Source organism: Nyctereutes procyonoides, unplaced genomic scaffold, assembly GCF_905146905.1.
Source record: "Nyctereutes procyonoides isolate TBG_1078 unplaced genomic scaffold, NYPRO_anot_genome, whole genome shotgun sequence".
NCBI classification, from domain to species: domain Eukaryota; kingdom Metazoa; phylum Chordata; class Mammalia; order Carnivora; family Canidae; genus Nyctereutes; species Nyctereutes procyonoides.
In genome coordinates, this window is record NW_026575136.1 from 30,816,920 (window position 1) to 30,889,008 (window position 72,089).

At 37.8% G+C, this 72,089-nt stretch overlaps 1 protein-coding gene across 2 annotated transcripts; it reads right to left on the minus strand.

The window, feature by feature from the left end:
- Window positions 1–12,485: 12,485 nt before the first annotated feature.
- Window positions 12,486–56,830, minus strand: LOC129495449 (protein disulfide-isomerase TMX3). Of its 2 annotated transcripts, XM_055302972.1 has the most exons (16): window positions 56,659–56,826; window positions 55,577–55,631; window positions 48,835–48,874; window positions 47,274–47,397; window positions 39,569–39,614; window positions 38,187–38,267; window positions 34,606–34,705; window positions 33,902–33,979; window positions 29,952–30,018; window positions 26,416–26,514; window positions 24,039–24,096; window positions 23,797–23,850; window positions 22,895–22,951; window positions 18,697–18,826; window positions 17,273–17,341; window positions 12,486–15,880 (listed from the first exon to the last, which is right to left on the minus strand). In XM_055302972.1, the coding sequence occupies exons 1-16, from the start codon at window positions 56,702–56,704 to the stop codon at window positions 15,623–15,625; spliced, it is 1,362 nt and encodes a 453-aa protein (XP_055158947.1). In that variant the 5' UTR covers window positions 56,705–56,826; the 3' UTR covers window positions 12,486–15,622. The 2 variants fall into 2 exon arrangements, with proteins under 2 accessions (XP_055158947.1, XP_055158948.1); XM_055302973.1 differs by lacking the exons at window positions 12,486–15,880; window positions 17,273–17,341; window positions 18,697–18,826 and adding an exon at window positions 20,835–20,903 and having other exon boundaries at window positions 56,659–56,830.
- Between the last annotated feature and the right edge of the window lie 15,259 nt (window positions 56,831–72,089).

The following is a 72,089-nucleotide window of genomic DNA, read 5'->3' on the forward strand; positions in this document are numbered from 1 at the left end:
TAAAATGTTCCTAGTATGTGTCTCTCACTTTAGTCCAGTGATGTCCATTTTATTGACCTCTTTTAGCCCAGTGGGATATATATCTATGTTACATAGTTTATGTGTTCAAATAAATATTGCATGGGATACATTAACACTAAAACATTTGTAGATTATCTGGAATTCAAATTGAAGTGGGCATTCTTTCCTGTTTTGATTTTTCCCAAATCTGTTAACCCCACCAATGAGCCTGCAATTCATCTGATTCTAAACACACTTGTTTATGACTGAGCAATTGGTTAGAAATTTACTTCTTGTTATGTCTCCCATGTTTGAACAAGTGAAAGTCAATTAAGATATATGTATAAATTAAGTAAAATCATACTTTAAGTTAGATTTTAGAGTAATCTGATCTTTGGCTCCGTGTGTCCTTTGGTCATATGCATTTCAATTTACAAAACATTTTTTAAGTCTCTTCAAACATAACTACTGTACTAAGCATCAGAGAGATGAACTTTAAATTTAGGTCATTCACACACAGAAGCTACCATCTACTTCCTATGAGGTATAGAACAGGTGATCAACAGACCATTCCCCAAGATGAAACTATCAAAACACTGCTTTTAGGTATGAAATTCAACTTGACTGCATATACAGTATTATTTACCACATTGCAATTCCATGTCATTTAGGAAAAGCAAAGTATTTTTAGTTGCGAGTTCCTCCTTGACAAAGGGTAATGAAAATAAAGATTAGAAGTTGACACACAAAAAATTTTAATTCTGCTGTGTTCATTCTATTTTTAGGCACAATTTAATTATAAAACAAGTCAAATCAAATGAAGTAAACTGGTGAAAGGCCAGAAAGGAAGCTAAGCTTAACAAAAATAACAAAATAATTATTTAAAACACTTAATCACATTACATGTTCAAATTAAATATCAAAGACAAGCAATGCAAAAATACAGCATGTTAAATTACCATTTTTACATCTTCTGTTAAATTCTCTAGAAAAATAGAAATAATGTATTATTTTAAATTGAAGCTGACTAGTGGAGGAAATGGTAGTTGTGGGAAGCTTAACAATTATAATGATGATACTAACAGCTAATATGTACTGTGTTTTAAAAGGGACACCTAAATGTCTCCATCAGTTAAGTGTCTGGCTCTTGATTTTGGCTCAGGGTCCTGGGACTGAGCCCTGTGTCAGGCCCCATGCTCAGTGGGAAGCCTGCTTGAGATTCTCTCCTTCTGTCTCTGCCCTTTCCCCTGTCCTCTCTCTCTCTCTCTCTCTCTCTCTCTCTCTCTCTCCAAAATTAAAGAATCTTTAAAAAAAATAATATATACCAACTAAATGCTAAATGATGCATTGTATCATTTATTTCTCAGGTCCATAATGTGAATTACCTCCACTTAACAGATAGGTAACCCCTTCAAGATAACAAACCTAGGAAGTAACTAAACAAAGATTCCCACCATTAGATCTGACTTTCCAGTAGGAATCACTAGATACAATTCTTTCATTACAGCTTTAAGGGCCAGAGGTGTTCTAAAATGCATTTTTTTCTATTCCTGTAACAACTAGATTTTTTCCAGTTTTAAATGGGAACTCAATTTATTAATTGTTAAAAATATATAGATTTTTTCATTTGGTAGATATGTAACACACATAAGAATTGAAATACTATACCGAATAGCACTGTTATACTTCAAAATGCACAGACAGTATTAATTATAAGGAGATATCATTGGAAAACCGTTTGACAGTTTTGTACAAAACTGAACTTACTCTTTCCATGTCATCCAGCAACCACACTCTTTGGTATTGACCCAAAAGAGGTGAAAACTTGTGTGCACACAAAAACCTGCACATGAAGCTTTACAGCAGCTTTATTCATAGTTGTCAAAACTTGGAAGCAACAAAGATGTCCTTTAGTGGGTGAAAGGACACTGCAGCACATCCAGACAATGGAATACTGTTCAGTGCTAGAAAGAAATGGGCTATCAGGCCATGAAAAGGAACCTTAAATGCATGTTACTGAGGGAAAGAATCCAATGTGAAAAGGTTACATGCTGTATGATTCCAACTGTATGGTATTCAGAAGAGTCAAAATTATGGAGAAAGTAAATGGTTGGGTTGGGGTTGGGTTAGGGGATGTATAGATAGAGCCCTGAAGATTTTTAGAGCTGCAAAAAGACTCTATAATACTATAATGGTGGATACATGTCATCATACATTCGTTAAATCCCATATTCTACAGTCCATAAAATAGTAGACATAGGATAGACTTTTTCAGCTACATTCTGAAGGTGTTTGCTCTTCAAGGATGCCATTAAAGGTGCTACTTTGGGATGCCTCGGTGGCTCAGTGGTTAAGCGTCTGCCTTCGGTTCAGGGAGTGATCGTGGGGTCCTGGGATTGAGTCCCACATCAGACATGGAGCTTGATTCTCCCTCTGCCTGTGTCTCTACCTCTCTCTGTGTGTCTCTCATGAATAAAGAAATAAAAGCTTAAAAAAAAATTAAAAAGGTGCTACTTTAAAAAAGAGAAAAGAATTTTGTAATGTAAAATAGTTATACCTAATGATTTCACACTAACAGCATACTACTTAAGAGTACTTATGAGTAGAGATTAATAAACAGACAGGTACTTTTTTAGTGTAAAAAAATTAGTAATAGGGATGGTTTTGTGGCATCTAAAATAAAGGTATTATCGGATAAGTAATAAATAATCTCTGTAATAATATTTCTATGTGGGGTTGTTGTCTTCATATCTGATAATACAATAACATGGCAGATGGAATTATTATAAAAGTTGAACTTTACAAAGTTGGCAAGTCAAAAAAATGTCTTAATTTACTGACCCACATCACTAAACTTTCTGGAGCTTTACCACTCTCATTTCAAAAACGTGAAAGTAATTCTGCACTTCTTCACTTTGCTAAGGCCAAATGAAATTACAGATGATACAATGGTTTGAAAATCTTAATGAATCATAGCTCAATAAAGCTGTCCAATAAAAAGGTTTCAGGACTAGAGGATGTTCCAGTGGATTTATAATGTAAGATCTAGGCTGAGAAGGCCCAGAAGACACAGCTTTGACCACAGCCATGAGAAATAATTCATGAGGGGAGCTCCGCCACTTCTGAAGAGCTATGTGGCCTCTTCCATGTCACCAGTTACAAGAGAACTGCTACATGGGAGTGTGCTCTCAGACAGAGATGGGGGTAAGAGGACCCAGGGTAGTAGGAGCTGAGGGAAGGACTTAACCACCAAAGGCAAGGTGAGTGTGGTCACTGTGATAGTACATAGTTTGATTTCAACGAGTCAAACTAGAACTGAAACCAATGGTCAGGCCAGTAAAGTCGAGCTGTATAAATAGAAAATCTGTAGGTCTGATGAACTCAAGTCTGAATTGAATCATTGAAAAGGACAGCCAATGCCCCTTGATTTATTTCTGATTCCCACATCCAGAGTCCCTCAAATGAAGGGAAGGCCAGATTCCACTATGGAAAGGATGCTACTACTCAGAAATATATATACATAGTTATCGTACATCATCTTCTCTTCCTTTCCCTTAAAGAGTACCATCAGCCATTGACCAGGTGACACTTTGGGGGAAGGAAAAATAATCACATATTGATGATTTATAGACATTGGCCCCAAACTGGCAGTACTTCCTGAGACCTATCCGAGTAGGAAGGTAAGGAGGTCAGATAATCAGTGGACTTTTGGCTTGAGTTCATCTCATAGTGAGCTCACTGATTATTTTCCTAGTTCTAGAAAGCGTAATTAGAATACATGTAGAACAGCTTGCAGAACTTCCACATGGTTCCCGAAGACACACCGAGGGCTATGAGAGAGTCAAACGGAAACCACTGGAACTGACTCTAGCTTTGAAAATGGCAAAGCAAAGGCCGTACCACATTCCTGAAGACACTGCAGGAATTATCACCACTGTCAGGGACTTAAAAAGTGACATGGCTGGTGATTTCATCCAACTCCCCTGTTGTGCCTGCGTGGAAAACAGATGAGTGTTCAAGAATGGAAGGAGATTATTGACTATTTAATCAGGCCCTGACTCTAATTGCAGCTGCTGTTCCAGATGTGATTTCTTTGCTTGAAGCAAATTGAACACATACCCCGTCCCCGGCCTGGTGTCTGATATGTAGCTGTCTGTCTGGTGAGTACTTTTTCTCTCTCTAGCAGACAAACTGTGGCTTGCTGACCAAATCCAGCCGGAGCCTGTTTTTGAAGAGGCCTTGAGTTAAAGGTTTTTACATTTTTAAAGAGTTTTAAAAAAAATAAAAGAGGGGCACCTGGGTGTCTCAGCCGGGTAAGCATCTGCCTTCAGCTCAAGTCGTGATCTCAGGGTCCTGGGGTCGAGCCCCGAGTTGTCAGCTCCCTGCTCAGTGGGGAGTCTGCTTCTCCCTCTCCCTTTCTTCCTTGCTTTTGCAAATAAATAAATAAAATCTTTACAAATAAATAAATAAGCAAAAGAATATGTGACAGAATCCATATGGGGTCTTCAAAGCCTAAATTATTTATTATCTGGCCCTTTACAGAAAACTGTTTGCTGACCCCTTGTGGGACTTTAAAGAAGAATATTTCTATTTCTGCCTAATGAGAGCTTTCTGAGCACATTTTCCCGAAACGTGGGCTATGGGCTGAAGGCAGGCCTTACCAGGCAATTTATGACGTTTGCATGGAACGTCAGAGAGTTTGCCTTCTGGAGATATGATTTTCATTTCAAGGGGGCCTGAGACCTGAGATGTGGACACATCCCTGCTTTGCGACATCTAATGGTGGTGTCTTTCCCCTGGAGAAGTGTACTGACTTTCCAAAGGGTTACAGTAAGCAGAACAGGAAGGAAGGAAGGAGCAGATTTTTTTCCCTTCTTTCAGGAGGGAAACTGGGCATGTGTATAAGCACCTAGTGGTGTATGCAGCACCTCATTTTTGCAGGATTTTTCACCCATGGCACCATTATGGCCTGAAGGTCTGTGCCCCGCTATAAATTCATATGCTCAAATCCTTACCCCCAACCTAATGGTAGTAGGTGGGATGACTGGGGGTAATCATCCAATCAGATCAGGATGCTGAGGTCAGTGTTGTTACACTAGACACCCCAGAGCTCTTTTGCCCCTTGACCCATGGGAGGACCCAGCAAGGAGGCTTTGAGTCTTTGGCTATGAAGCAGGAAGCAGTGGGGACTGCAGATGCTCCACTTTCCCTTGGGTCCGCCTGCTTTTCCACTCCCAAGCCAGGTATTTGTGTTTAGCACTGTGCAGACTTCAGAAGGATCCTCATACCGCCAAGGTCAGAGGCAACAAGAACCGACATGGGCTTCAGTTGGCTTCCTGCCGTCCACCCCCTTCCACCCGTCTCCCTGTCAGGTAGCCAGCTCTGTGTAGCACACACTCAAGCTCCACATGCAAAGACCACAGCCTGACAGAGAAGCTTCAACCCATTCCTACCACGGCCCACATCCAGATTCCTGTAGTGAATCCTTTTATGAGTGTGTGTGTGTGTGTGTGTGTGCACACACACGTGTTACAAATCACCTAGTGGTTCTGCTCCAGATACAGTATACTTACTGATTTAGCTGTCTCTGCACAGAGGGCATTTTTGTTTCCTTGTTTTATGGAAATATGCAATAGAAATGTTGCCTTGTGGTAGTGTCATGTGAAAGGTATGATTTTTGGAATTTATGTCTAGGTGTGTGCAGTCATTCCCAAGCAACAGAGAGTGAAGATAGTAGCTTTTATTTGAATAGTGTGTGGGAAGCAGTGTGATTTTGGTATTTATAGCCATTCTGAATCTTTGAAAATGCCATCTTGTCTATCTAACCATTGATCGATTCAGTCATTGTTCATTCAAACTCTTATTGAACATTCAGTCCAGGCCACATGATGTCAATTCTTAAAAATAGTATTAGCTTTGCAATAAACAAATATGTTGATTTAATTCATTAATAGTGCAATGTTGTACATTAAACACCATATATGTGTATATAATGTCCTGTGTAGCCAAGATGGTGGGAAGAAGGAATCAATATCCCTTAAAAGGGTTGTTAAAAGCTACAAAGAAGTGATTTATAAATTAGGTTGGTATTTGTTTAATAAATTAGGTTGGATTTTTTTCCCTTTAATTAGGATTAGTAATACTCTGATATAAGTGACGGTAGTCACTCGGAGAAGGACAAACATTATATAGTCTCATTCATTTGGGGAATATAAAAAATAGCGAAAGGGAATAAAGGGGAAAGGAGAAAAAAATGAGTGGGAAATACCAGAAAAGGAGACAGAACATTAGAGACTCCTAACTCTGGGAAACGAACTAGGCGTGGTAGAAAGGGAGGTGGGCGGGGGGTGGGGGTGACTGGGTGACAGGCACTGAGGGGGGCACTTGATGAGCACTGAGTGTTATTCTATATGTTGGCAAATTGAACACCAATTATAAATAAATAAATAAATAAATAAATAAATAAATAAATAAATAGTATTAAATCTAAAAAAAAAAACTCTCCAAAAAAATTATGATCAAATGTCTGCTAATATATTTATTATTGTCCACGTTGATTGAAAGGGATGAAACTTTCAACCTATGCTCATGGCTTTTGAATGTGATTTATTCTTTATTTTTTAATAGCAAGAGCCTTTAAGATTCCATGAACCAATTTGTTCAAACCTTTCATGTGCATCTTCAATATGTTATCAAGGTTTTCATTTTACATAAGGCCATTTGCATCTAAATTATTTGAGAGACAGTACTTCTAAAAATGCAGGTAAGGGGATCCCTGGGTGGCGCAGCGGTTTAGCGCCTGCCTTTGGCCCGGGCGCGATCCTGGAGACCCGGGATCGAATCCCACGTCGGGCTCCCGGTGCATGGAGCCTGCTTCTCCCTCTGCCTGTGTCTCTGCCTCTCTCTCTCTCATGAATAAAATAAAAATTTAAAAAAATAATAAAAAAATAAAAATGCAGATAAGCGCTGCCATAGCACATATTTTTCAGAGCCACAATGTATATTTCCATCATATTTAATGTTAAAAGCACCTTTGGATGCACATTCAAGATTATCACAATGAAACAAGAATTTACAGTAATACTTGCTCCAATTTCTCCCCAACATTTATTTTGAATCTTTTGAAACCAAATAGAAGTTGTATGAAGAGTATAATTGTTGATTCCAGTGAAGAGTACAGGACACCCTCCTTCCCTGTATTTAGAACCACAAGTTGTAAACATGTAGCTATATTTGCTTTACCTGTTTGCCTCCCTAAATATATACAATAAAAAGTATCTATGTTTTTTTTTTAACTAGAATATGTAAAATTGACTAAAAGCAGAACAACTGGGGCCCAAGCCATGGTGCTGTCCCTTCTTGCTTTGTAAGGACAGCATCACGCCACTGAAGACTGCGAATTTTAGTTCTTCTCTCATTATTATTCTTTGACAATGTGAAGTTCTGCAATCCAGCTTCTTAGGGAAGAAACTGCTTTTGATCACGAGAGTTCGATGAGCTAGGAATGAGCTGCACCCGACGACCACAGGCGGTTGAGCAGAAATGCCCTCCTGCAGAGATGTGCTTTGGTGTTTGAGCTTTGCCTTACACTGTCAAATGGGTATCTTGGGACACATTTTATATTTGGAACCTGTTACTGGTCACATGAAAACTTGTTTTCCACTAGATAGTGTAGAAGAAAGAAGTAAAATTGTGACCACTTTTGTGTTTTACGTTTCACTTTCTACACAAATGACTCATGAGGATGAATGAAAGCAGAAAGTATGACAATGACACTCTGACACTCGTGCCTGCCACCCCTGCCACCACTCTGCCATCACCCTGCCACCGCCCTCATCTCCAACAGCAAAGGCTCACTTTAGTCCTGAGCCATCCTGCTCATCTCTAGAGAAGGATGGTAGGATGCAAAGGGAAATAAATCATCCCAGCTGGACATAACCTACTCTCTTGTTCGCAAGAATAAAAACCACTTTCCTGAAGCTGCTGCTGTTGTGCAAGCAAGTTTACTCACGGTTGGCGGAGGCTGCGGGGTCGTGAAGGGGAAATGAAGCACATCATGCTCTTGTATCATATTTGACCTCTGGATGCTCACAAGGAATTCCCAGAAAACACAGCTTCTTTTAAAGGCGCTGACACTTTTTACCTTTCCTAATGATCATTTAAAACACTGTTTCCCAACTGGGAGTACACATCAAGATCAACTAGGGGAGGCTTTTTTTCCCTCTCTGTTTTGGCTTCAAGCAGAAGCTCATCCAAAACCAACCAAATGGATTTTCTAGGACTTTTGTGTATTTTTATAAAGCATCTGAGGCAATGGATGCTCACAGAATTCTGAGAAGCACAATCGGTTAAGAATCCATAACTTAAAATATAGTAATTACCACCACAAGGCTAACAATGTTATGTTTTTTTTAAAAAAAAATTTTAAAAGACTTATTTGAGACAGAGAGAGCACATGAGTAGGGGGAAAGACGGAAGGCGAGGGAAAGAGAATCTCAAGCCAATTCCATGCTGAGCATGAGCCCTATACTGGGCTGGATCCCACATCCCTGAGATCATGACCTGAGCTAGAACCAAGAGTCGGACGCTTAACTGAATGTATCACCCAGGTGCCAAGGCTAACAAATTTTTTTAAATTTTTATTTATTTTTTAAGGCTAACAATTTTAGATTGACATTTGCAAAAGGGCTAATTGTTTATTTTTCAATAATATTTGAGGGATGTTGAATATCTGGTTACCCAAAAGTTTTCATAGTTCTTGACCTCAAATCTATTTTTATTTTCAATGACTGTACAGATTTTAAGGTTCTGGATCCTAAGCTAAATAATATACAAATCTTCCATACTAAAACATAAAATATTTCCAAAGCTTATGACTCTTTCATGTTAATTACTCATCTTTTGTATTGTTCAATCAGTAAGCACTCAGATACTTTCAGAACATGCACTTAAAATTTTCAATTAAGTCTTTCTGATATTTTTAAAAATCAGAAACCTTCAACACTAACATACTCATAATAAATACATTGTCATATAAATACAATATATTCAAATATTTATTCATCCATTCATTTATTCAAATATTTATTTTATAAATATTTATTGAATGCATACTTCATGCCAAGGAACTTAGACTGTAGCCTTGAAAAAAAAACCCAGAAAATGTATCTGACCATTCAGGGCTTACATTAGTGTGTATTTCAGGGGGAAGCAAGCAGTAAACAAACAATATATAATATTATAGAGAAGTGTTTGTAAAAAAATAAAGCAGCAAAGGGGTTGGGGGGAGCTGGAGGCAGGGTGGTCTAATTCATGCAGGATGGTTAATAAAGGCGTAAATAATGAGGTGAGCTAGAGGAAGGAGGGAGCCAGGTACATATCCAGGAGGATGTCATTCTGGTCACAGGAAACAGCATGTGCACAAGACATGGTCCAGAACAAGGCAGCAGGTGATGGAATGGAAGAGCAGGAAGGGCGTGGAGGCGGGCGGGAGAGAAATGTGGTCAGGGCAGGGAGGCTGTAAAAAATAATCATGAGCTGTATCAGTTTGTCAGGGTCTCTGTAACAAAGTACCACAAACCCTGTGGTTTAAACCACAGAAAGTTATTGTCTCACATTTCTGGAGGTCAGAAGTCTAAAGGGTCTGCAGGGCTGGGGCCTCCTGAGGCTGTGGGGGAGAATCTGCTGCGCACCTTTCTCCTGGCTTCCCGTGGCTCCTTGGCCATATTTGGCGTTCCTCACTTTGTAGAAGCATCACCCCAAACTGTGCCTTTACCTTCCCATTCTCCCTGTATATGTGATTGTTTCCAGATTTCCCCTTTCTCTTAGGACACCAGTCATTTTGGATTAGGACCCACTCTATTCCAGTATGATCTCATTTTAACTAGTTATATCCACAATGACCTTATTTCCAAATAAGGTCACGTTCTAAGGTACTAGAGGGTCAGGACTTCAGCATACGAATCTGGGTGGGGGGCACGTTTCAATCAGTAACATAGTTCATGGTGAGGCCCTTCTTTGTTACACTAAGGTAGGAAGTCACTGGAATGTTGTTTTGAGCAGAAAAATGCCACGATCTGCCTTACATCATAAAAAAAAGATCCCTTTAGCTGCTCTTGGAGAGTAGCCTGCAGTCAGGCAAGGGTGCAAGCAGTGACGCCTGGCTATGGGATGTGGCGCCTACACCAGGCTGCTGACCTGTATGGTGGTGTGAACTCTGGCTTTTTTTTTTAAATATTTATTTATTCATAAGAGACACAGAGAGAGGCAGAGACAGGGGCAGAGGGAGAAGCAGGCTCCATGCAGGGAGCCCGATGTGGGACTCGATCCCAGGACCCCAGGATTACGCCCTGGGCCGAAGGCAGATGCTCAACCGCTGAGCCACCCAGGCGTCCCTGAAACCTGGCTTCTAAGTGTATTTTAAAGATATAACTAACAAAAATTTCTCACAGATTAGAAGTGTTGAAGGAAAGAAGTCTCAGATTAATCCAGGATATTTGGCCCAAGTAATTATAACAATGATGTTACCGTCTACTGAGATCAGGGGGACTGAGCATAAGCTGGTGCTTGGTGGACAGCCAGTACTTTGGATACGTTGCTTGAGTTCCTTACTAAACACCCAGATGGAGAGGCTGAGTTGAATATCAAGTATGGAGTTCAAGCTGGAGACACAAATTTGCAAGATGTCCACACAGATTTGTAACATCCACAGAAATTACCTAAGAATTTCTAAATACACAGCAATTAGCGCTTACATTTACTTCCTCACCGAATCTCAGTTTCAGAAGGCATTGCAGGAAAAAGGGGCCGTCCAGCTCCCATGTGATCTTGTCAGGGTGGGTTCTCTCTGGAGATTCCTCCCATGGGGATCCCCACCCAGCACCACCGTCCACAGCCCCTCCTCTCCGCCCACAGCACTGGGTCGGTTGTAGACACGCTGAATAGGTGAAGATAGCCTTCATCTATCTGAAGCCAGCTGCCCTGGCCTGCACTGCCCTGGTCTCTTTCCCGAAGTCCCAAAGATCCTAAAGACCTAACAGCAAGGATTTTAAACAGATTGAACAACAGATTATAGGAAAAGGCAAACAGAAAACAGGACGTTTAGTGAAGGCAGGTTATGGCCGTCCTTTACTGCTGTATCCTCAGTAGGACACAGATGTGCAAAAAACATGTATTGAAAGAATACATTGTCAAGAAAACAATTGCCACTTTTTTTTACTAGTTGTTGGAAAGTTAAGGGTTGAGGACTGTTGTCAGGAAGGCTTGTGGGAAAATCGAATCATCTATATTCAATATCTATTAATATTCTAAATCTGTATCCCAATAACACTGGTATCTGTCTAAACTATTTACACACACCATCAATAACCCTACTGGATACTCATATCCTCTTACATGCATTTTCACTGAAAGCATAAAACCCAATGGTTTTTTTTCCCCCCAATGGGGTTTTTGGAGATGTTTGTGAACTTAAATGTTAAAGAACTAACAACTCCCATTTCCATCCAAAAATGTTAGAGCTCGAATTGCAAAGTGGCCAAGCAAATTTAAACATACTACTATTTCATATTCATGAAGTCTTGGCTTTTCTCTGTGATCAACAATGATATAAATTCTAAAAAAATAAATCGAATATATACATATATTTCTGAGCTGTTTTCATATGCCAGTCATGTGTCTTATACGTAACTCAGTCAATCTCAATCCAGGGAGATGGGTTCCATCAACCCAGAATTAGACACTTCCCAACTTTGCACAGCATGTGATGGAATAAGGACTGGACTTCAGGCAATCGGGCACTGGGGCCTCCACACCCACGATGCAGTCCCCTCTCAGCAATGACCTGGGAGCCAGTTCATCACCCACGAAATTTATACAGCGGACATGGTTTGGTCGCTCTTATCTGGGAAGGTCCATTCTAACCAGTTCATCTGTATGAGTCCCACGTTGGGTGGGGCCCACTTTTGGCTGTTATTCCTGTGCCAGGACAATTCTCATTAAAAAATGTGAAGGTATAACATATGAAAAATAAATTACTAAAAAATTAGTGGTTCTACAGACTTCTGTTTTTTCACTAATACACTTTCTCCATTTGATGCTGTTTTCAAAAAGAACATCGAAGCGTTAGACTTTCTGTTTTACTGACAACAAAAAGGAGGGGAGGTTGTGTTGTGTCCACGATCACAATGAAGCTGTAGATCAGACTCAAGTCCAATTATTCCAACTCTAAACCCTGCAATGAATGTTTAAAAATAATCAAGTGTTACAAATACAGAAATATAAAACCTATGAATCTCAGGTTATCTATAAGAGAATTAGATAACAACTTGATCTCTAATCAAGTCTGTTTAAACTCATTTTATGTTTCTATAATGACAAATAACTTACAATTTAATGAAAGGAAAAATAATTTGTGGAAGATCAGTCCTCTTGCTTGCACAAGGAACTATTAGTATTGAAAATATATAAATAGTAAAAGTAACAACTACATTTTTCAATTAATTTATTTTAGAAAATCAAAGGTTTACAATTGGTGCCATAAGGCAAGATATCATTCAACAAGTTAGTAGTAATACAGACTTCCAAAAACCTTTATAGATTTAGTCCAAAGTAGAAAATTATTTTTTGCCCACTCTTGGACTCAGACACATTCAGAAAAAATATATATTTATAAAAATAAAATGGCAAACCTAATCCCACCAAATAATTGATAGTCTTAATATCTCACACTGGTTTACTTGAACAATGTCTGCATAAAGAGAATAGCTATAAGTTTTTTTTTTTACCTGTCCTCTGTATGATACCTCTGTATCATATGAAGCAATGATGAAAAAATGTAAATTATTTTAGAAAACCAAAACCACAAAAGCCCCTGAAACAAAACACAAGAAACATCAACAAAAATCCACTAAACAAAAATACAGTTGTCTAACTACTCACATAGGCCCTTCCTTCAACCTCTAGACATTTGGCTGTTTATGCTATTTCTAAGTCAGAAACCAGGAAAACACTAGGTGTGAGAAGAAAATAAAAATTCAAGTCTAATACACCTCAAGTTTCAGATAAAGTAGCTAGGGAAATATTAATGTGTATGATGAAGCAAATAGAGCAAATAGAAAGGACTGCAAGCTATAATGGGGTGCATAGCTTGATAAAAATATGTATTTTCTTCTTCTGAAATGTAATTAAATATTGTCTGAACACTAGATTTAGCAATAGCAAGTCACCTAGAACTCTGAATTTTAAGATTTAGAAAGAGAATTTTATTGCAACCAAAAGAAAAGACAAAAGGATACTCTTATTAATATGTTCATAATAAGATTCACCAGTGAATGAGGATATCTCTATTATACTACTAGATTCATTAAGAAATTAACTTTACTTGGGTGTAGTTTTTCCTGAAATGAAAATAGCATTTCTACTTAAATGCTGATACCACATTAAAGGGAACAGCATACTACTGAACAAAATTTTTAAATTTGTTTTGTGAGAAGTCTGATAATATCCTAAAGTAGAAACAAATAAAAAGCAAAATTTTAACACAAAAGAAAGAAAATTATTCCTTATAAACCATCTACACGTTTTGTTTTCCTAACAGACACTCTTGAAAAACACAAATAGAATATAGGACAACAGTAGAGAGTTGTGAAAAAGGTAACAGAAAATTAAGGCATTAACTTACTGACAAGCAAGTCTCAGAATACAAAGATCACCAGATGTCTTGTTTGTTGATACATATTGAGCTTTTACTATTTTTTCTTTCTCTACTGAAGTCTTTCATTTTTATAAGTGATGCCTGACAAAGGCCAAAAATGTGCAGATGATGGACATCTGATAATGATAAACATGAAGAAGAAAAGCCATGGCATTTTCTACAATTTCCTACTGTCACTGGTGGAGGCTATGCTTTACATTCCTTATTAGGTTAGACTTGAAGCATGATAGTCACCTAAGCTTTTGTCACTGCTGCAAAACAAGCTCGACCTCTGGGAACATTAATATTTATCCTCCAAAAGAACCCCTCATTACTCTTTGGAGAGGAATCCAATTGTTAAATTGGTAGCATTTAACTATGATATGCTAAAAGAACACATGGATACAATAAAACAATTGCTAGAAACTTCTTAGTAGATACAAGAGTTTCAGTTTAGCTGGGATCAGCATGGCATCAGAAGTAACCAACAGCTGGCTTGAGGACCAAAGCCCTAAACAACTTCAATATCAGGACCATGAGCTGCATATTTTTAAAGTGATTAACACTCATTTTTCAGTGTTTAATAAAAACTATTATATTGTTTAACTCAATTATTCAGTGAATAATCACCCACACAATGGTCATCTAATAAAAATCCTACAAACTTAGCTAAAATGAAGGACTCAAAAATAATCTACAATAAGCACACCATAACTATACTTAAAATAATGCCAATTTTTATCCATTACTCGGGATAGAGTTCTTATTTCATTATAGGGAGAAGAGGAGAGGTCACTGGCTGAAATAGGCGTCAGAAATGAGAGGATGGAGAAGGTAATTGGCAGATCTCTTACTCACTGGATTATCATAAATTTGTTGACAGGCTGATAATGTCACTCATTATGAATATAAACATGCCCATGTTATGTAACAGACATATGTCAATAAATTTTATATATGTGTATGTAAATATATTGTGCATGTGTGTATATACACAGATACACATATACTATGTCATAAGTTACCATATCATAAACATAAAAAATATGATATATATTACTTTTTAAAAAGCAGCAGGAGCTTTTTATCAAAGCAAATTTTTAGAAGAGATTCCAATATATAAAATAGAGAAAAAATAGGAGGCCATTCTGGCTAAAGCAGAGTAGGAGTAACAGAGACCCTCCCCTTCCTACAGTGACCACTGAGACAACTGCTAAGCATGTCCCAGGGTGTGGTTTGAAATCAATGTCCCAAATAAATCCATTTATTTTGCAAAGATTAAACACAAGACTATTTTTTCCCCACTCTATAGACGCATAGGAAATTTTTATAATGCAACTGAGTATAAAGTTAAAGAGGAACTTTTCTTCTCCTTTAAAAACAATAACAAAATAAAATCGCTAAGCTATATAAAACCAAATTATTTTTAAGTCAATCTTAAGTTGATCCATGGAAAAAGTTGTTAGTTCTCCTTTAAAGTGCCTAAATTTTAAAGACTTAATTTTGTCCACGTAAACCTTACCTAAAATATACGAGAAGAATGAATGGTAGGAGGTGAAGGTATTGTTTTTCTTTGTCAAACATGTATCTTCTACCTGACTGACCAATTTAAATATTCTGTCCAGGAATCTTAATGGTGTCACAGAATACTCAGAGAAACATGCAAAAGAACTGATCTGCTGTAACAGTATCTATAAGGTCAACTTTGATGGAGTGTCTGGATTTTTTTTTTTTTTAGACAAACATTTCATCTCTTTGCTCCAAATATGCCCCCATTTAGGAAGGACTACTTTAATCCATGCAAGTAGATATTAGCAAAATACAAATATCATATTCTTTTTTGTAAAGATCATGATTAAATGTCTAAATTCAATAAATAGACTCTTTAATAATTTGAAATCCTATGAAATATTCTACACTAGCAAAATTTCAATCTTTCTTCTTTTCTAATACATCTTTGGGTCCTTGCACCGTAGGCACTAGGGCATCTCCACTCCTTGGCTCCTGTTCTTTGCTTTCTTCTGTTGGTTCTTGGCTTTCAATTTCACTTTTGGATACTTCATATCGTTCTTCTATGTAACCTCCATCTGTGTCCGCTGTGTAGATGCCATAGCACATGATACTGACGACCCCCAGTGGAAGGCCAAAGAGAAAGCAGCCCATCAGTGGAGAGCTCTTGAATATAGACTGTGGGAAGAGAATCACAATTCAGTTCTCCTTGTATGTACTCTGGTATAAGATACATGAATGAATTTCAAACTACGGCAAATTTCTTCCACTTGCTAACCAGTCAACTTGCTTTTAGTTCCAATGAATCAATGTCAGGATCTCTGCAGCAGCTACCATGTTAGAGACACTGTAAGATAGAACTTTTACATGTATGTGTGTGTGTGAGAAAGACCAGCTACCAGCAGCAGAAAAAAAGCACCAAATATTTTATATCCTTTTCTAAGACATTTATCTTCCTCACATAACCATAAATGTCTCTTTGGAGATGGCAACTGCGTGCCCAACAGCTATGTAGTCAGATCCTGGACTACAGCAATGTGCTCACTGCAAAGGCTGCTTATCTACCATAAAAAAGGTACATACACACTCCTCTTCACATGGCATTGAAGATATTTTTTACGTACTGGTTAATGATAAAGCACATTAACTTAATTATTTCCCTCAGTGTATACACAATCCGCTTAGTTCTCAGAAAAGTAAAAGCAATTTTATTGAATAGGTTTTTCAACTATACTATCCTCTGTGGGTTACGACTGTAACTCAGAACTGTGCAAAGTCAGAAGAGGGCAAAGTGACTTTGGGTGGAGGTAACGGAAGATGGCTTCCCAGAATAAAGGTGTTTTGAGGCAGAAATTTAAGCATGAGTAAGAATGAGGCACTGTGAGAAGCAGCAGGAAGCACCAGAGAAGCTTCTGCAATTATTCGAAAACTAGTGAGGCCATTTGAGATGACAGATATTCCCATATGTGTTGATGGAAAAGGGAAGGAAAGTGATAATAGACCATTCTGGTAACATTCATTGTGTGGTAGTGTACAGAATGGATGGGAGCTGGGGTGACAGCAAGTGAAGTTAGAGCAGCAGCAGACAAAATGTCCTAAGGGCTTATTTTGAGGATTTCTACTTTGATGACTGCTTTTGGCCTTAATGAAAATGCCCATGGAGTAAGTAGCTAAACAATTAGAACTAAGTTTAAGGCCCAAACAAACTTAGGCATGCCTCTGCTGTCAAGCTGACCTAGAGTTGAAGCAGGTTCAGATTCAATGACTAAAAAGGGCAGGAGTTGGAAAGAGACTCTGGAAAACATTTTTAAAGTCATGCCAGTGAGGTAACGGATTCTGAATCCCAGGTAACTCACCCATCACGCAGAAAGGAGTACTTAGAGAAACTTAATTTCCACCTGAAAAAGATCTTTTTAATGTAAATATGGACTAGTTTCTAGCTTTCAAATTAAAGATGTATCTTTACCTAATCCTTTGAAATTTCAGATTTACCCTCAATTAGACATAAAGCAACTATATATATGTATATTCTCAATAATCCATGACACTAAGCAGACCATCACAACTTACCACAATAGTAGATTTGGCATCAAATACTATCCTCTTCAATCTCTGCAATATGCTATCACCTCCTTGGGCCTTGAAATTAACAGGGGAAAAAAACCCACAATTAAATTATTATTTAAGTACTAAGACTTTATTTTTGTTATATAACTTTACAACTGCAGGTCAAGGGTTGACCTCAGGAGATTATGAAAAGCACCTGAAAGAGCCATGCTGTATATATTCACAATTTTTTTTTTTTTTTGTCCCCTGCTTTCTTGTGTGAACACACTCTGATCCTCTTCTGAAGAATTCAATCTCAAGCCTGCCCGATTTTGGAGTTCAGCTGAGCCTGTTAAACAATAACTGCTGTAGGACATCTTTGTGATTGTGTAAGGAGAGTCTCCCCAAGAATGGCCCTCCCCTCACCTCAAAAGTGCTGAAAGGCAGAGAGAAAAACTTCTGATGCAAATATATCAAATCTCTGCATTTGGCCATCCCTGAAGTCTGGCTCAGTGCTTGAATTCCCAAACTATATGAGCCTCTCCTTGTCAAACAGTTTGAATTGGGTCTCACTAGCTCACACGTAGAAGAATTCTCACTCATAGAGGTGAGTTTTATTTCAAGTAGTATTATTTTCTCAACTAAAAAATTTCTACTATGTGATTGTTTCTAAAAAGAAATGCTTGTTCTTCTGTGAGCTAACTTTCAAACAAAGTTTGTAAAAGCTGAAACAAAACGCTCACAAAATAGTAATTTAACTTCATAAAATCCTAGAAGTCTCATACTTTTTTTCTATTTCATTCTTGTCTGTTGAATTAAGATGCATGCTGGTCACAATGTCCTGAGGCAACTTCATGGCCCTATAATATGGACTGCAATCCACAGTTTGAATAACACTACAGTAAGATTTATAGAAAAAAATGAAAAGCTAAGACTGTCTATTATTTCTGAGAAATATTTTATATAAATGGATTTGGAACTCTCCCCTGAAGCTCTGATTCTCAGCATATTTCCTTAAGAAACTGTAGTCTTATACACAGGTTTTCTTAGAAAAGCAATCTGAATAACTTAATCCAATTATACTCTTGAACCCAGAAAGGTTAAGGGCCAGGAAATTTCACTCCTGGGATAGCTCTGCACACTGAAGACCTCTCAGCAGCCATAGCCTGACTCCAAATGGCAATAGCACCTCCCACTCACTGTGACAATCAAAAATGTCTTCCAAATAACCCTAAAGGAGACCTTTGCAGCTATGAGCAGAATCTTTCACAGAGAACCTTCTATGTCTCTCAGAATGTGGTTCTGTGACAGGAGACAAGCAAGGTGGGGAGGACTGCCCCTCACACCCCAGGTGATTGCTCTTCTTTCCAGAATCAGAGGAGAAGAAAGTTTGTTTCTCCCCGACCTCCTCCTCCCACCATCCCTTTGAAATGGAGTCATCGACTCACCTCCACTGTGCCATCCAAGATGTTATTAATGAACTGCACCATGTCCTCGGCACTCTTGATCTGTCTATCTAGTAAAAAGTACTGTTGGTTGGAAGTATTTAGTACAACCACCGTTGGGACTTTGAGTTCACTGAAACAGAAAAATAAAAGAATCAAAATACACATTAAACACTGAGATGACAAGTATTTTGATATTCATTTATACTGTATCTAAGTAACTATAATTACAAAAGGGGGAAGCTGCATTAATGGCTTTGCCTCCCTATGCTCACATGAAGAAAATCTCAAATTGTCCATCAGTTTACAAAATAGCTAAATTTAGATTATAGCAAAAACACTCTAGGGCACTGGGTGGCTCAGGCTGATGAGCATCTGACTCTTGATTTCAGCTCAGGTCCTGATCTCAAGGTCACGACATCGAGTCCCATGTTGGGCTCTGCACTCAGAAGGGAAATGGCTGGAAGTCTCTCCCTCTCCCCTTCTCCTTCTTTATTAAGGAAAAAAAAAGTGAAAGAATATATTCTAATATATAATATCAGAGAGCTGAGTATTTGCTTAAACTGAAGGCTAAAAATTATGTATGAAGTATCAATTTCTGGGCAATCTTATTCTGCCATCCACATACCACCAGTGTTGGTCACACACAGCCCGTTCTGGGTAAGTGGCACTAGGGAAACAAGACAGGATAGAGCATCATCTCTGCAGCCACATGGCTTGAGCCCAGAGCTTTCCCATAAGTCAGGTTTCTAGGCCTCATGCTTGTCATTTATAAGTGAATAAAAGGGAGTAGTAGGAGGGTATCTATATTGTAAAAATTAAGTGAGAAAACTCCAATTTAAACACTCAGCACACTACCTTGTGTTCAATAGACACTCTTCCAAATTCTCTGAACTCCCACTATCCCACTACACATCCCAACACATCCTCAGGAAGTGCTCACTGATGTACTAGACATCAATTCAGTTTGCAGACACAAAACATTACTAATAGGGGCCATTTAATTGAACTAATTATTTTTTCCTTCCAAGGATAGGCTGTTGCACAGTCATAAAAGGAAGGGAAGTGCTTAATTCTGTATGTCACCTACACATGGGTTTAAGGTTATTTGTATGTCTATATGAAAATATTATGTAAAAGTACAAAACTCTAGAGTAGCAGCAATTCACACCACTGTATTACCACCACATGAGTGAGTTCAGCAGATGGCTTTCTTGCTCCTAATTCTCTACTCTCCCCATGCAATGCTCTTTTCCCAGGGAGGCAAAACACACTCATGTGACTCCTCATATGTTGGGTTCAGCCATGAGACATATAGCCAAGGGCAAAGTAACATGTGACTCAAACAGAGGCTTGAAATGTGAGTGCATGGGTAGGCTTGCTTGCCTGTGTTTCTGTGACTGCCACATGATGACCTCCCAGGAAAATATCCTTCCAGGATCAAGGACATGCAAAGACTGCAGACCTGAACCTCAGTGGCAGTCTGGAGCCATATCTATCTGTGCCCAGGCAATATCAGCCAAGCCCAGGTAAGTGAGAGAAAGTAAATATTACAGCTGGAAGTCACTGGGTATTAGAGTGGTTGATTATCCAGAATTATTATTAGGCAATAGTTAGTTGATTATATAATTAAAAAAGAAAAAAAAATTTAGCTTCATTCTTGTTCATAAGACTAGACAACTTTCTGATTTATAGCAGTTTAGTTATTAGTTATAATGCATACGTAGCAAAAAAAATTCCATTTTTACACAATAGATCAGAACGTGGCCTGCCTATAAAAATACATATTATAAAAAAGTTAAATACACAGTGGGACTAGAATTCAATAATTTGAATAATGATGGAAAGGGAAAATATAATTTCATCCTATTCCCTCTTAATTACATTCACAAGAACCACCCCCCCAAAAAATATTTAACAAATCTAGGGTCTGATAGTACCCTATTTATTTTGAGACAACGTAAAAAACATAGTGCTGCCGTATAACTATCTTACAAAATATCATGTATTTGCCCTAAGTTAAAACCCCTTTCAGCATCAATACCTATTAAATGCTACTATTTATCTGACAATATTAATGTCACAGAAGAGCTTTGGAGTAAGAGAGATCTGGATTTGAGAACTGGATCTCTTTAACTTACTTGTTGGGCATCCTTTGGCATATTATTTAACTTCCTTGAGTTTCTTCTAAGAAATTTCAATTTCCTCATCTATATAAAATGGAAATAATAATAGTACTTACACCTTACTGAGTTATTGTAAAAGTTAAAAAATACCTATTGACCACTCAGTCCAGTGTCGGTCACAGAATTAAGTGCTCAATAAGGACTTTCAAATATAATCACGTAACCATCATCATATGCTTTCTCTTCTTTTGAAAAAGAAAATAAAAAGCAAAATATGAATAAAAAACAAACAAAACAACACAACAAGGTGTTGGTGGTAGAGATTACTGTTGTTCTTGGACCACAACTGAAGCTCAAAATTTCTTTCTCACAACTCACATTAACAATCATACTTATGAAGGAATATCCATCCATCTGTATATATTCCGAATATCATCCTGGATCAAGGAGTTGTCTCTTGGACCCAAATTCTTTCAGCCTTTTACAACGTTTTACTGAATGCTGGCTTGCCTTGAAGGACATTGTAAGAAACGGTTCTGTCAAATTCCCTACTATATATACTGTAAAAATCCTATCAAAAATATATTTCTATTATAATATCCCCCTCTTTATGAGATTATATAAGGTCTGTCATACTCCTTATGACCAAGTTATTTTACAGGCTACAGGAAATATGTAAATAATGTTTTTCTACTCTTGAATATTAAATATTCAGGACCAAAATTTTCAAGTACCTTCAGTAATGACCTATAAATGATAAATACCTAAAATAATACAGATCCTTTATTTTATTTTCCTTTGTCTTGATTCCTTGGTTATATATTATATCACATTACTTTGTATCACTGGTAAACACTCTCAAATTCTTACTGGACTAAGAAGATAATAAATATAAATGAACAGAAATAAAAATACTTTATAATTTTAGGCTTTTAACTGGAAATTATGAATGTTACTTGTAAGTTTGGTTTGTATTTCCTCAGTGCTCTTACTTGGAAAATGGAATAATACCCTAAAATGTGAATGAAGGCAACTGCCACACCTTTGCTGCTAAGCAAAGCTAGAGAACACCAAAACAGAGCACAATGCTGTGAACTCAAAATGGAACCTCAACACCGCTGGACAAGGTCACTTGTCTCTAGTGAGCTTTCCCCATCTTCACTTCAGGGGCTATTTTACAACCCCATTCTCTACAAAGCCCCATTTCCTTATCACCTCTTGTGTGCTATAGTGCTCTGCCTAAAATAACTTATCTTAATGACTGCCTCCTCTGGCAAACATTTTCTGATCCCTTCCACTTTTTTTTTTTTTTTGATCCCTTCCACTTTTATGTGCCTTGGGGTGTGGTGGGAGCCACTCTGTTTCCAGAAACCTCTACTGCAATGAATTTTTCATACAGTTTTGCAATTACTATGTTGTCCTACCCAGCAGACTACAGGCATTTTGAAGACAGGAGGAACTCTACTCTTTTTCTGTGTCAACAGTACTAAACACAGTGTGTGATATACAGTAAACCCTTACTAAGGGTCTACTGCATTGAGTAGATTCCTATTTGAAATTAATTTAGTATAAATATGCTAAATGTTTTCTAACAACTTTTTGAAGTGACAAATCAGATTTTTATGTCATAAACACAACTGATGGAATTATTTTAAAATTGTGTATTTTCCCTATAAAGTTATTTATACTTTCTTAATTCTTCTCATATGGCAGTTAAGACTTAAATGTAAAAATTTTCACTTAAATTACATTTACTCACTGAAACTGACCTTAAGGTAAGATGCGTGTTAAACAGAAACTACAAGATTTAAAAGTTTTGAATGCTATCTTCTTTCCAAAATATATGAAATTTAGAGATAGGTATTTTTTAATATAGAACAATATTAAAGTTTAATGTGTTTCAAATTTAGACTTAAAAACTAAAGTGAGATATTTGATGGGAGGATATCTGCTTTGTATATATGTAGACTTCCTTTTTTGCTTCCCACCTAGTAATGCTTTTATCTCTCAAAAACAGAAACTTAAAAATTGACAGATTTGGTAGCAGTCATTTAAACATTTAGAACTCTACTTACTCCATCAGCAGGGTATTTATATAGTCATTTCCATCCATATGGCCAAACTGAAAATCTCTAACCAACAACAATCAAGAGAAAGAGAGAGAGAGAGAGAGAGAGAGAGAGAGAGAGAGACATTAGATACAAAACAAGGTAAATATGAACCAAGAACTGAACTTCAGGGTATGGTTAGCATGTAAACACTGTAAATGTTCAACATATAAGTTACATGAAATAAATGTAGAAAAGAGTATGAATTCTACTGGCTTCTGAGATACAAATACACGTGAGTAAAATTAAACAAATTCTAAGATATTTCTACTTTACATGTATTTAAAATGCAGGGCAACATAAGCTTTTCTAAGTAATATATATTTAAGAAAAATTAAATCCACTCTGTTTAAAAAAGGACAAATAAGAAGATGTTCATACTATGGAACAGGAGAAATATAAACATATATCACTGTTGTATCACTAGAAGACTCAGAATAAAAAGGGAATAACAAATATTGTAACAAATTTATACTGACTGTCTCTTATGGCAGTAAAAAAAAGAATGACTTGGCATAAAACAAAAAGTCATTCTCTGAATTCCTGTTATAATCATCGGTCTATAACTTGTGACTATTCAATTTAACTTAAATCTCAAATTTATGAGTACATGTCCATATTTTCTTACCACAAATGTATCCCAAATCCTATCGTAAAGCAAGTATGATACAAAATATAAAGGAAATCTTATTTGCATGACATACGTCAACAAATACCAAGTCCAGATAATTCATATGGAAATGTAACATACAATAATTCACTTCAGTATCTTGATTCACCTTTAAAAGTATAAAATAGTACTACTTTTGTTTTATTATATTACATAATTAAAGAAAGATAAAGGAATCTTCCTGAATGTAAGCACATACCTGTGGAACTGGTCTCTGTAATCTCTAGCAACTTCCTGAATAATTGACTTTAATCTGTGAAAGAACACATGAATGTTTCATCTCTTTGCTTCAAAAATATATTATCATTTTCCAACTATAATAGCTGCTGCCTTATCTAATACTGTGGGGAAAAGGAAGATGCCATATCAAGTTTATCTGAAGCCATGTAAAGTCTGAATTAGATGGTATTTGAAGCTTAAAACTATTTCAAAACACTATACCTGGTGTGTTCAATTGATGTATTTTTCTCATCAATAACTGCAATAGCCACAAGCTTTCCTGAAATTAAGAATGACATATCTAAATTCAATAGCCCTCATTATACAAACTTTTCAATTATTACTGTAGCTGTGAATCGGAATTAGTAAATAATTTCTAGAATTTAATTCCAATTATCCTACATGTTACGCACAGTAGAATGAATCAATGAATTAGTCAATTCAAAGTGAGATGTTCCCTCCCACCTCCCATCCCACAAATGTAAATAATAGTAAATATTTAATAATTTATATATTCAAATTGTACTGTTTTCACACTACTGACAAACTAAATTACATACTTTGTCAAAAGCTAGGATATTAAGAAATAAATTTATTATTAATTGATAAAAGAAATTTATTAATTACTGTAGCTCTAAAAGAATGACCTCTAACAAGAGAAAGATTTTTACATGCTATCCTTGCAGTACCATGGGTTACTACTTGCTAGTAATAATACACAGAACAAAACTGATTCAAAATTTACTGAACCCTAAATACAACATAAATCACATCCATTTCTAATATCCTCTAGGAGACAGCACGACGTAATAACTAGAGCACTGCTCCTGGGAGTCAGAAGACCAGATGCTGCATTTCAGTATGCATGTTCTGGTCTAGGCCAGGGGGAAGAGCTGTGAGGCACATTTATTAGCTATGGGTCTTAGCTGCAGAGTGATGAACACACACACACACACACACACACACACACACCTCTGAAAGAGTGGGAACTACAGTCTAGTAGGGAAAACAACAGACAAATAGAGATCATTTATGACACACAAACAGATGTACGGTTAACAATGAGAAGAGTTCCAAAGGAAAGTAACAGGTGCTATGAGAGAGTACTGTAGAGTAAACATAAGTAGTTTGAGGGGATCAGTAAAAGATTGTCTTAAGAATTAGCATTTGGTCTGACTTTGATGAATGAAAATAAACTATACCTTCCAGGTATAAAGGTGCACTCGTGCAAAGCGCACAGCCTTTTTAAGAAAACGGAGAAGTCAGTATGGCTGAAGACGGTAGAGTGAGGAGATGGAAGATTCAAGTGGGGGTCAGAAGACGCAGGGACCCTCCATCACCAGCGCTTCTGAGAAAGAACATGACATGTCTGAAGCCACCCAGAGCCAGGATCTCTTGTGCTTATGAGGTAAGCAGCCAGATGGGACAATGAGCAGAATCAGAGCCACAGCAGCACAACGGAACAAGGGCAATTATGTTGTACAAAACGGGAACATTCCATAGCCAACTTCTTTCCAAATTAATCTGGGAGAAGAAACTATTCGAGTAGAGCCAGAGCTGTCTACTTTAATTACTTCAAGGTAATGCTGTCTCCTATGATTACCAAACCGAAAGCAAAACTACTGAAACTACTGTATTCCTCCTCTGTTCCCCTTTTCATCAGTCTGTAAAAATCCAAAAATAAACTCACAATCTTTGACAGTGTTCACACCGACTTCTAATACTGAACTACCACACACCTCTCTCTATAGCAATAAGCAAAGACAGAAATGTCACCGGACACAGAACATGAAAAAGCAGGCTCAGGAGCCAGAACAAATATCCTAAGTTTGAAAATAACATGGGAACCTATAGCATTTCTAATTTGTATTCTTAATCAGATTCAAAAGCAAGAAATCACGAAGACGGAACTCTATGCACACTACTTCTCATACAAAGAAAATGAAACTTGAGCAAAATTTTCCCATTTTTAAAATCTAAAACCGTATCTCCATCCCACTTATCATGAAGTTATGAATGAAAACAAATGTGACAATACCTATGATTTCTCCACTGTAATTCATTATAAATTTACAAAACACCTCCTCTTAAAACTTACAGGGTTAGGCCTCTTAGAATTTTGGTAGTTTGCATCTGAGACCCTATAGTTAGCTTTTGTTTTTGCATCTATAAATACATTTACTTTGCTCATCATTTTTGATCATATGCCACTGGTGTGGTGCCCATGTTTTCGTCACAAGTAAAAGCAGGCCTCAAAGGTGGTGAGGAGTTGTATCCCAATTCCTATTACAAAATCAGCTCTTAATATAGCTTCTTGGTTATTTCTTCTCATTTCTTTATTATCTAGGCTCTGCTCTTCCTGTCACTTCAGTTCTAACTAGGAAATCTTTTCTAACTCATCTTTGTTTCCCATACAAATATTTGCTCTTTGTTAATATTAATGTCTATTCTCATGAAAAAGAACTGGCATTCAGGTCTTAAAAAGCAGTAAAATTATGAAAGAGAGCTTAAGATTTATTTCTCACAGAATCAGATTTAAGAAATCAATTAAGGAAAAATCATGCAGAGTGATGGAGAATTGTATATATACGCTTGTTACCGGTATCTCCCAGTTCATATAAGAGGAAGCCATCCACAGTCAGGTAGTTTTGAAACCTCTCCCTGTTGATCCAAGATGACAGATCACCATCCTCGTATTCTTAAAAATTAAACAAAGCTAATAAGTTATATGCAATAAGAGTTTAAAATGTTTATAATGTTCTAATCTAGCAATATGTATAAAATGCCTTGACACAATCATAGTCTTAAATTCATAAAATTAATTTTTAGAGATCTATTCTAAGGAAACAATGAGACATACAAAAGGATTAATACACAAAGCAATTCTTTACTAGAACATCATTAAAAACAGCACAAGACAGATAAATAAAAATATAGGAAATAAGTGAAAGACCCTAGATAAGAAAAAATTTAAACAATTTTGGTACATAATGAGGAAGACTCTTCATTTATAGATTCTTTTTAATTAATAATTTAGTGGTAAAGCAGGTTGCAAAACAATACTACAGCATGACTGTAGCTTTGAAAACACAAAGTATGAAAAAAAACCTGACAGAATGATCAAATGAAGGCGAACATTCCTACCAAATGGCTATCCTAAAAAAAAAAAAAAAAAAAAAATGGCTATCCTGGGTTGACATTTATCCTTGAATGGTGGCAGTATCGTAACTTACTACAATTTCTTTGCTCTTCTCTATTTTATGACATTTCTTCCTCAGCTTAGAACCCTTTCTCATATGTAAAACTAACACATTTAAAGCCATTCAACATCAAATTCTCCTGCTAAGCAGATAAAAAACATATGTAATATCAAGAGAAATATTATGTCCTGATTAGAAATATAATTCTGAAGTAACTGTGAACAATTATTATAACTGCATAAAAAAGAAGGTAATGTAAAAGGCTACCAATATGTTTGGTGGAAAACTGGATTTTAATGATTTCTTGGAAGATGTGCTTTTTCTGTCACTTGCATTGCTAAACAAAACATTTTCAAGTTACCAAACCTATAAAATAAGTGACATAATACGAATCTGAAAGTATTTATGGATTTGAACTTACAAATTAGAAAAATAAGCATAAAACTAGGAGTTGAGTACGGGGCCACAATCTCTATTCCAGGTCAAAAGCAAATGTTTTAAGATTGCACCAAGTGATATATCTGAAATACAGAAAATAAACTATCCTTCTAAGTCCCTACCCCAAAGCTTCTAAACTTCATGACAACAATTAAACATTAGAATAAATATTCAAGATAAATTCTGTGTGTTATCTGAAGACTTTGGGCAGGTTCTAAATACTAACTGCTGCATGTTAAAGAATGATGGTCCCTCACAAGAGCTACAGATACTTCACCCATCTTCTTGTGCACTCGAGGGAGGGCACATCTGAGGGCATATCTGAAATGTGGAGAGAAGAGGAGGTGCACTTTCTTAGCCATGATTAAAGAACATATTAACATCTAAACAGATATGATCAGGCTTGTTCCAAAAACAAAGTGGCTTTCTGAAGTGTGAATAAACTCACAGGAGAACTAGAACAGGAGATCTGAAAGCAGACACTTGATTATACTATCAATTATTTTAACTTGGGGGAGAGAAAAAAACCTCTTTAATCCTTTTACTTGTAAAATAGTAAGAATACTGATCTCAAAAGCATGGTTTTAATGACAAAATAAGACAATATAAGCTAAGTGCTTATCATTCAAGCAGTGTAGTAATCAAAGAGCAAATGGATAGAATCGGTGCAGATATGCACTATTTTCTTTCTCCTATTTTCATATATCCAAGTTCCTCTAAACTTCCTTTTCAAGCCCAATATCTAATACAATCAATAAGTATCCAGTGAGCAAATGAATGAACCTGTGATTTAATTATACATCTATCATCTTATCTAACACTCTTAATTATCTCTTTCATAATCTCAGGACACTCATCTGCCTATCTACCCTTCCAGATTATGGCAAGGATAAAATGAAAATATCACGTACATAATTAGTACCTGCTGCATAAAATGTAACAAATAGTAGTTGTTCCACTACAGCAAAAATTAAATTCACATTTATTTAAAAATAATGAAAACAGGAGATTTTAGATTTTAGATTTTTTCATGATTGTTAAAATAATTAAATATTCATTTTACTAAAAAAATCAGAATATTCCTTTTATTAGATATTCTATTCATTGGAATTATTTACGTAATCCAAAGTTTACAGCTCTCAAGTAGTTCTAGTTTCTTTTCTGTTATAAAATAACAACATTCTACAATTTTTCTGTAATGAATACAATATTCCATATCTGTACTCTCCAACACGGTAACAAAAAGCCACACAAGGGCATTGAGTATTTCAAAAGCAACTAGCAGAAATAAACTGAAGTGTCTAGTTTATTAAACTGTAACTTAGAAAGTTACAAAGAAGGTTATTAGGCATAACTTTGCATTCACTTTTGCTTTTGGGTGGCTATATGGTATCTAACAGATGTTGAGTTTCACTGTTTCCCTTTGTATTTAAAATTTCTCTTCAAGCCCCTGTGATTTTGCTACACTGGCCTGAGGTACCTCAATGCACAGTTTGGGGATTGTGGAAGTAGGTATTTGATGATGCCAAGAAATTTTTGTGAATTTTATTAAGTATTATAACAGCAGGTAGTTATTCTATTGAAAAAAAAAAGGACATCTTTTAAAAGATGCATAATGAAGCACCTGGTGATGAAAAAAACCTCTAGGGTTTGCTTTAACATACTTCAACAAACAAAAAAAATTGTTGAAGAAAATATGGTAAGATCTTGGTAATTGTCTAAACCCGGATGATGGGTACATACAGAGGATTTTACTATTCTAGCCATCTCTTTATTTTTATTTTTTTTAAAGATTTTATTTATTTAGTTGAGACAGAGAGCTACAGAGAGAGAGCATGAGCAGGGGGAGAGGCAGAGGGAGAAACAGACTCCCCACTGAGCAGGGAGCTGACAATTCCAGACTTCATTCCAGGACCCAGAGATCATGACCTGAGCTCAAGGCAGATACTTTAACTCACTAAGCCACCCAGGTGTCCCAGCAGTCTCCTTATTATGATGTATGTTTGGCATAACAAATGTAGACCAAGTATTTAACTTCATTGAAGAAATGCTGACTAGCTGGTGAGTGGTTAGGGGGAGAAGGAAGGAAGAAAGAGAGGGAGAGATGAGGCTAGGAAAGAATATACCCCCCAAGGGGCTTTGCCACTACTGAAGGGGTTTTATTTCTTTACCTTTTTGTGAGTCTAAGATGTTAGATCCCTTTTTTTATACGAATAGTTTTGAATGTTTTAAAATAACAGCAATTGCATACAGTTCATGTCTCAAAAGTCAAATGACCTGACCAACCCCCTCCAAAAAAATCATTGTAGGCAGAACTCAGAAAACACATTAGATGTTAAAACTAAAGTTGAAGGGGAAAAAAAATCTGTCATTCAATTAATGGGAAAGGCAAAAAGTAGTTGCATCTACCAAATCTTTCATCAATACCTAAGTCCTATAATAGCCACAGTGTTTTAATTTTAACATGTTTTACATGAGTTACAACTTTGGAACTTACCATCATAAATAAAGTAAGTTTCATCTTTGAAAACAAGCACAGCTGGCATCTCCTTCAGTGTCACATACTGCAAAATCAGATATGTAAATACTTTGTATCATTGAAAAAATTTTAATTGGTAGCTATGATTTCAAAAGTATTGAAAAATGCCAGAAAAAAAGCCACGAGAACGAAACCGTTACAGTTAAAAAGAGCACAGGCGATCCAACCTCATCCAAGGACAGGTTTATCTCTTTATACATCTCCTGGCCCAGTGCTGTTTGTTAGTATGAAAACCACAGAATATTCTTAGAGTTGGTAACAGACCCAAAGATATCAAAGAAGTACAGTAGGAGACACACTCTGAGGTGGCTAAGGTAACAATCAGCACTGGGTAGGTTTGAGTCCTTCCTCAACATTCCTGGGCTTTGTGGCATGGACTCCATTGCTGTCCTGGGGAGTTGGCTTCATTCTCTGTGAATCAAGGAAACGGAGTCTCCACCTCACCATAGAGTTAGGGAAGTCAGATCCACTAACATACGTGAGAGCAAGTTTAAAATGCAAATTGGCTTTAAAAATGGGAATTTATAATGGCAATTAATAATATATTATTTCAGAAGGTACCTGCTTCTTATACCTGTGCTATAATTATTTAAAAATACTAAAATTATAAAGAAATCAGTTTCCATACAGAAGAGATATAATTGGGTGAGCCATATAGAATTATTACATGATGTGGTAATAAGTGAAAAGTAACAACAAATAACCAACTGATAGCTAATAAAATAAAAATAACTGCCAACAGGATAAAAATAAAGATGGCTGTCCTTGAAGTATGGAGAAGACGGGAGGCATACTTCAGGTAATTAATATACAATGATCTCTTACATGACTACTAAAAAATGGTACAGCATCACAAAAATAAGTATTTGAAAGTCAGCAGTAAAGCTTTTAGGTAAGGTTCTATCATCAAGTAAGCCTCTGCTCATCTGCTCTTGGCAACTCATTCACAAAGGTGCTCTGGAAGTATTTTAGAGCATCCAGCATGCCTCTCTTTCAATGCCGGAGTTGGCCACATCATAACATTACTACGGAGATGGAATCTTGCAGCTATTAATTTCCACATATTCTGAATCCCTCTTTCTCTTGCTTTCTGTTCCTTAAACTTACTATATTACAGTTGTTTGCAGGCTGTTTTTCTCCATTCACCTCTAAATATCCTGAAGTCAGAAATTATGTCAATTCATCTTTGTATCTCCTTAACATACTTATGAGGGCTTTCATAAACACTAGCTGTAAAGCTAAGGAAGCTTTGCATGACCAAACATTAAAATTAAAAATATGGGGGGGGGGGATATAAAATCATGGGTTTTGTCCTTATTTGAAAATTCTCTATGGGAGTAAAAATCCTCATATTACCCTGAAAGAACACTGACTCCCCCTTAGCAGACTTTTACAACCATATATACAGAACTATAAAAGAGATGACAAATATTGAGATTTGCAAGAATAACTAAGGAATGTTTGAGGAAACTAGTTGAGAGGTCAATAATAAAAAACAACACATAATAAGCAAAAGTGTGCCCACATAGCAGATACTGTTTATGCTCATCCACACAGATGTTCCAGGCCCTAGAATTCTGATCTAAGACATGTGTCACTACTCGAGGACTGGGGTGAGTGTCAGATGGTGTCAGGGCCCAGGAGGCAGGTGCCCTCTGGAGCACTCCCAGTAAACTGCTGGGACAGCTTCACAGGAGAGGGTACAGTGTACATTCTCGCCTCTCATACTAACATTGGGCTTTGGAGAAGAGAATGGACTAAACGGCCTGGGCCTAGAACTAGATTCCATCCATTCTAGGCCTTTACATCACACTGAGAGATCTTAAGACATTTTAGAATAGAGCTTCATAACCTTTTGAGGCATCTATTTGAGAATCTAATGGCAAATATAGCTCTCCTCCTACCCTATCTTCTCTTCCCCTTCAAAAGAAATGCATAAAATACTGCAAATAACTTATGAGACCAAACTAAGTAAACCTAAAAATGAGTTTAAGCTGACCAGATCTGTCTGAAGTTTTCCCAAGGAACTGAAAATCATTTCAGAATACATTTATAAGATAAACATTTATGAAAAAAAAGATAAACATTTATGTACACATTGCAAGAGCACTACACATATATATTCTAGGTGATTCTGCAATCTTCTTAAAAATATTTAAATATTAAAAAATGTCAAACAAAAATTAATCAAATGTGTAATATGAAATAACTTTGTGGGAAAAAACTGTTTTGATTTTTTGTAACCTATACTGATTAAAAAGAAAAAGCTTCCCTTGACAATTAATTTCATGTTTCCTGTCAGCTATTGCAATTTCTCAGGTTCCTTTCTCAGGAAAACTTTTCCAAAGAGAAGTCTATACCTGTAACTTACAATTTCTTACCTGCATTCTCTCAAATGACACCAATGAGGCACCTGTACTTCTTGTAAAACCACCAATAACCTCCATGTGTACAAGTATCATAGTTACTTTCTTCAACTCATTTCGATCACTTTCCAAGTATCTTGTACAACTGATCCTCTTTTTAAAAGTATTTATCTTGGCTTTCCACCCATCTTGTTTTCCTACTCTCCAGCTACTTTCCTTTGCAGTCTTTAGCTCATGGGCCCATTTATTTGCTTAAAAATTTGCATCCCATGTCTTAGAAGTTTATAGAGCCTTAACGCCAGACCACTATATCCAGCTGTGAATTTGATGCTTGTATCTGGATGTCTAACTAATATGCTGAACAGGCTAAAATAACCAATTCAAAGCTCTTGATCATTCCCGCATTCCCAAACTTGTTTCTTCTGCAGTATTCCCAAGCTCATAGATTAACATTACCAATTACCCAGTTGTTAAAACCAAACACCAAAGAGTCACCCTTGGTTCTTCCCTGCTCCTCCGGGTCAGCAAGCTCAAACAATTCCATCTCTAAAAAACAACAATGCTTTCACTTTTCCCCCCATCCCTTTACAAACCTCCAAGCTCAAACTCTGCAGATTACTTCAAGAGTTCAACTGATCTCTCTGGATCTATTCTTCTCCCTATCCAATTCATTCTGTTCTCAGCAGAAAAATGTCCTTAAGATGAATGTCAGATCAAATCCTTCACTAACTTCAACCCATCACATGCATGGTCATGACCTGCAAGGTCTTCACTGGTCTCTGCCTACTTCCTATCTATCTCCTTTCTCAAGCCACACCGGCCTACTACCTATTTCTCAAATATGCCAGCAGTGTTCTTATCTGTTCCCTGTTTCTAGTTTATTCTGGGCACAGATCTTTGCATGGCTCCTTCACATCATATATATCCCAAATCAAATATTTTCTTCCCAGACAGACATTTCCTGATCAACCAATCCAAAGAAGTCACCTACTCTCATGCCCCTGCTATCACAATAGCAGTTATGGCAGTTATATCCTGTTTACGTATCTGTTTACTGAAAAATACTATCCCAGTCTAAGGACCCAAAAGCTGTAACCTGCAACACTAACATTTAGTACACTTCCTCTCCCCATGAGAATGTAAGCTCCACCCTATCAGGACCCTGAAGATCCTACTTGTCATCAACTATTCAGGACTTAATACAGGGCACGGCACAGGATGAGATAAGCAGCATCTATAAATTAAGAGATATAAATACATTAACCATTCCATTACTTATAAACCAATTTAATAGTTTGAGTTCTCACTTCTTACTACCACTGTTATTTTAAAAAGAAAAAAAAATCAACATAATAAACATAATTACTAAATGCTATGAATCCAGTGGTATTTGCTTATTAACAATAAGCAATCTGGTGCCAGAAGTAGAGATAACATGTTTACTGTTTCTACACATATGACAGTAAATAAATCTGATAAATATAATCAAGTAATAACTTAAAAAGTGGAATTAAGTCATTAAAATCCAATTTTAAACGTTACCTCAGGAACCACTTCTTCTGAGGCAGAAAAGAAGTATGTATATACAATTAATTCTGAAGCAGCATCTATGTATTTCTCCTGTGAAGTTACAAATAGAAAAGAGGTGACCTTTAAACATTAAAATCAGAATTCATTCCTCATTAAACATTCAGAGAAAGTAGTATCATCCTCAGCAATATCATACCAATTTGATGCCATAAGCATTTTTAACGTGAAAAGACGATGGAATATAAGCAGCAAATGAAATATACGGTTTCTAAAGCAAAAAGACTACTGATACTTAATATTTTGACACTCCTCTAAATAAAGTATAATATAAGCTCAATTCATATTAATTTAATTTGATAGTTACAGGAAGATGCACATATATAAACACACGCATGCAAAATGATCTTCAAAAAGTTTCAAAAAGTTTACATTCAGACTGCACTCCATAGTCACAAAGAGCCAAAAATGCTAAAAAGTAAGCAAAATTTGAATAACCCTGTCAGTAACAACAGAAATACTAAAGCAAGCATCATCTGTTTTATGAAGGCAAACACAATAGAGAGCAAATAAGAAAGTGTTTTGTTAGAAAAATGCTTAGATTGAACTAAAATATTTCCAATAAGAGTGAAATAATTGAGTTTGGATCAAGTTTTGGGAATAGAGAAAACTAAATTACATTTGTATTTGTGAATTTAAAAAATAAACTCAATTGATACCTTCAAAGGTGACTCTCCACCAATGTAAACAAAAAATACACGATGTCTCTTTTGCACATGTTCAAACATTTGCTGACTTGGAAGTGGCCGAATTAGAGCCCTGTTTGAAAACAAAACAAACAAAAAACAAATCTGCACTTGAACATAAGACAGTATATAATTTACATCTGAAGTTACAAAGTTTTAATGTTGTATTAACTGCATTTTAAGTCATCACCCAATCTACATATATCTAATAAAACTTTAGCCCATGACCACTACTGTACTCACATAATGAAAATAAAGTACCAATTTAAGCTATCAATTAAAAACAAATTAAGTTTAAAATACAACCCTTTAAAGAATACCATCTTAGTCAATATTTTGACAGGCAAGACAGACCTATAATCCATTTAGAGTACTTAGCTAAAAACAAATGATCCACAAGAGAATTCTTTTTTCCCTTTCATAAGATCATATACAGTAACACACTGAAGTCCTATCTCAGAAAATTATAATTATACTATGTTAAGATTTATGGCCATTTAAATACAAGTTTTATAATACCCTATAGAGGTTAAAATCTAAATGTTTCACAAGTATATTATTCTTTTCAGAAAAAATAAAATTGAAAATGATAATCATAATAGCACATAAGGACCTCATAAAAAGAAAACAAAACTCTACAGTTTTACTATACAAGATATTTCAAAGCCAAGTACAAGGAAGAAATAAATTACATCAAGGTTTTTACAAAACATCACTTGCAAAATATTATTAAAAAACTAAAAAAGAGGCATGATCCATATGATCAGATTTTTTATTCCACTAAATTTGCAAAAGAGTAAACACAGAGTTTGCAAAGGCAAACATATTTTCAAAATGCACAATTCCTTAGACGCATTGCATCACTCCACTTCGGCCTCTATTTTCATACTTCAGTAATTAACTACTAAGTGATGCAACCCCAGAACGGAGTCATGAAATTTCATTTGCAACAGAGTCTTCCCTAGTTACATCAGGAGAAGGCCATCATAAGCTTAAAATAAAACTCATTAAAAATTTCCAAAAATGAAGACTAATCTAATCACAGGGAATAAAGTACATCTCACCAGCAATTCCCTCATATAATATAGTCACCTCAAAATTTATATTCAGAAAGCAAATAAAATATGTAATTGATGAGAAAATACAGTGATAATTATATAGTAAGTTTTGCAAACTTGAATAAAGATCTTTCCTAATTCTGTGCCTTTTCTCAAATAATTTAAGCCATACAATGTCAGGCCACTCAACAAATCCATCCTGATATTTCAATTCACTTTAAAGCTATTTAAAGTATCAATATATCCCTTCAAACTCAGAAGAAAGTACTTATACTTTCAAAGTTAATATAGGTTAACCTACTTTGATGAATGGTCTATTTATCTATTTAAAGATTTTATTTATTTATTCATGAGAGACATGGAGAGAAGCAGACACACAGGCAGAGGGAGAAGCCAGGCTCCCTCCAGGGAGCTTGATGCAAGACTCGATCCCAGGACCCGGGATCATAACCTGAGCCAAAGGCAGACACTCAACCACTAAACAACCCAGGTGCCCCAAATATTCTCTTTAATAAGTTCCACATTAATCGCACTGAATAAATTATAAGCACCAACTTTCTTTATAGCCCCGCAAGATAGATGTAGATTAAAATACAAAATCATCACATTCAAACCAATAGGAAATGCTTATAGATTTCTTAGCAGTAAAAACTCAAGAGATCAGTAACTCAAATAAGTATGTGGGTTCTAATTATGTCACATTCTAAGCAAAATGTGTAGTAATATCTGACAGATGGCATAAAGCAGCATGTGACAGATCAGGGAAAGTACTTTAGGTGTATCCAAAAAGAATTTTCCAATATCACAGGCCAGGGATTAAAGCCCAAGTCTATTCAGAACAATAATATTGTGGGGTTTCTTTTAAAAACTCTGAAATTAAGTAACAAGAAAAATAAGTTGATATAAATAAAGCTGCATAAAAACAAATTTGTAGTAAAATAAAAATTACAATTCATAAGGTTGTTAGAAGTAATCAAATTCTGAAAGTGCATTAAAAAATCCACTGGGGAAAAAAAAAACCCCACTGGGGGGAATCTCTGGGTAGCTTAGTGGTTTGGCACCTGCCTTTGGCCTGGAGCGAGGTCCTGGGTTCCCAGGATGGGGTCCCGTGTCAGGCTCCCTGTGTGGTGCCTGCTTCTCCCTCTGCCTCTCTTTCTCTCGGTCTTTCAGGAATAAATGAATAAAATATTTTTTAAAAAATCCACTGGGAGGAGCACCTGGTTGGCTCAGTTGATTGTCTGCTATCGGCTCAGGTCATGATCCCAGGGTCCTGGGATTGAGCCTGGCACAGGCTCTTTGTTCCAGGGGGAGTCTGCTTCTCCCTCTCCCTCTGCTGCATCCCCCCTGCTTGTGATCTCTCACTTTCTCTGTCAAATAAAAAAATAAAATCTTTCAAAAAATAAAAAATAAATAAGAAAACTGGGGAAAATTTTTTTTTCTACGTATGAAATGAATTTAATGTGAGATTAACAAATATATAATACAAGTCACAGTTCCTTTTGTTTCCTCTTTTGGTATACTACATATGCCTACCTTTTGTCATAAATGAACAAATGTCATTTACGTTAAACCTAAAAACATACGGGTTCAATATGGTCTTTTAAAATACTTTTAGCTTTATTTTTATTTAATTAATTAACTTTTTAGAGAGAGAAAAAGAGTGCACACATGGTGGGGAGGGGCTGAGGGAGGGAGAAAGAATCTTAAACAGGCTCCATGCTCAGCACAGCAACCACCATGGAGCTCGGTTTCAGGATCCCAAGATCATGACCTGAGCCAAAATCAAGAGTTGGATGCTTAACCGACTGTGCCACCCAGTTGCTCCAAAACTGCATTTAATTTTAAAGTATTAGTATCTTTTTAAAAAATATTTTATTTACATTCAATTTAGTTAATATGTAGTGTATTATTAATTTCGGGGTAGTATTTAGAGATTCATCAGTTGTATATCACACCCAGTGCTCATTACTTCACATGCCCTCCTTAATGCCCATCCCCCCATTACTCCATTCCCCCCAATCCCTCTTCCCTCCAGAGACCCTCAGTTTGTTTCCTAGAGTTAAAAATCTCTCATGGTTTGTCTCTCTCTCTGATTTCATCTCATTTTATTTTTTCTTCCCTACCTTATGTTCATGTTTTGTTTCTTATATTCCACATATCAGTGAAATCATATGATATTTGTCTCTCTCTCTCATTGATTTCTTTCACTTAACATAGTACCATCCACATTATTCCAAATACAAGATTTCATTCTTTTTTGATGGCTATGCAACAGAGTATCGCCTATATATATATATATATATATATATATATATATATATATATCTGTATATATGTATGCAATAGTATATATATATATATAAAATCTCCCATCTCTTCTTTATACATTCACCTGTTAATGGACATTTGGGCTGCTTCCATATTGTGGCTATTGTGGACATTGTTTCTGTGAAATGTAACCATATAGTGAAAAAGCCTTTCCTAATAAAAACTTACCCAGACACTCTGTGAGCAAACTCAATAATATCATCTTTAGTTCGTGGTCCTCTATAATTATATGCCAAGTCCCCCTTTAATCTTAAAAAGAAAAAAAGGATAAAAGCTTAGATTATTTCAACTTAATAGTTAAATAGTCTTAATAGTTAATGCTAATCACTATTGTTACATAAATTATACTATGTAAAATAGCAAATGCAGAGTTGAGAAGTAGCGTAACCATGTAAAATATAGTAGGCAACTGGCTTCAGGGGACCAACAACTTAGAATATAAAGAAAAGGTTGTATTTTATTAAAACTACATGAAAATAGTTTATGGTGTATCTGATACCTCCTGAAAAGTGTATGCATTCATGGTCAAGAGCTTGTCAAAGCATTGTATTTCTTACTATCTTCTCTAGTAAAAAAAATGATAGAGAATAAATAGTATTTTGGTATTGAGAAAACAAATTTTAAGCAACACAACATCACACTAACTCGAAATATGCTCCAAGATTACAGAGTAGAACAATGCATAAAACACTTATTCTAGAAAATTAAGATAATTTTTCAAAAGTCTGTCAATGATGTGTCTAAATGAGATTTTTAAAAAATGTGAAAGTACAATAGACCATCTATGATTAAACAAAAAGAACAGAAAGGATATTTTACTTAACACAAGTAAAAGAGGCTGAGCAACATTTTTTAAAGGTAGGGGAAGGGGGAAGTCAACACAAAACCCAAGAAATTAAAAATTAAGAATAGTCAAATTTTGAGATTTGAGATTTTAAAACACCGAAATAAAGCTTACTTTATTATAAAAATAAGTTTTAAAATAATTCAACTTGCACATTACCAAAATAAGAATGAAACTCAAGAAATAAACTCAATAAAATGATTATAAGATAAATCGGTTTAGAATTAGCATACCGTTTCTCCCAACTTACATACACTTTATATTAGACTTTGTCAACACTTACAGATTAGAATTAAATCCATCAATTTGATTTTTTTTCCTCTCTAATGAATTAAGTCTATTTCAATTATAGAAAAGTAAAACTTTGTTAGGAGACAGGATTCAGGTGATACAGCAGAATACACTCTTGAGCTCCTCAAGGGTAAAAGGGCTTCCATACTTTACAGCTGTACATCTTGTGTGCACGATGCCTGCCACGGTAAGCACTCAGAGCACATTCGGTGAATTAGTCGTAAACAACACACTCACTTAAATACACAGAAAAGCAGGAAGATGCAGTCCCTCTCTCTTTGATCACATGCTGTACCTAGAAAGAATTGCTAAACCCAAATTTTCAATCCTTCAAGGAAGCTACCAGAAATTAATGTAATAAAACGTAAGTAGAGTGAATAAAAATACACATATAAACATACAACACTCAACTTACAGCTTAATTGTTGGATAACCTCGAACTCCAAACTCTGAAGCAATGCCTTGATAAGAAAAAGAATAAATAATTCTAAATTTTTTTTAAATGAGAAACTAGGTAGTAAACGAGCCTTTTACTTAAAAAAATATATATATTTATACAAACTCATAAAAACGTCTTGCTTTTAAGTCTTAAAGAATATAAATTCACACCCAAAAAAGGAAAAAACATGACATTCTCCTAAAAAACAAATACTTAATAATACAACTTATGTCTAGCACAAAACACTATGACAAATTAAGAAATTAATGCCAAAAGAATAGTTAGTATTTTATCTCTAAAGTATTTTAAAAGATAAATATATACAGATGTGTGTATATATATATTTAATGTGTGTATATATATTTAATGTATATATATACACATACACACACACAAAGTCTCACTTGCCATTTGATTTCATTTTCCAGAACAAATTTTTCTAGGTCTCACTGGTTCCTTGCAAAAATAAATAACATAAAAAAAAAACAACAAAAAATCAAAGCTCATCATCCTTTTCTTTAGTGTTTTCTGAGTCTTGAAAGAACTGCACTGTATTTTAATTTTAAAAAGATAAACTGTATTTGCAAAATTACTTAATTTCTGCCATCAACACATGATCTAAAAGCAACCTTATTTGTTTTAGAAGTTTCTGCTTTTGTAATAACCTAGAATTCTAGTTATTTTTGAAGATTATTCTGAAGTCCTCACATTAAAATGAGATATGGCATCTTTTTTGAGGGAAAAAGAAACAAAAACAATCAAATAGAGAATTAGAACTTTAAGAGGTATAGAAATCACTACTGCAAATTAGTATCTGTAACTACAGATTCAAAGCAACCAGGACAGCAAAGAAATGAACTGCATCAGGTAAGAGGTGATATACAATATACTTATACATATACCAGTTTAAGTAAAATATGTCTTTATTCATATGATCTCTGTTAATTTTACTTATTTCGAGGACATTTTACCATGGTTGGGTATAAGGACACTACTATATGTGGGATCTGGTTCACCAATCACTTTAGTAAATATTACTCTGGTTTCTTAGCACTGCCCAATACACAAGAATAATGAATAAGTAAATTTGTGGCAAAATAATAATCAAAATCTCTCATCCTTCCTTCGTCACCAACAGTTTCTACCTTAAACATATGGAGAAAGGGGACTAGAAGGTTGCAGTGATCAACATTGGTTTTTATTAGAAGCAACACAAACAGTAGAGGTAACAAAAATAACTCAGTCCTGAAGATATAGGTCTTTAAAAAAAATAGATTTTGTTTATGAGAGACACAGAGGCAGAGACATAGACAGAGGCAGAAGCAGGTTCCCTGTGGGGACCCCGATGCGAGATTTGATCCCAGGACCCCAGGATCATGACCTGAGTCACAGGCAGATGCTCAACCATGAGCCACTCAGGCGTCCCTGAAGACATAGGTCTTGCTTCTAAATAGGTATGTGAACTTAAACCAATTACAGAATTTATTTTGCCCATCTCTAATGTAGAATTTAATTCTGTCAGAGTCTAACTAAAGACTGGTTATTGAGACTGATTTCTAAGTAAAAAAATAAGAATGATTTGGGGGAGGATTATGTGAGTAAAATATGTTAATGCCCCCCCTTCCCAAATGAAGAAGGCAGGAAAATATTAGCCCTTAATTACTTTCAATTAAGACTAATATAATTGATGGGGGGGAGGGTATCCCACTATCAATTCTTTGTTTATTGAAAAGCTTATTTATAAACAAACCAAATAAAATACGCAATGAGAAAATACGAAACTTGTTTTGTGATTCTCAAAACAAGTTTTAGAGAGAAAATCCCAGCTCCACATTTAATACCATCACACTTCATTTCCCTGGCCTCAACTTATTTGTAAGATGGAAATGTATAATGCTAACCCACTCTCTAGTACCTTGACTCTTTGAGCATTAAATTTCATTTCTGATAGAATTTCAATTGACGGTCACTCCTAAAACCTTAAACTTAGGTTTCCCTCTGAAAACAATTGTAAAGGGATGCCTGGGTGGCTCAGTGGCTGAACATCTGCCTTTGGCTCAGGATGTGATCCGAGGGTCCTGGAATCGAGTCCTGCATCAGGCTCCCCACAAGGAGGCTGTTTCTCCCTTTGCCTGTTCCTCTACCTCTCTCATCAATAAATAAAATCTTAAAAGAAAACCCTGTTGTATAATTAATAATAATAATAATAGTAATAGTAATAATAATATAAAAAGCACACAAGCAAAGCATGGGTTATAGACTTAAAATGATGTAGGCTAGGATTCTAACATCTCATTTACCATGCAAGCAGTTCTTTCCCTTCTGAGGACAGTACTCACCTTGCTCAGTTTATGGGTGGGATTTAAATGAGAAAACATGTGGAAAAGAATCTAAGAGAAAGCCTGGCACACAGAAATCCTCAAATGCAAAGTCCGTTTCCTATTTCTGTTCCAAATCTCACTGTTAGGTAATTATCTGCTGACACATCAGTGTGCAGATAATAAGAACTATCACATGTAAAATATAACTGACTTTAGCAGACCTTCAACTACACCTTGAGACAATTTTGTGAGGAGAAAGGTGCTGATGTTACTTTTCAGGTAAAGACACTAATACTTAAGAAGATCTGGTAATGTGTTTGAGGTAGCAGGACTACGAATGAAGCTCAAGTCTGAGTTTAACTTTTTGTTCTTTATTTTTTCATATTAAACAACAATGGTTTGCATAGAAACCTGAGATCAATTCCTTCATAAATTCAAGAATCCATTTGTAACATGAATAACTTCTCTGAAATTCTGTAATTTTAAATGCTCAAAAAATGAACTTAAACATGAAGCTCCCTACTTCCTTCCTGTTTTCTCTTTGAAATGATAACAACCTGATGTTAAAGCTAGGCTTGGATATGAATCATGGTGATCTCAAATTCTGGTCCTAATTCTGCCTCTAAGTTTGGTGTTTGAAATCACTGTCATTTCACTGATAACTACCTGCTATTATTTCTTTTACTTTTTTTTTTTTTATCCTGCTATTATTTCATCTACACAACAGGCTGGGGGAAGAAGGGAGGAGCTGGACTTAATGTCAAGTCCTTTTTCAGCTCAAGATTCTACCTTTTTTAGTATTTCTGGAGTGTTACTATGTGTCTAACACAAAAAGGAGAAAAAATACAGCAGTTGTTCTCAACTGGGGGAGATTATGTCTCCAGGAGATTCTGGGTGATGTCTAGAGACACTTCTCGTTGCCATCACTTAGGAAGACACTAGGGGACGAGAAGATGATCAGAGATGTTGCCAAATATTCTAAAATGCACAGCAACCCTTCCCCTAAACAGAATTATCTGGCCAAAGTATCCTTCGTGCTCAGACTGAGCAACTCTGAAATATAGTCACTGACCAAAAAGGGCTTCTAATTTAGAAAAAAGGTAAAACTAACTTGCCAATATAATCTGTGAGCAAGAAATCAGAATATTATTAGCCAAATGTCATTCCAAGTTCACACATCACTGAGAAGTAAATTATGACCTTTAACATAAAATGATTATCACACTTATGTTGAGGAATAAACAGAATTTTAGTGGTTCCATATAGAAATCAGTACACCATTAGAGGTGGTATCACACCATATTTTAACTTACAAAAGAGAAACAATTTTGGTACTTGATTTTGGAACGGATATGTACAGAACGAGAAGCTAAAATACGTATCTTTACAGGTTTTTTTTAATGTTAATTATAGCACTATTAGTTAAAACCATGCATCAAGAAAATTTTGATATAATTCCAAACACACAGGGCAGGGTAATCCATGATAGTTCAAATTTCTCTAGTTCAAGAATTCTATACCCAGAGATTTGTTGGACTGAATATGATGGCACGTGCTTCCAATCTCTGCACTTACATGATTGAGAAATAAGCTACTCTCAGAGATTTTCTATACTTTATCACTGAATAATCCTAACCCACCTCAAGCCCACTCCTATCAGTAACTATTCATCAGAATAATACTTCATTCTATGGTTCTCCAATTTAGATGTGCAGCAGAATTACCTGAAGTCCACGTTAAAAATACAGATTCTCATGACCCAGTCTCAAAGACTTTCACTGGGTAGGGCTGGTGTGCGTCTTCAGAGTCTAAATTTACATTGAACAGCCCAGGTAATCCTAATGCAGGTGGTCTGCAGACTAAATGCTGAGATACACTAATGCTGTAAATGCCTGAAAAGTGACCTATGGAGATGGATGAAATACATATGAAACAGCCAATCCTTCAGTATTTATAGTTAGACACAGAAAAATGTTGACAGTGAGTTTAAAAAAAATCAATTTCTTTACCTGTTTCTACTAAAATGCCTGTAATGGAGCTTCCTTGAGGTATTTAAGTACACTTAAAGAATTATATGTCTAAAATCTATGTGTAATCTCTAGACAGTTTTCAAATACACTTTTTTTAAATACTAGTAAGATAATACGCTTTTTCTCCATAACACATAAAATATCTCCTTGATTCTATAATTAAAATAGAAAATGCATCTATGGCAGACATCAAACACTAAGTAACATAACAATTTACTTATGTCTATTGGTTATTGTTGTCTCTCTCTTCTAGAATATAATTTCCATGAGAGTAGAAATTGTTGTCTGTATTGGTGACTGATGTATCATAGATGCCTAGAATGTGCCTGGTTCATTCTGGCATATAGTAAGGGCTCATTAAATACCCATTGAGTGAATACTGACTGTACAAATTTTTGACCAAAGAACGATTTTTCAATAGGCTATGTCTGTATGATGCAAGTAGTCCAAAAGATTTACAAGCAAGCATTACCAGGTGGCTTGGGAAAAGGAGTGGCGGGTTTAGTGCTGCACATCCAACGCATAAAGGATATAAAGTATAGAACACCCATCACAATACTTGGCAGAGGATCATTCTCATATATACCAGCTCCCCTATCCCTTTTCCCAAAGCTAGATGGTTTGCTTGAGAAAATGTGCTCTGTGTGTTCTATACAGGTTTCTTCCTCCTCTTAATACAATATAATATATAACACAATGCTGAGTGAACAACAAATCTATAACAACCACATATGGGAGGCAAAAATTAAACCTTTTAATGGATTATGAATAATGGGATGAAAAATAGTCCCATCATGAAGTATCTAAAAAGCTACAAACCATATATGAAGTCTTAATGCCTATAAGAACATTGTATTTTAATCTGAGCATTTAAAACATTTTCTTTTCTAAGCTACTCAGAAAGAAGTCTTAGATATTTTTTCCCTAAACATAGTGTCACTTAATAGTGACATACATGGGTACTTACTACATACTGAATAGTAAGCTAATAAATTAGATACTGTAAAAATAACTGACTTACTGTAAATAGTTATTATCATTGTAGCATCACATGAGTAGTTCATCATTAAGGTTTTTACTGATTTATTGGTACTAATTTTTTCATTGATTATTTGTCATCACGTACCCACACCCCTTTATACATTATTTTACTTTATGACTCCACTAAATGATTCAAATAATCACAAGAATTTGTCACGTTTGAGACTTTATTGTACTTGTTGGTTTATTCATGTTTTTCCTTCTATTAGACTAAACACTTCCTGGACAAGAAGGATTTGTTTTGGTCTTCCTTTGATCTCTAGAGACTAACAGAGAAGTGAGTAAACACGCTGAGTAAATACAACTGACTATGCGAATGAATGTATGTACACACAGGTCGAATCAACAAGATTGACACAAGATTCCCTAGACACAGAACTTATTTTCAGGAGCAACAGTTCAAAGCAATAATTTCTCAAACATTCCTAAAAGCTTATTTCAAGAAATCAACCCAAGCATTATTCTCTGTCTGCAGTAATTCTTGCCATTACTCTGGTCTCTCAAACTTTCAACGACTCATTTGTTTGACTGTGATTCCAGCCCTCATATCTAACTGCTCTCTAGTTCCCTGTTCCCAAACTTTAGTAAGCCAAAAATGCCATAAACTCACAATAGCTACTAACATGGAAACATACAGAAAATTAATTACTCTTTTTATATAGCCAGGAGTAGTGTAGTTCAGTAACTACACTAAGAATCTTACGCTGTTACTTCTGATTATTCTTTGTATTACAGAGCCAGTCTATCACATCTGTGATTTCATCCTTGAAGATGTCTGTAAGGATCAGTTTCCTCTTCACTGTCACTACGAAGTCTGGGCTCCTACACCAACATGCATACAAAAGTTGAGTTACATGATCTTCTTGTCTCTAACTGCTTTTCTTTTCTATCCTACATGTTGCTGCCAAAAAACAATTTTATCAAGTCAACTATCTTCTCAAAAATGTACAATATCTCCTAATTGGCAACTGTAAAATCCAAAACTTTATGACATAAGGGACCCCTAAAATCTGGTCTTATACTTCATGTTATATGCACTAGCCGTTGTGTGAGGGGTTTTGAATATGAAGCGTTAATACAATCCACACAAACTTCAGGATTATTACTCCTCCATTTATAGACAGAAACTAAAATTGAGAGTTTAAGGCCTTCCCCAAAGCCCCAGAAGTAGCATATGCCAGATCTGGGATTAAAGCATAGGCCTGTCCTTTTCCAAAGCTGTATCCTGAACACAATCCTGATTTCCTAAAAAGAAATGTACATTATATAATTCTACTCTCTTCAACAATTCAAGGAAAAGGGAACCTATATGTATTGAATACTACAAGGGACTTTACAGGTGCTACATCATTCAAATCTCAAAAAAACCAATAAAAGACACACGATAATTAAATATTTACCAATGTGGACATCAAAGCTTAGAGATGTTAAGAAACTTTCCCCATGTTACATGGCAAAAGTAGCAGGCAGAAGCAGGATTTGAATTCGGGTCTGCTTTCTGAAGCCATGCTCTTTCCAAATTTCTATACTTCATACTTCTCTAAACTTAAATTCTTCTTTTCTCAAATCCTTTAATATAGGCATTGGTAAACTTTTCTGAAAAAGGTCAGATAACAAGTAGCTTAGGCACTGAGGGAAAACAATCTGTTACAACTCAACTTACCCACTGATGCATGAAGACAGGCACAGCAGTAAACAAATGAGTGTGGCCGGGTTCCAATACAGCTCCCTTTACAAACGTGGGCAGTGGGCCAGATCCTGTCCACGGGCTGTGGTTTGCCAATCTTTGCTTTAAGACATTCTATCCTCTGCAACATACTTATTAAGCTCATTTTCAACTCTAAGGTTTTCTATCGAATGTGAATAACTTTCCTGATCCTCCACTGTATTTATTCTACTTCACCTTGTAGGTCCCCGTTTATTCCTCTAATAGGTCATCTCTGGCTACTCAGACAACAACTCTCATTCTGAAGTCACACAGCAATGTCAACAGTTTAACACCCAAATTTCAGAAGTTGCCTCAGGTAAACAGAGTATCTCAAGCAGGCTCGATAGGAACAATAGCTTATACACCGTTAGGCACAAGATTAACATACACTGCATATTACACATTTGGTGGCTAATTCACTTAACTCATAAAGTATACAATCTTCAATTATTAAGATAACCTTAATTCATCTGAGCAAAAAATAAGTGTTTCTTCCTCCTACCTTGAATACTCCTTCACGTAATTAAACCACTTTCAGTATGAGAACAGTGAAAAAAACAATAAACTGAGAAAATGCTTACTAGAATAGGAAGTAGCATCCATCTTTCCAACTTTAACTGGAGAACCAATGCTTTTCATCTCAAGACCAACTTCATTCCAAATCGGTTCCAGTTTTTTACAATGGCCACACCATGGTGCATAAAACTTGTTGGGGGAAAAAGAAAAGACAGCCACTAAAATGTTGCGCTATTGTGTATAGCAATTTTAATTTTTAAAGAAATCTCTTTGATTAATGAGGAGATGAACAGTCCATTTTAGATACAAAGTCTAAATATAATTTCCAAAGCAGTTTCATAAAAAAGGTAAAACACAAAACATGAATCTAATTATTTTAACTCCTAGCACATACCTCAACACTGCTTAGTTTAACTCCTAGCACATACCTCAACACTACTATTACCTTATATTCATTTAAAATTACTGATTCCTATTTAAAACAGATATAATTTACAACAAAAACAGCTTTGCTTTAAAGTCAGTGTATGAAATCACCAAATACACATAAATCCCCCCCACATCCCATAATAGTTCATGATGTACCTCAGTCTATTTCTATTACAAAAACACCAACACAGTAGGTACCTTTGCTGCTTTAAGCATAACCACTGGTAAGGCATGGGGGTCAGTAAAATGACGGGCTTGGCAGAGGGACAAGTCAGGTTACTTAAACTAAAACTAGTTCCTTTTTTTCTTCAGGGCCACCAGGGCACTGGGGTGGATATAGGTTCCTCTAGTTAAATGGTGTAACAAACTGATCGTTGTACTTTCATGGGGAAGATTTATCTACTTTTTTTTTAAAGATTTATTTAAGATTTATTTATTTTATTCAGGGAGAGATGGGGGGGGTGGGGCAGAGACACGCTTCACGCAGGGAGCCTGACATGGGACTTGATCCCGGGTCTCCAGGATCACTCCCCGGGCTACAGGCGGCGCTAAACCGCTGCGCCACCGGGGCTGCCCCACCGGGGCTGCCCCAGATTTATCTACTTTTTAACATTATACTATAGAAATGTTCAAACATGCACAAAAGGAGAGAGCAAGAATTAAACAATGGACTCTTGCCCCATAGCTTGCCTTCAGCAACTGTGAACTCTGCTCTTCTCATTCCATCTCCTCTGCTGCCACTCTACTTTTTTACTGCAACAGGTTAAAAGGAATCCCAAACAACATGAAGTTTAAATACATTCCAAACTTGAAAGTAAGGAAAGGAAGGAAGATGAAAATCTGACTTTGTTCCCTATTAAGATGAAAATAGGACTTTACTGTCAAGTGCTATTTAGTAATTTCTTGGATAATATGAAACAAGAAGAGTGAATTCTTTATCATACCACAATCTCCCTCAGACATAATCCGTATTTTGAGTTCTTCAGAATTTCAGCAAAAACAGGTTCCCTTGTAGGAACCTTAAGGCTCTGAGATTCATTTTAATTTAATAACCTATATAATACTATGTGACAAAAACTGAGTAATATACATAAACACTAATCATACATAACTATATCTGTGTGGAGGAGAATCGGAAATACTTAAAATGGCATGGGTAGTTAATGAGTACAAAAATTTAAAAATTTACATACTCACATCTACAAGCCAAATGTCATCTTTCCGATTATCTTTAAACCTAAAACACAAAAATGAGAAAACAAATCTTTGCATGTTTATTTCTACCTTAAAATACGTGAGGATAATCAGTAAATATCGGAGAACGAAACAAATTCTTTCAACAAATTTTTACATAGAATTTTTACTACACGACTTCTAAATCTTATCCATTAAACATCTTTAAAAAAAGTAGAGAACTAAGAATCAGGAGTAAAGAAGAAAAACAAGTGGGACTTGGTAGACACAGATACAGACCTCAGTTCTGGGCCCCTCTATCCCACCGACCCCCATGCATTACAGTTAACCAGGCTAATCTGAGGCTACTACCCTTAGAAAGGTCAGCTTGGTTGACCCTTGGCCCTTGGTTGGCATCCGGGAACTTGAATTCCAGGAGGGTTTCCACCATTACCCGATAAGATGGTTCACTGTTCCAATGCTATGCAATGTGCTTTTATGATGAACACCTGCTTTTCTTCTAGGAGTCTGAAATCTTGGTCCAGACTAGGCAGGAAGGTCCTGACATGACCACCCTCCAATAAGAATCCCTAAGCACTGAGTCTCTAATGAGCTTTGTTGGTAGAGAACATTTCATACATATGGTCACAACTCCTGATGGAGGAATTAAGTGCATCCTATGTGACTCTACCAGCAGGGGACTCTTGGAACTTGTTCCTGGTTTCCTCTAGAATTCACCCCACACTGGTTTTTCCCTTTGTTGGTTTTCCTTTGGGCCCTTTCACTATAATAAATCATAGCTGTGACTTCCACAACAGGCCAAGTCCTCTGAGTGTTTCATGGCCAATAACCAAGTCTGGGGACCCCCTGTCACAACAGCCTACATTTAAAGAATTTTCCTATACATAGTTCTGATCATCTGATAATGTTACTCTTATCTGACACCTTCTTGGTCCCCTTCCACCACCTGCAAAAAGAAGTATAAATTGCTTTATGTACTTATGTGCTGGCTCCAATTATCTTTCTACTCAAATGTAAGCATCCTATGATTTCCAATCAACCCATGGTATTTATCACAGCTGAATTCACAATGTTTATTTGACTTTCTACATTCTTTCATGTTCACATCCTATCCAGCTAAGTGCATTTCTTACTCCCTAATACCTTCCTAAATTCTTCACCACTAGAAACAATCTCTCCACATCATCTTTATCTTCTTTAGGATTCTTATCAATTTCCACATGTTGTATTTACATATTACCCAACCATAAATACGGTTGTTTCATCTCTTAGTACCTTGCAAAGTGACCTATGTTTAACCTATACTGAATGAATGACAAAAATTCTTTATGAGAATATTTAGTAAGATTCTTGAACTTACGGTTAAGACTTAGAGAATACCTGGCCGTTATCTGAGCTCTTTAGTCCAACGGGGCACTTCTATCTTATCCAGCTGTGACACAGTCTGTCCTATGACATGGGCAGGGATAGCACCCTTAATCAACCTCCCAGGTTGGTAAAGCCAAATCTTCTAAGATTTGGAGCCTTTGCTCCTCTTAGGTTTAGTAAAAGGTTCTATTTTATATACTGGTATTGATCCATGGAGCTATCCAGGCCAAGCAGCATCGCCACCTTAAGTAAACTTCTGAGCTACAAACCTGTAGTTAATGGTCACTACGCTTGAGGGGAGGACCCATACTTTGCACCCAGTGGTAAATGCAAAAAGTTACTGTCTCCCAGTCCTTGGTGTTTAGTAGCCATTTTCATCTTTCAATGATCTGAATCTTTGGGAAGGAGCTGAAGGCTATGGAGGTAATTTATAGCCCCCCCCCCCCCCCCCCGCCATGCTGAGGCTACAGAGTCAGTGATTGTCACATTGAAGGAAGGGGAACAGACAACCGGGCCAACCCTAGTGCATAGGACATCCAGACTGGGGTAATCTTGTCCCTTCCCATCAGCTGATTAAGCCTGTACTTCAAGTGTTCATTAAAATGCTCAAGTACCCCTGTGGATCAGGGGTGACATGGAGCACAGAGATCTGCTGTATGCCCATGACTAGGCAACTGATGCATAGTCTGAGCATAAATTCCAGGACTGTTATCAGATGCAGTGTTTCAGGGAACCTGGAAAGGAAACAAATGTTGTCTTGCAGGGCCTGGAGACTGACTGTGGCTGGAGTCACTGGGAGGTATGGAAATGGCTGGACCAAACAAAGTGTCAAACAATATCAAGATCCACTGGAATATGATTGACGACATAAGGGGCCCCATCTGCTCTATCTGCTAAGGATGCCCTAGTCCACTCACTTGCAGGAAACTGTTCTGGGGCAGTATTTTTAGCCTTGACTAGGGTCTGACAAGTGGATTGGCTTTTTCATGCCATTTTCGTGTCTTCTCACCACAGCAGCAGCCCGTGTACTGCCAGCCTCATCTAGGATGACATGTGAATTTCCATGGGCTATCCTCTGGTGGATCCAGGAGATAATTGATTGTGCACCTGCTTGCTTTGGTGTGGAGAACAATTCATTTTCCACGTTGAGCTAAAATCATGAAATGCTCATTGGTTTTGTTTCCTTTTGCAGCACAGGGGCCTTTCTGATGAGCATTCACACAGGTTACAAAACATTCTCTTGATGGGCATTGCATAAGGCACAGAACTGTTGCTGTACATCTGAAACAATTAGGAAAAAACATTTCTGAGGATCAGATGATCTTCATCCAAATGTCTCATTTCCAGAGAGGGCCCTGTTTTACATGCTACACAACCAATGGCCAAGCCATTAGCCACAGCCCATGAGACAGTGAAAAACACAGCAGAGCTCATTTGCTGGGGCTGTAGCAGTAAGCAGGACGTGTAGGGACAGTGGGGCAATGTGGGATCAGTGAGGCTCAGGAGAGGGGAGGCCTTGGTGGCCTATGAAAGGGCCTTCTGGGTATCCTGTTGATTGGAGACCCTCTCAAGAGCAGCAGCCCTTCCAGTAACCTGATAGAAGGGAGCCATCAAAATAATTTTCCACACTGCATGAAGCTGCCTATGGTGTGAGGGCTCTTTACCATACTTGGTGAAGGACAGGTTTCTTTCAGGTTGGATGGTAGCCACACCAAATTCCTACAAGTTAACCCAGGGAAGACATTAGCGCCCAGGCCCACGGGTGGTCTGGGAGGTCTGCCTGGTTCCCCAGTGGGCCAGAGTAGGCAACACCTCCTTCGATGTTATTCCTGGGTGGTGGAGGGGCACTCATGAGACCTTTTCATGGATTTGAAAGATTCCAGTTGGGCTCCTGTAAGTTCCATTTCCACTTCACTAGAGACCCAGAGCTGGCCCTACTTAGCAACATGAATGGGAATTTCTATCTGTGAACCCACTACTGCACTCATCCAAGGCCAATAATTGTCTCTCAAAGGGCATGTACCTTTCAGCCAACTTGAATTGGTCCATGCTGACCTATAGTGTTGTCCTCCTGCCATAGGCTCTGATCAGTGAACTGAGAGTTTGCTGACATGTGTAATTCAAACAGCAGATGTGGGATCAGTGAGGCTCAGGAGAGGAGGAGGGTTGGTGGCCTGTTAGAGGGCCTATCCTGTTGGTTGGGGCCCCTCTCAAGAGCAGCAGGCCTTCTGGTAGCCATTAAAATCCTCACAGGGCTATATGACAGCATCAGTAGCCAAACAGGCTCACCAATCCCTGGGCCTCTTTATTTTTCTCGGGTCAAAAAAAGTCAAAAGTTTAATAATGATCTCCTCTGGAATCTATGATATACCGCTTCCCAGATCAGGTTCAGAAACTAGGTCCTTGTACCTCATTTATGTTAATGCCCAACCACAACTGCTGCTTTTGAGTCATCATGGCATCCAGTCCTTGCTGGGCAGTGCCCTGTCTAGGTCCTCTAGGAGGTTGTCATCAACATAACGGAAAGCCTATACTCCCTCCAGAAGCACAACTTTTTCCAGATCATGGTCTACCCATTGACAGCAGACAGATGGGGAATTAACCTGCCTTGCAGGACATTAAAGGTATGCTGAAATTCATCCCACATGAAGGAAACTGCCCTGATCAACCCACTAGAGTGGGGTGCTGGAAAAGACATTTTCAATGTTAACTGCCACAGACCAAGCTACCTCCAGTAGCAGTCTCTTCATGATTTCAGTTACCACCAGTGGCAAGAGCAATACTTTGGTATTGAGAGACCTATAACCAGCAGCCAGTCACCTGGTACCCAAGGCCTTGTACAAAGGCCAGACGGCACTACTGAGTGGAGGAATAAGTCTCACAGAGCACTTTGTCTCTCTTCAGCTTAGCAGCCAAGATGACTGTTTCCTTTTGACTGACCAGGCAGCCAATATTATTTTGGAGCTAGTAATTGAGTAGGTTCGTAGTCTTCCCCATGTTCTACTAAAATGGTCCTAATAGTGGCAACTCCCATTGGGGCTCAGGGACAGAGACGAATGGGAGTACACAGAAACAATACCACATTTAGTAGCATGGGCTTGAAAGTACTCATCCTGAGTCAAGCTGGGCAAACGTGCCTATATAGGTCATCACAGACTCAAACCTGGGAGGCATATGTATCCTCCTCATCCTGATAGCAGGGGGAAGTAGAGATCACACTCACTTGTGCACTGATATCCAAAAGGCCCAAGAAGTATAATTCTCCCGTGAACTCTGACCTTGGCACAGGATGTCCAGTCTACCACTGGGACAGAGAAACCTCAACCTAATACCTACTCAAGGTCTGAGTAAATATTTCAGTGTTCCTCCACTCATCTGGTGGGGATACTACTAGTGACAGAAGGGCTGTCATCATACAGACCCAAGTGGTACTGCCCATCAGACTCTTCATGACTTAATATCTGGCCATCAGGTGTCTGGTGAGGAGTCGATTAATATCCTCCTTTGAGACCCCATTATTGAACAAACAGACCTAGAGTTTTTTTTCAGAAAGGCTCACACCTGGTTTGCCCAAGAAAGGGTGCTCAGTTCCCATGCTTATGTCAGTCTCTGTGCTTGTCAATCTTTGCTGTCTTAGGGGTGGCTGCTTCTTCCGTGTCTGGATATTTCTCAGTTAAGACGTGGACTGTGTCACAGACTGAATGGATTAGGTGAGGAGGCTTACATGGACTTGGTAACAAGCAGGGACATTAGAGAGAAACCTAGAAATCAGAGTCTGTGTAACGGTCTCATTATCTGCAGTTTCCTACTCCCTTCATGCAGACCCAAGGGATCACCAAGATGGCTCACAGGACCACTACCACCTCTGTGAGAGCGGGCCAGCCATGGTTTTCGGTGACAGGAAACCTGTCACGGAGGGCCAAACCTGTCAAGTTCAAAGAGCACCCAGCTGAGAAAGATGTCTGTGCCTGCTCATATGCTTCCTCATACTCTCCACTGTGAGGGCATTCTAAAAGAGGAAGTATATAGCGACACAGCCCTCAAGACATCAAGTTTAACAAGATTACCTTCATGTTAACAATGCTTTTCCCTTCAGGGGCACCTGGGTGGCTCAGATGGTTGAGCATCTGCCTTTGCCTCAGGTCTTGATCCTAGGGTCCTGGGATTGGGCCCAGTTTGGCGAGGAGTCTGCTTCTCCCACTCCCACTACCTCTCCCCCCCCCCGCCCCCATTCATGCTCTTTGCTATGCATGCTCTGTCTCTCTCATGAATGAATAAAATCTTAAAAAAAACAAAATAAAAAAACTACAACAGTTCCCTTCAGAACCTACTATCACTCAGCACAGCTAATAAAGTGCTCCCTGGGATCCTCAGGATTTCTGCTCTTCTAGAACAGCACTGTGTTCATATGACCACTTGCTACTGTACCAATTTTGTTGTGTATAGGTCATTAGGACAACAAGCAAAACTGAAAGTAATAAGCCTTTATTCACTCACTGTGACAACATAAGCCAACAGGCCAAAAAAAAAAAAAAGGTGCCAGCTCCTCAATGTTCCATTTTTCCGAGTGGAACAGTACCAGACAAGGGTCAGGTGGATGCAGCATAGACCAAAGAATTCACTTCACTGCAGAGGAGCACTGAACCAAAGGTTTCTGCCTTTTTATGAACCCATGGGCAGGAGAATGAAAGAGGAGGAGGGATAGTTGTGGAAAAGTACCGACTCCAATCGAAGAGGAGAGGCTCAGCCAAGCCCCTAGATAAGATCTCAGCAGAGATGCCCAGGAAGTGCCCCAGGTGACGCCCCCAATAAGGAGGCCTCTGGAAGAGGCAACTTGGGGCTAGAGATTCAAATATGCACGTGAGCTAGCCTCGGGCCCTGAGTCTCTGACTACAACTCTCCCCAGAGACTGCAACACGCGGGCTGTGCACCAAGTCTGGTGTGGGGAGAAGAGCTTCCCTCCTAAGGCCTGCCAGGAAAAGCCTTGAAATTGCCTATGGTCAGGCCTGAAAGACCACACATAGGATATTTGGTCTGTCTGGAGCTGTACTCCTCACCTACTCTAAGCAACGCATCGTGATTAATGCTACGGTTCTATGAAAACAAACACACGGTACGGTTACTAAATTCCAGCACCGGCTCACAAATACAACAAAAAATGATAAAACAGAATATGGAACAGTTAGTAAACTCCATAGAGCACAACCCCATACATTTGTATGTAAATAGAACTCGGGACAACTTCTGAAAACGTTAGTGCCATACAAACATCGCTCATTACTGTTAACTATTAAAAGACCAGATTCATGGAAATATTTAGATAATACCAGAATTTCAAAAAGTCAAAATACTATTTAAAATACATATATATACTTACGATTCATCCAAATCTTGTACAAATCCTTTACTGAAAACCACATCCAGTAAAAACACTGGAAAAAGAGGATAAGAGGACAAAATGTTTACAATAAACGCTGACTTATTACTTGTCTCATACTACATGCTTAGTCATCTATAAAATGTTTTTGATTTTTTACAATCTACCATAAAACCCATCACTGATCCATCCCAAGGCACAAACCATGCATAAGCCTAAGTAGCTGATCCCTTCACGAAATATTCGCTCTGTCAGCAACTATACTGTGACCCGCAAGGTTTATACAGGCTAATAAACCGGAGACACAGAGGTTCTCTTTCAACATATTTTTATTCCCTTATTTTTCCTTGTTGCCATTCCACCTTTTTTTTTTTTTTTTTAACCAGAGAACGCGTTCTTCTCTCTTTCTCCAGTAGTCATTACCTCCTCCTCTGTATAAACTCCACCTGCCATTCAAAATGCCGATTTAGCTTTTTTCGACCTCACAGGCGTGTCACGCCCGAGCTACACTACACCTGCAGCGCTCGGCGTCCTCACAGCCTGGCACGCAGGCGGCGTCAAGGGGATTCTAAGCGAACACACGGCGGCGGCGGCGGCGAGGACCCGGCCCGGGCGTGAGACGCCGGAAAGGCCCCCCCCCCGCCCGCCCCCCCCCCCCGACTCCGCCGTCGCTTTTCACGCCGCACGGTCCGGCGACCCGACCGCGACCTGTCCTCGGCCATCTCTCTCAGCCCCCAGGTGGGTGAAAATTCTCCGGACGTGACAAGCCTCGGAACCTGCAGCCAAAGCCAGGCGTGGCCGCAGGCTGGGGTGGCGCGGCCCCCACGCCTCTCCGTGCAGCCGGCGCGACGGAAACTTCCTGCCACACGAAGCCAAGCACCGCACGGGAGGCAGGAGCATCTTATCCTGGCCCGGTCCCCGGCACGGCCGCGCTGGGGGAAGGACCTCAGCGGCCGGGGGGGTCTCCCGGCGGACGCCACAGCCGTCGGCACCCTGGCGGGGGACCCCGGCCCGCCCCCGGGAGAGGGTCCCCGCGCGCGCCCGCCTCGCCGCCCCCGCCCCCGCCCCCGCGCGGCCCTTACCTGTGGCGCAGAGCCGCAGGCCGGCCCCGAGCGTCCCAGCCGCCATGCTCGCCGCAGGGAGAGCTGCAGAGGCCCCGGAGAAGAGACACGGGCGGCCGCAGTTGGCACCGCCGGAAAGGGAAGCTGGCCGTGGGCGCGCGGAAGGGAAGCCTGGGCGGAGGGCGGAGGGCGGAGGGCGGAGGGCGGGGGCGGGGGCGGGGCAGGCGGCCGCCGCTACCCTCCCAGGACCCCGCCGGCCTCCGCCTCTGGGCATGCGCGGGACTGCGGCGCCTGCGCAGTCGCGACGTAAATCTGTGCGCTTCCCGCTGCCCCCCCCCCCCCGGGAGCGTGGGAACCGAGCGCGCGGGCGCCTTCCTGTGGGGCCGGGGCGGGTGCGGAGTTGGGGCGCTTCCGGGAGGCGAGACGCCAGCTAAGTCTGGAGGGGAACGGGAGAGAAACGCCGCCGCCCTCGAGGCTTGATGCTGCCACATTTTTTTCACTTGCTGCTCCTGTGCAGCAGCGATCAGATTCGTGGAAAGAGGTGGGTGTTAGCAGCGCGTGGAAAGATGGAGGCCGTGGGTTCGTGTGTGAGCTTCCTTCCGCGCGTCTCCAAAATAAGTTTGGGATCTTCCCTGAACCTGTTTGCGAAATGAGGTACCAGCTCCATTAATGCGATTTTGCCAGCTGAAAGAGTGCCATCTTAAAGACTCCTCTTGGAACCTGAAACAATGAAGTTGATCTTAAGATACAGTTTGTTTTTTTTTTTTTTGATGATTTGTTCCTGTTTTCTGATTCTTTTTGATAAGACTGAAATACTGTGAAATATTTGCTATCTCCTCCCACACGACAAAAGTGTGAAAACGAGGTATTTTTTCATATGGCGGCTCTGCAATCACTACATCCAGTGTAAGTGACGTTTTTATAGGACCTAACATTCCAGAGGATTTAGATTAAATCAGTTATTGAGCCTGCGTTATTGGGAATAGAAATAAATCATGATGTCAGGCAGGTCACCTGAGGTTCAAAATTCCGACAGGCAGAGACCTCAGAAAATTCTACTCCTAATGACTGAAAGGTTACATTGTGAGCTGATCGGGAGCAAGCCCGAGATTTCACCTGTTTTATGGATACAGCGCAGGATCCGTTGCAGACCTCCAGCAGATTCAAACGTTTTTTGGTTGTCTAGTTTATTTTGATTTTAACATACAGAAGTATTTAAATCTCCTACAGGTTCTCAAAGTAGGGATTTTATAGATCCTGGGGCACAGAAGAGGTAGTTTGCTTAATTTAGGCTTTGAGGATGGAGTTGCCATTTGAAACGGAGTTTCGGACTCCGGAGCTGGTCTTATTCTAGCACCACGCTGCCTCCCAGACCTCTCGCTGCTCCAGGATTCTCTCCCTCCCTCCCTCCCTCCCTCCCTCCCCTTCCCCTTTCAGTCATCCTGTTTTCACTAATGGTACAAATGTTTGATCAGTTTCCCTGGGAGTTATGTTGGGTTTTTCCCAGCTTAAGAAAGGTACTGCTTGTGTGATTTTATGCACGTAAGGTTAAAATCAGGGAAATTAATAGTCTTAGAAGGCAGAGGTACAAGGAATGTTTTCTTTCTTGATCTGAACCCTGCTACCCAGATCTGTTCATTTTGTGAAAATGCATTGAGCTTTATTTACCCTTACAGTTTGTGTACTTTTCTGTATACGTAACTCTAGCTCTTAGATGAAAGTTTAAGAGAAATAAATCTATGTTTTTTTTTTAATGGAAAAGTGATCATTATATGGTGTTAAATAGTGCTTCTCAAATTGTACTAAGCATCATTTACTTTGATTAAAACAGTTTTTGAATACTCCTTACAGAATCTGAACCAGTGGGTCTGGATTTGCATTTCTTACAAGTTCCCAGGTGATGCTGTTGTTCTGGCCTTCAGATCTCATTTAGCCCTGAGGGAAAATAAATCCAGAAAATGTCATTCATTTTTAGATTGTTCTGTATAAAATATATTAAGTAAAAAAAAAATCTATAAATAAAAATCAAGTTTTTTGTAGTTTTTTTCTTGATGGCGTGAAATGGTTTTATTGTTAGTGTTGAATGATACTTTTTTAAATGTCTATTTTAATTTAAAATTTGGTGAATATGATGAGACATAACCCACATTAAAGAAAGGTCTTTGGAGATCTTCATGTATTTTTAAGAATGGACAGAGGTTTTGGGAACAAAAGTTTGAAAACAAACTGTTAAATAATCAGCGAATGCATACTTAACATACGTTAAGGAAAATTACAAACCTACCATATTATTTTCAACAGATTGAAAAAATGTATTATCAGTGTGTTTTCTGACAACACAGTTAAGATTATAAATCTATATAAGATAAAATCTCCTAAATCTGGAAATTTAAAAACACTTTTAAATAATGTCTTTGTAAAAAAAAAAAAGAATTAAAATATACTTAGAAGTAAACAAAGAATATGCCTATTAAAATTGTAGGTTGCAGCAAAACCTGTGCAAATTTATAGGTGTAAATATCTTTTATATTTTAGAATGAGAGAAATGAAAATTAGTTAACTGGATATTCTCCTTAAGAAGTAGATGAAAAGACTTTAGAAAAAGGAAGGATGGGCTCCTGGGTGGCTCACTTGCTGAAGTACCTGCCTTCTGCTCAGGTCAGGATCCCAGAATTCCAGGATGGAGCCTCACGTCTGACTCACTGCTCAGGAGGGAGTCTGCTTCTCCCTTTTCCTCTGTTCCTCCCCCACTCTCTGTTCAAATAAATAAAAATCGTAAATTTCCAAAAAAATAAAAAATAAAAAATAAAAAAAGAAGGATGACATAAAAGATACACAGGGATGTTAGATTTTATTTGCCAGAAACTGTGTACTGAGAGCATAACATTGAGCAAAATGGACCCTGATATGGTTCATTTCCTTTTTTTTTTTTTTTTTTTACAGTTCACTTCCTAGTGTGTTGTAAGAATTATCACTTATAAGGCTTATATATTAGTCAGTCAGTGTCTTAAAGGCTTTATGTGTTAACTCATTCAGAGAGGGAAAAAAGATACAGTAGACTCAAAAGAAGTCCCAACGTGTTTTTTGAAGTAATAAAATGGACAAATTTCATGTTTTAGTGAATCCAGAAATGACATGTAAGAAAGAATGAAAAAAATGAGAAAATCCAGAAATCATGGCTGCCTTCCAAGAGGCCGGCTAAATCATCCTTTACTCCCAAAGAAGGGAAGCCAATTCAAGGGGACTCAGTTCAGGGAAGAGAACACCTGCACTTATGTCATGTTCTCTCTCAACACACCACCCTTGAAGGATTCACTAAGCCCAGTTCACTAACTGGGAAAGGCAAAACAGAGAGAAGGTGAATCAAGACCCCCCCCCCCCAGTCCCACAGCAAGTTTCAAGCCTAAGAGTCTCAGGAGAAGGGAGGAATTTTTTGATGATAAATCTGTTTCAGAATTTTAATATTAGGACTCAGTATGAAAATAATTGAACTGATTTTTCAGCTTAATTAGATCTTTTATCTAGATGGACTTGTTAGAATTTTCATCCAGGGACAGGGGAAGAATACCCATACTGAGAAATCTTTAAAGGGATGATAGGAAGAGAGTTATTTTGATTATGTTGCCATTTGTTGCATATTCAGTGTAATTATATTAACATTAGGACCAAAACAAGGACATAGATATAGACAGAAGAGGTTAAAGAGATAAGCAAATTTTGTCTACAATATAGACAAAAAGAGTAGACCAAAAAAAAAAATCAAAAAGTTATAAAAATATAATTTGCCTTCCAGAATCGAGTCCTGTGTCAGGCTCCCTGCGTGGAGCCTGCCTCTCCCTCTGCCTGTGCCTCTGCCTCTCTCTTTCTCTCTCTGTGTCTCTCTCTCATGAATAAATAAATAAAATCTTAAAAAAATAAAAAAATATGTATATAATTTACCAGTATCAGTTCAACAACTAGAAGAATAATAGGATAACCATGAGAAAATTGAATCAAAACTTTGAAAGTGTCTTAGAAAAAGTGCTAACTTTTATGAAAAAAAAAAAAAAAAGATCTGTTACAAACTCTTGCAGAGAATTAAAAAAAAAAAAAAAAAGGAAGCACTCCTCAGTTTGTTCAAAGGCTAGGGTACGCTTGGTTTCAAACCCAGAGGAAGCATTTATGAGAAAGGAATTATACAGATCAATTCATTTATGAACAAAAATGCAAAAAATTCCAAAGAAAATGTTATCAAACCAGATCTAGCAGTGCACCAAAAAGATTAAATTAGCCCCCTCCACCCCCAGAAAAACCAAGTGTGGATTAATATTAGGGTGAAAACTTTGTGTAAATTTTCTACACTACCAGATAGAGATGAAATTTATGTAACATTTAAATAAATACAATAAAATTACTTGAATTTGACACATATTAACCTTCAATCATAATAGTAAACCGGGACTAGAGGAACAATTCCTCAGCATAATGTTCTGTTCAGGTTAATCTCTAGCAGTCCTGGAATTAGCCTGAGATGTTTTTGCTAAAAGTTTCCATCTGGAAAAAAAAAAAAAAAAAAGTTTCCATCTGGCACTAACCTCTCTGCCACCCATGAAACATGCAGACTAGGAATGTTGCTTTTTGTTAACCATGGACCCAAGGAGTTTTGTGGTGGTTTTTAACAGCCTGTCCTCATTATTTATTGGTAAGAGTGTGATTGCTGACTTGCAGCAGCTCTGCTGTTGAGGCTGGTTTTGTACCAGGAATATGCATATATAACCAGCAAAATATTAGGAATCCCAGTAAGACTCCTAGGTTCCCTTGTTCCAAGGTGTCTTATGCACGTGTAGGGGGTTCCTTATCTAAGAGAGAAAGTGCTTACAACCATAATTATTGTACAAGGTAGAAGACAAGCTTGTACCAGTCTCCACAGACCCTTGCTGTGAGACAGTCTTTAACAGTGATCCAAATTCTTGCTTCCACATTGTTTTGCATCCTTTTCCCCTAGTGAGTAATAGATTTATAAGTGTTTTTTGGGGTCAGTCTTCTTAGTTGAACCCTGTTGCAGTTGCAATTGGTGTTAGAGGTGGGATAGCTTAGAAGACTTTTGACTCATTTTTTTTGCTAAAAATATGACATAGGCACTATTTAGAAAGAAAAAGGAGAATCCTGACAAAGGGGATGGAAAGGAAGCATTCATTGATGCAGAGGTGGTTTCCCAGATACTCTTGGTTCAAAGTAAGCACAAGCTTTGAAATCAGTTACTTACTGATAGGTAGACTTTCTGTGACAGAAAGGACAGCCTGAATGCCAGGAGCTAGCAAAAGTAGAGGATGAGCAAATGGATAGCAAGTCAGCTAAATCAGTTCCTAGTTGCTGTTTTCAGCATGAGAGCTGAAATGAGAGTCCGGAATCTCCCTCAATTGAGCTTCATCATCCTCTCTCACTAGCAAATGGAGCTCCAGCCAAAGGAACATGGGCACTATAAAGTCTGATGGGTTGGCTAAGCCTATGAGGCCCACTACAACTACGAAGGTAATTCAAGTAGGATGATTGATGATGGAGGAAAGCAATGAAGTAAGAGATTATTCACTAACAAAATAGAGGCCTTTTATAGACTGTCGTAAGCATTGTCCTGATGACCTTTGTTGAAATGGTTCCTGAGAGTTTTAGATCGAGTAGCAGTGTCTCTGGTTTTGAATACTGTTCAGTGGAGATGATTGCACTTGTCCTGGATCCTCCTTTGCTGTCTTCCCTAGGGATAGTTCAAGGAGAAGTCTTTGAACTTGATTAGAATAGATTGAGACAGGGAGCTACTAGAGACTGGTAGGTAGGTCCTCTGCTCCTTCCTTGTCATTTAAATGTCTGTGTCTACTTTAGCTGCGGAAATGCTGCCAACCTGGACTGTACTGGACAGGCCATGGGACAATGAAAATCAGACCTGCGTGGGATGCCCCTTACTCAGATTATGATAAAAGGAACCCTACCACTGTGGACACCATATGTGATACTGCTCTTAGACCTCAGAGGATGAAAAAAAAAAAAAAAAGACCTCACAGGATGTAAAAGATAGTTTTTGCATCTCCTGTCTCAGCTACCTCTGATGAGACTTCAGGTTGATACAAATGTTAAAGTTTTAAAAAGAAAAGGAAGTCAAGACAAGGAAAGGACACAAAGAACTTCTACAACTGAACACCAAAACCCCAAAATAATCCAGTTAAAAAACAGGCAGAAGACATAAACAGATATCTCTCCAAGGAAGATGTACAGATGGCCAACAGACACATGAAAAGATGAATTTTGCAAATCAAAACCACAAGACATCACCTCACATCTGTCAGAATATAAAATCAAAAACACAGGAACCAAATATAGGTGAGGATTTATGAAGAAAACGTAACTCCTGCACACTGTTGATGGGAATGCAAACTGGTGTAGCCACTGGTAAATAGCCTAGAGTTTCCTCAAAAAAGTAAAGATAGGAATTCCACTACTGGGTATTTACCTAAAGAATACAAAAACACTGATTCAAAAAGATATGCGCTCCTATGTTTATTGCAGCATTATTTACAATAGCCAAGTATGGAAACAGCCCAAGTGTCCATTAATAGATGAATGCATAGCGATGATGTGGAATGGAATATTATTCAGCCATAAAAAGAATGAGATCTTGCCATTTTTAACAACATGGTTGGATCTAGAGGGCATAATGCTAAGTGAAATAAGTCAGTCAAAGGAAGATAGATACCATATGATTTCACTTGTATGTGCAATTTAAGAAACAAAACAAATGAACACAAGAAAAAAGGAAAAAAAAAAAACCAACCAGATTCTTAAATATAGAGAAAACAGTGGTGGTTTCTGGAGAGGAAGTGGGGGAATGGGTGAAGTAGGTGATAGGGATTAATAGTACATTTATCTTAATGAGCACTGAGCAATTCATAGAATTGTTGAATCACTATATTGTACACTTGAAACAAAAATAACACTATATATTAATTGTACTGGAATAAAATTAAAAGTTAGAAAAGAAAATAAAAAAGCCACTCCCTTCCAAAAAAGGCAAAGACAAAGATTTCAGGACTGAATAGATGGTTAATTTAAAACGGCATTAAAAAGGGGGAAATTGGTAGAGTGCCTACTAAAACCTTGGTAGACTTTTATAAGAAGCCAATAAAACACAACTGCCTCTTCTCAAACTTCTCAAAGACATAAAAGCCTGCATGCTTATCTTGCCTGAGTTTAGAAGAATTCCAGGTAGAGAAAGGTTCTCACAAGCCTACAGCATCAAGTTCTAAAATACCAATTTTTAATACTAAAGCAAGATATCTGTTTTCTATTACAGAAACTTAAAACAGCAGAAATTTATCTCACAGTTTTGCAGATTAGAAGTTCAGTAGGCTGAATCAGTTTATTGACTCTAGGTTCCACAAATCCAAAAGGCAGGGTAGGGTGTCAGAAGGCTCTGGAAAGGAACCCACTTCTGGGCTCATTCAAGTTGCTAGTATAATTCACTTCCATGGGCTATAGGTTGGCCACCCCTGTTTCCTTGCTGGCTGGTGGCTGGGAGTTCTCTGCTGCTGGAGATCACCTACTTTCTTTGACTGTGGCCCCTTTCAGAGCCAGCATCAGTGCATCATTGCCCCATGGGGCTTTAAATTTTTCTAACTTCCCCTTCTGCTGTAATTTTCTGACTCTTCTTCCTTCTTCTTCTAAGTGCTCGTGTGGCTACTTTGGGTCCACCTGGATAATCCAGGATGATCTCCCTACCTTAAAATCACCTGTTAGTAACTTCATTCTATCTGCAAAGTCCTTTCAGAGCATTGCCTGGATTAGTTTTTGCCTGAAAAAGGGCAGTATGTGAGTCTTGAAAACAATTTTTAAAATATTTTCTACTACAGGTGTTAATGGAGGAAGCACATTATATGAAGGACAGGGTCTCTTGACCAAATCCCTATGGGAGAACCAAGGCCTTTGACAAATGTGTGGGTGAAATGGCCTGCAGATAGAGAAATTCTTTTAGGTTGCTTGGTTATAGGAGCACTATCTAGGCCTACTAATGAGGCCCTCAGGGGTGATAGAATTAATTTAGGGGAACAGGGAGATGCTACCGTAAAAGGAATAAAAATTAAATTCTCATTAAAAGTTGGAATATATGATTTTAAAGAGTATACTGTGGGGAAGTCTCCTCACCTGAATGTATAATTGTTATGGATATAAAGATTGGATAACAAATTTTTCCCTCTACTGCATAAAATAGAAAAATAAATAACTTGTAGATCTGCCCTAAATCCAGTACTAATTGGATATGAAAAATGGGAGCTGTTAGAGTGATCTAAGCCTAGTCAAATAGTTACTTCGAAACCTTATCATTTGCTAAGGGCAACAAAAATTTACTGCCTTAATTAGGGACATATTAGATGCAGCTGTGTTAGTGCTCATACACTCACTCTGCAATGATCTGAGGTTGCCAGTGGGGAAGTCTGATGGCTCCTGGAGGGGACTCCAATAAAAGGTAACCCTAGTCACTTCGGTGGTCCCTGATATGGTCCAAATTATTCAAACGCTGAACGGATTGTTTCACTAAACTGAAGGTGGCCAGTTCTCTGTAATTGACATGGCTAATGCCTTTCTTTTGATATTACTTGCTAAGGAATGTCCACAGCAATGTGTGTTTGTGTGGAATGGTTTCCAGTATATGTTTGCTTCGAGGGTATTTGAACTCCCCTATGTGCTGTCACAATCTTCTGAGGCAGATCTAGTATAATACAACTGTACAAGGTTCCATTGCACTGAATTGATATTATGATTATTTTATGAAACTGAGAATCAAGTTTAGCAACTTCATTATGATCCCCAGTCCTATGACTGGTGGAGGATGGTTAATGAACTCTGAATAAATTCCAAGACTTTGTATAGACTATAAATTTTGGAGGCTTGGTTGGGCTGGGTGTCTTGTGTTATACCGCAGACCACTAAGAATAAATCTTCTTGTTCCCTGTCCCATAGACTAAACAAGAGTCCTAATACCTAATAGGCTTATTTGGCTTTTGGAGAAATCCTATCCCCCATTTAAGGATCCTTTTGGGCTCAATTCACTTAAATCACCTGGGAAAAGCTCCTATTTGATTGGAAGCCTGAAAACCTTCTTCGAACTGGAGATGCTGTAGCCCAGGCTATCCCATTTGCTCCTTATGTTACTGCTAAGAACTCATTTGTGCCCTGCCACACTCACCACTATCCCTACCCCCGCCAAATTCAAATGCTGAAGCCCTAACTCCTAATGTGATGCTGTTTGGACATGAGGTCTTTGGGCTATAATTGGGTTTAAATGAGATTATGGGGCTCCCATGATGGGATTAGTACCCATATAAGAAGAGAAAGAGACGTTAGAACTGTCTCCCCCCCCCCCCCCCCCCCGTAAGAACCAGCAAGAAGGCAGCCAGGCCAGAAAGAGTGCTCTCACTGAACCCAATCAGGCAATCAGGCTGTCACCGTGATCTCAGATTTCTAAGCCTCCAGAACTGTGAGAAATTAATCAATGTCTATTGTTTAAGCCACCCAATCTATGGTATTTTGTTATAACAGCTTGCACTGACCCATATATGCGCTAATGCTGAAATGATACTCGAAATGTCAGCCACTGCCTTCATGCAGACTGACGTCTTTGGCAAAAGCCCATAATCATAATTAACAGTGATCTCTGGGATTTTCGACTAGGTATCTGATCCTGCTCTCTGGTATATTTCTTTGAAAGATAGTTATTGGTTACTTGTTGGGCATTTACTAAGACATCCCTGTTGTGCCCAAGATCGCGAATCCGAGAAACCACCGAGGAGCCGACACCGATGCAAACACAGGAGGGTTTATTTACAAGCTCGAGCTTGGGTCCAAGTATACCCGACACAGCGGAGCAGGGACTTGGACCCCGAGACTAAGAGGCTTAGCAACTCTATAGGGGCCAGTAGCCAATGGGATATGCAGAAAGTTGCACAGTCGTGCTGGTCTGGACACTCATAGGTGGCAGATTGAGTTACATTTTACCCCAAAGTATCCATTTGAACTGGTCTATCACTGAGCCCATTTCCAATTAGGGTGTGCCCTGGGTTTGACTAGGGTGGGGCAGTGCCCTAAGCAATAAGCAGGTCAGCACAAGGCGGGTGCAGCACGAAATGGAGTCAGTCCTGCTCTGCTTGTCCAGGGGTAGGGGATTTTAGTTAAATTTCCTGGGCCCCACGATCCCCATTAACTGAAGGACATAACATTGTATTAACTCCTGAATTACCCCTCATGTGATGGGTAATGGCAAAAAAAAAGTGTCCCAACAAGGAGAGAAATGTCCAAAGAAGTTCCATCATAAAATGAAAATGATATTCTAGAATCATTCTGTGATGGAGCACAGTGGGACTCATTGTATTCATGAGCAAGTAGCCTATTTTCCTTTTTTTTAAAGATTTTATTTATTTATTTGTGAGAGAGAGAAAGAGAGGCAGAGACATAGACAGAGGGAGAAGCAGGCTCCCTGCAGGGAGCGATCCCAGGGATGTGGGACAGGATCCCAGGACTCTGAGATCACACCCTGAGCCAAAGGCAGAGGCTCAACCACTGAGCCACCCAGGCATCCAGTAAGTAGCTTATTTTCTACTAGGGCCTCATAGAAGGTATCTGAAGACTTGCCTGTTGTTATTACTAATGTGCCTTACCTTTCGACCAATTTTCCCAAGGATGTAAAGGAACTGATCTGGTTCACAGATGGCAGTTACAGAATGGAGTGTCATGGCTCAATGGGGAAAGCCCTATCCTGTGCCCAACAGATAGTAAACTCTTCCTGGAAGGAAGCAAAAGCAAGTGAGCAGCCCAGTGGGCTGAGTTACAGACCCTGTTCCTCACAGTAAGGAAACTTCCAGGAACAAATATAATTCTTACAATTGGGCGCATACTGACACTTGGACTTGCAATTTGGTCTGGCTAGTGTGCCGTAGGTAACTGGATGATGACAAGCCCCCTGTGTCAGGTACCACTCTGTGGAAATCGCTGTGGCAATTTTGAGTGCAAATTGAAGTAGAACCTACTCAGGCTCATCAAGGAACTCCTAGTTTCTGTACATGACTGGTAACAAATTGATGCTTCAGTTCTGTCTCTTGAAGTGGCGAAGTGGGGACATGCTGCAAGTCCAGCCATGATGTGATAGGCTGGATGGTGGTGACACATGCCACCTGGCTCTGCTGAGGCTCCAGTCTTTAATAAAATTGTGCTGCTGGCAATAGGAAAGGCAACATTTGTAGCTTTTTCTGGGAAGTATTCCTGGGAGAGAAGGGTGAGCGCATAGCATGCAAGCCAGATCAAACTGACTCTTGCCCTGTTCCAAGAGGACATGAATGTGCAGGCAGGATACATATCCTTGACTTGGCTCTGTAACGTCAGTAACTGAAGCCACTGCTGCTAATACTATCTGAGGATTGAACAGCAGAAGCCAAAATATTGGGCCAGTTTGGTCCACCTGGTCAAGTCCTCAGATCAAGATAAAGCTTTAAACCTGTTGCATCAACAGTATGTTGCAGCTATGCTGTTGTATTATCCCTTCAGCCTTAGGTGTAGCCGGTGTGGCCTGGAGTAGATAGACCAACCTAGTCTCTTGTCTCCTGCCTTAAGCAGCGTCATTCACTTACATCAAAGTGCTCTAAAAAATTATCAGCTTCTATGGGCTTTACTATGTTCAAAGAGTTGGGAAATACTAGGATACATAATGAATTTCATAACTTAGATCAATCATTATTTTTTTAAAGATTTGTTTATTCATGAGAGAGACAGAAAGAGACAGAGCATACGAGGGGAGGGGCAGAGGGAGAGAGACCCTCAAGCTGTCTCCATGCTGAGCCAGATGTGGGACTCGATCTCACCACCTTGAGATCACAGCCTGAGCTGAAACCGAGAGTTGGATGCTTAACTTACTGAGCCACCTATGTGTTCCAGGAAAAAAAAAAAAAAAAAGTATACTTTAAAAACATGTCCTTAATGTTATTAACAAAAAATGTTCCCTTCTAATAAACTAAGGATGTGACAACTCTATGAATTGTAAACATTACTTAATTCAACTGAAAAAGACACCAATAAATTGAGAGAGAAAACACTTTTCATGGATGGAAAACTCAATATCACACAGATATCTCTTATCTCCTAGATTACTTATAGACTCGATGGCATCTCATTGAAAATCCTAAGAAGTTTGACATGATAAAAATTCATATAAAAGAGCAAATATCCAAGTATATCCAAACATTCCTACAGAAAAAGAGTAAGATGAGAAACTCATTCTGCTAGACATCAAAACTTAAAGCCGTAATAATGAGGATGATAGAGTATTGGCTCAGGGGTAAGTATATTGACCAATGGACTTAGGCAACTCAGTGGCAGAGTCATGCATAGATGAAAACTTGACCTGTGACAGAGGTCACATTGGAGAAAACAACATATTGCACTGAGACAATGTAATATCCATAAAGATGAAGCAATTGATTTTGATCCAAACCTTACACCATTGACCAAAATCAGCTCCAGTGAGAAAGAAGACAAATGAATAAGCAAAATATTAAAATCTCCATAAGTATATGGGAATATCTTTAATACTTTGGTATAGAAAAAATTTCTTAACACAAAAATTGCTGGTCAAAAGGAAAAGATTGATATATTTGTTGAAAAATAACATAGAGAGCTGGAACTGTTATATACAATATGTATCACTAAAAAAGAATTAAATTTTTAAAAACTAGAAAAAATATAAAGCACATAACGATGAGCAAAACATAATGAACAGGCATTTTAAGGAAGAGGAAACAAAAATGTCAAACAATATACAAAGATGCTGTACTTAATTAAAATGTGTTAAACTCAAAATAAGGCCTCATTGATACACCATTTGACTTTCATTTTGTATGTGGTTGTGGAACATTGGGAATTCGCAGACATGTTGATGTGAGTAAAATTTATATTTATGAATGCCATCCTGCTAAATTTCTCTTGGATGTTTTAATACTAAATATACATGTGAGATTTCATCTAAATTAATTCCTTGCATTACATACCAGATTAAGTTCCAAGCTACCATTGTAATAGGTCAGATTCTCTTACCCATTATAAATATAGAAATACAAAAAATATTAATGCTCTGTTTTCCTTTTCATAAAAAGTATATTTACTTCTAAGTCTCCCTATGGTTGAAAGGTGCTAACCTAATTATGGAAGTCAGTTAATACTCCAGTTAATTAGGTTACTCACTTCTAGAGAGTTAGCCCAGGGGAATAACTTAGATTCTTGTCTATGACCCTGAAGAAACACTTTGAATCTTATTTTTAATTATTATGCCAATTTTTTTCATAATTTTTAGCGTAGGAGTTACTCAAGTGATAGTTGTCTTCTTATAGAAGTCTGCAGCTCCACCTAGGATAAGCAGCTAATTAGAACTTTTATATCTGTAACTATCTTTTCCTCTGAATTTTAAAGATGAAGACATTAATGTAATCTGCTCATTTGTATTCTTAAGAACATGCAAATCTTACTGATTTTAATGATAGCAGATTGATTATGGATGTCATATATTTTCATTTGACTTGATGTTACACATATGAGGCCATTCCTGAGTCAGATAATGTCTTCTAAATGATTTATTTAATACTTAACTAGAATCTGTGTCATTCATCAATATGTAAATGTGTCAACAATACCAAATGACGAACTAATAAGATCCAGGAGGAATATATTCTGATCTCCTGCTCCTCTTTGGTGTATTCAGGTTAAAATTTATCTTTGGGGATAATGGACTCATGACTTTAATAGATTTAATGTATTTTAACTAACTCTAATCATTATTTTATTTTTGATGGCACAATCAAACCTCAATAATTTGGTTCCTGTGTCTTTTTGATCTGATTTCACCAAACCTAGAATGAAGCCTTGTCTTCTGATAAAGAAGTTCTATATTCTCTTACACCTTCCTTCCCCAGTCATAGAATCAGTTATCCTTCAAAAAACTCTGGTTCCTTTTCATAGAAAATCAATTTTAGAAACTATAGTCTGGGCTTCCCATTTATGTATTACTTTGTTTCCACCTGAGATTTCATTAACTCTAGACCATTTCAGTGGGCAGAGGGAAAAACAATCTTGCTAATAATTACTTATATATTATATATGTACAGTTGACCTTTGAACAGCATGGCTTTGAACTGCACAGGTTCACTTACACATGGATTTTTTTTTTTAGTGAATCAGTATAGTACTGTAAATGTACTTTTCTTAATAACATTTTTTCTAGATTACTTTATTGTAAAAATATAGCATTTAATATAACACACAAAATGTGTATTAACCACCTGTTTATATATGGGAGTATGACTTCTTGTCAACAGGTTATTAATAGTTACATTTTTGGGTAATCACAAATCATATACAGATTTTCGACTGCATGGGGGTTGGTGCCCCTACCTCCTGAGTTGTTCAAAGGTCAATTGTGGGTGGAAATATGTATCTGTTATGTAATATGCTCCATACAAAGGTCAATTCAGGTATATATCAGTTGTCAAATTCATTTGGAGAGAAGCTCTTCAAACAATTATTCTTAAAATTCTGAAATCTCTTAACACCATTTCCACATCAGTAGAAGTTTAGAAAATTACATGAGTCAGTGAAGTCCATTGTCTTTTTGGAGGAAACAGTTTTTTAAAATGAATCTGTGATTATATCTCATATCCATGGAGAAGAATTTATTGTTTTCCAGATTTAAATTTCAGTCTCTATTAAATATTTTCTATTTTTTTCAAATAAAAATAATTTCTCAATCCTCTGACTTTTGTATTTATTACTCTAGAAACTTTCTCCATTTTGATATATATTCATTTAAAGTTAAAGTTCAGAGAGTGGAAGAGTTGATTTCAATAAAATATACTGCTCCAAGGGAAGAATCTTGAATCATTTTTATGTGGGCCAGATATTTACTGAACTACAACCTTCTGTGTGAGTATCCTGTGGATTTTAAGTCTTTCTGGGATGGACCCAAAGAGTTCTCAGGAAATAGTAATCAAACCTTGAGGTCATATTCCTTTAAATGGGTGTTTGGCGCCTTCCTTCCTTCCTTCCTTCCTTCCTTCCTTCCTTCCTTCCTTCCTTCCTTCCTTCCTTTCCTTCTATTTCTTTCTTTCTTTTGTCTTTTTTTTTAAGATTTCTATATTTTTTATTAGAGAGAGAGAGAGAAAGAGAATGCATGCACATTAGAGGGAGGGGCAGAGGGAGAGAATCTCAAGCAGACTCCCTACTGAATGCAGAGCCTGATGCGGAGCTTGATCTCATGACCCTGAGATCACGACCTGAACTAAAATCAAGAGTGGGACACTTAACCAACTGAGCCACCCAGGCGCCCCTGTTTGGAATTTTCCTGAGGGCCTTTCATAGGAATGTCTCCTGCTTATCTGTCATAACTCTCACCT

Coding starts and splice junctions, on each gene's coding strand:
- LOC129495449 (XM_055302972.1), bottom strand. CDS start 56,704: ATGGCGGCTGGGACGCTCGGGGCCGGCCTGCGGCTCTGCGCCACAG. Junction 24,097..26,415: donor ATATGAACTGGGAGATACCG/GTAACAAGCGTA, acceptor TCTTAATTTCAG/GAAAGCTTGTGGCTATTGCA. Junction 22,952..23,796: donor TACAGAGACCAGTTCCACAG/GTATGTGCTTAC, acceptor GTTGTTGGTTAG/AGATTTTCAGTTTGGCCATA.